Source organism: Lactuca saligna, chromosome 9 (genome assembly GCF_052625555.1).
Source record: "Lactuca saligna cultivar CGN05327 chromosome 9, ASM5262555v1, whole genome shotgun sequence".
Lineage (NCBI taxonomy): Eukaryota > Viridiplantae > Streptophyta > Magnoliopsida > Asterales > Asteraceae > Lactuca > Lactuca saligna.
Genome location: NC_136425.1, coordinates 5,760,316 through 5,832,404, shown reverse-complemented (window position 1 = coordinate 5,832,404; position 72,089 = coordinate 5,760,316). Strand labels below are relative to the sequence as shown.

Below are 72,089 nucleotides of genomic sequence, written 5' to 3'. Positions count from 1 at the left end.
TTGGAGATGTCGAGGGGAGTGTAGGGCTTCCCGCCACCTTTGTGTGGTTATAAAGTTCGTCGGAAACAAACTTGGAATAAAGGAGTTATGACACTTGGTATTTATGGTTGATTTTAGCCCCTAATAGAAATTAGTAACAAGATGATCCCATGCATACAAGGTGGCCAGCTCGAGAGTACGCTCAACATAAGTTGGGGGTACGCCCAACGTAGATGAAGAAATGGTCACGAGTGATTGGAGACATACGCCCAGAGTCTTTAAACCCTAATTTTTAGGGTGTGCCACTATATAAAGAACATTATACCCTCAAGGGTCAGCCCCCTTCTCACCCTTAGGCAGTTTTGATGAAACTCTAATCCTCTTTGAGAGTTCTTGGAGCTTGGAAGGCTTGGTGAAGAGCATTTTGGTGATTTGGATCCACTCTTCAAGGAAGCAAAGGTCAAGGCAAGGTATTGGTGCAAAGGAGAAAGTTCAGATCTGGGATTGTTGCTTCTCTATAGAACTTTTCAAGGTATAAAGTCATGAACTTGATGATTATCTCCCTAGATCTCTTAGATTGATTTTTGGGACCATTTTGGTCCAAATGTGGAATCTTTGTGGTTCAATCCGATTTCTAGGACTTGGAGTTCCTACTCTCAGTTCTAAATGAGTCCATAAGGCAGAAAGTTGCCACCTTTGATGTCCTAATGGGTTCGTGCATGATTTAAGACCATTTCCACGGAAGTAGATTGTCATCTTTAGAGTTTGAGCTTATATGGGTCATGCAAAGCCATCAAATAAGCAAATTTATGGTTTAAGACGTCAATAAGGACTTGAATTTGTGTTTGTAGCTTCTGGATCGGAGTATTAAACACTTCATGGAAAAGTAGCTTAACAGAGGAGTATGCTGGGTGTACATGCAAGTACGCGCCCCGTACAACACTTCCAGTCGGTACGCTTAGCGTACATAAGAGTACGCCCTACATACTCATCAGTTTTGGGCTTGTAGTTTTTTGGGCCTCAAGTTGGGCCAAGCAATGTATTTTAGGTCTTTGGGCTTCAGTGGGCCATCAAGAGTCAGATGTTTTGGACTAGGAATATGTTTGGGCTTAGGGTAAGACCCATTAAAGGGATTGTGCCCAATTGAGCAATTTTGGGCCATTGGTGGACCACTAGTGGGCTTGGAAAGTCTACCTAGTGTTAGGTTTTATTTTGAGTATTGGGCCTTAGTTTTGGATCATACTAGGCCATGGGTAAAATGGCCATTTTACCCCCATGCATGGACTAAGGATTATGGCATGGGCCCCAGTTGATAATTGGGTATAGTGTTTCGGTATTGATGGTCAAAAGGTGGTCAGGGAAACAACTAAGGATTTCTTCAGGAAGCTTCTGCATTCGACGTGAGTTTTCTCACCATACCAATGGGTCTAAGGCACCAGGGATAGATTATTTTATGATAGTTGGTATACTTGTTGTGTAGAGTTGTGTGGCATATTTATGTAGTGGTATGCGGTAGAGATAGCTTTACAGCTAATGGTAGAGGTAGCCTTTATGGCTAACGGTAGAGATAGCCTTCGGGGCTAATGGTAGAGATAGCCTTTGGGGCTAACGGTAGAGATAACATTTAGGGCTAACGATAGAGATAGCCTTTGGGGATGAGGGTAGAGATAGCCTTTGTGGCTAATGGTAAAGATAGCTCGATAGCTAATTGATATGTGATACATGGTAGAGGTAGCTTTTATATCTAATGAATATGTGATATGTGGTAGAGGTAACCTTTGTAGCTAATTGTTCTATATTATGTGGTAGAGGTAGCTTTTATAGCTAATTGATATGTGGTACGCAGTAGAGATGGCTTTTATAGCTGATATGATATATGTTGTGTGGATTGTGTGTGGGGTATGCTACGGGGGACTCACTAAGCTTTTTGCTTACAGGTTTTTTTTGTGGTTTCAGGTATCATCGTTTTGGAAAGGAAGGGCTCGGATTGGTCGTAGTGCACACACCTATGATTTTCGCAATGAATGATTTTGGGATGAACTCTGATAAATGTTTTACTTAATGATGATTTGAATTGTTAGAGTAAATGGTATCAATGTTTTAGCTATATTAAAAATGAAATGTTTACCTTGATTTTTGGGTCGTTACAAGTAAGTTCCGTCCTCTTTAGCTTCAAGGTTTTTATCCATCCTACGCAGCGTTTCAGTTGGGGCATTCTCCGGCTTCAATGCATCTAACTGGGCTCTCTTGATTTGTGAGGTTAGGTGGGAGTGGATGGTTATTCACAATGTCTTCACCCGACAACCTGAGTATTCTTTCCTGCTCAGGGCATCGGCTACCACGTTAGCCTTGCCTGGGTGGTACTTGATCTCGTATTTGTAATCATTTAGCGGTTCAATCCACCTTCGCTGCCTAATGTTCAACTCCTATTGGTTTAGAATGTGCTGGAGGCTTTTGTGATCCGTGAATATGGTGCACTTTGTACTGTAGAGGTAGTGCCTCCAAAATTTTAGGGCGAATACCACATCTCCCAACTCGAGATCATGGGTGGTGTAATTTACTTTATGCGTCTTCAATTGTCTGGATGCGTAAGCTATCACCTTTCCACGCTTCATGAGGACGCAACCTAACCCCTGCTTCAAAGCATCGCAGTACACTACAAAGTCTTAGGTTCCCTCCGGTAAGGACAACACGGGTGCCTGAAAAAAAAATATATCAGTTAACTAGTATCACTAGACTTCCAGCTGAATTAAAGTTTCTGAATCTATAAAATTCATATATACCAATTGGTTCAAGCATATCATCAAATAAATTGTGAGCAACTAAAGTTTGTTCACCCAACCTCGATTTGGGCTTATATTTTCGTTGCCATCAAATTCAAATGAATCAAAATAGAGTATTGCAATCAAAAGATCATTAATCGCTATAAAAGGACGAAGGGAGAAAGCAGCTTGACAAAGTAGAAAATAAGCTTGTGATGATAATGATGATGATATCCTATTCGTGATCAAAGAGATGCAACAATAACAAAGGTGATGGAGAAGATTCTAAGTTTTTTCCTTTCCCTATGATTATTCCATCGATTCTCAGAGTTTTTCGTCAACGGTGGTGGTGGTGAAAGAATAGTGAGGGCAAGGCGGAGGGATGTGGTGAACGACTAGATTGGAGTAAGTGGAGGGGAAAAGATTAGGTGATTCCGTTGACTACGATGGTCGTCCGACGACTTTGGCGGTGGTTCGATGGTCTCAGCCACCAGTCAAACTTCAAATGAGGTTGAGAGACATATGGGGAAGTGATTTTCAATTATATTTTTATTTATGATTTTAAATGGAAAAAATCTAATGATTTAGATTTGTTCTCAATTTAAGGAATGTTTTCATTTGAATATATATATATATATATATATATATATATATATATATATATATATATATATATATATATATATATATATATATAAGTTCAACAAGGAACCATTTTAAACCATAGAACCTAGAAACCATTATTTTTTTTAACTTTTAAATCTTATTATTTATCGAAAAAAATTCTAAAAATATAGAAATTCATAACTTTTTATCTTATTTCCATTGATATTAAATTTGATAATGTTTTTTTTTTTTTTTTTTTTTTTTTTTTTTTTTTTACTTTTTTTATTTGTTCGGATTCACATTGTGAATCTGAACATATCAATTTGTCTATTTTATCAAATTTGATATCAGTGGATGAATGATAAAAAAAATTATGAATATCTATATCATTGGTGTTTTTTTTATGAAAATTTTGTTTTAAAAGTTGAGAAAAGATTGATTAATTGGTTGATAAAACAAAAAACATTTTTAAAATGCAAAATAATTAAAAATTTTCGAAAAAAAAAATTTCAAATATTATTTTCAGAATTTATATTTTTCAAAAAAAATAAAATAATAGTACCAAAAAAAATTATAAAATAAAAAATAAAAAAATACATTTTTTTACATATTGTAGTAGAATAATAGAATATTCTACATATCTGAGAATTTTAGTATAATATTCTAATATTCTAAAAATCACATTAGGATATTTACAGTGTAATTATCTATTAGAAAATTTCACGTATTTAAAAAAAAGTAATTTTTTTTAAGTAATTAAAGTTCCGAAAATAATAATTAAAAAAAGAAGTTTTAGATTTTTCCTTTTAGTTTGCATTTTAAAATTATTTTTAAATTTAGTCTCACGGTATTACAAAATTAGAATGATCTATATATATATATATATATATATATATATATATATATATATATATATATATATATATATATATATATATATATATATATATATATATATATATATATATATATATATATATATATATATATATATATATATATATATCATGGTTTTTTTTTTTTGTTGGTATAATGTATGATGTATTTCTCTATGGCATTCACTTGAAGTGTTCCCTTTAGTTTCTTTTCCCATTTCCATCGTTTCCCCTCTATTCCTGCAAAGACAACTATTGGTGAAAGAAAGAAAGAAAGATGTATAATATAGGCTGCAACATTCAAGAAACCCCAACTGGGATTTCTCGTTGATTTGACTCTTTGTTAGCATTTTACGAAACCATAATGCGTAGAAACTGCTACTTTCTTCCCCTATTTATAACTTGAGATTCAACATAAGACTCTGCTTCATTCTTCTATTTCTGGGCATTCATAAACATCCTACCTTTTCTTGTTTTTCATCTTTCTTTTATTTGTTTGGGATATATTACGCCCCTTAGTCAAAGCCTCAAAGGAGAAAGATCGATTTTTTGGGAACCTTTTCCTTTGAATCAAACATACCCATTGTTTCTTTTGTAACTAAATTAGTGGGGTTTTTATATTTATGAGTTTTGGGAACAATGAGGGACGAAATCTTCAAGAAGAACAAGGTTTTTTTTTTCTTCCTTTCAACATTGTATTTATGTCATTGAATGTTCTCAATTAGATGAATTTGACATTATATTCTTGACTTTGAAGGTTTCATGGCCTAAAACACTCAAGAAATGGTTCAATGTCAAAAACAAAGCTCAAGACTTTGATGCGGATGATTTCAATCATGGAGGTAGTTTTCTCACTTGCTATTTCCTTTATTTCTGCATCAAATCATTGTACGTTTTTCCTGTAAAAGTAGCATTTGGGAATTGGAATCCCAATGACATTGGGAACTTTTCCTGTTTGTTGCTGAGAATATGTTCTTTGATTTCTTGTTTGTTTCTCAAGATCTGCCATTTGAGCTCTTGATTTGAACAGTGGCAATTACCATGACTTTAATAACTTTTTTTAAATGGGTTTCCTTTTCAGGTAGATATGAAGGATGGAGGAACAAATTTTCTGCAAAAGAAATACGCACCATCAAGAAAAGCAGAAGAACAGGTGCAGTTTCAGGCTATTTTTAAATTTATTGCTTTTGGACCACTGAACAAGTTCAAATCCTTTAATGTTACATGATCATAACTCATAAAGGATGTTCATCAAGTAAATTGACGAAGGTCGAAAACACACGAAAGTGAAAAACCACGTTTCAGAGGAAAACTTTTATCTTTCGGAATGTTTTTGCATTTGTTGTCGCTGCCAAAAGTTTAAATTTTCGAAATTCTGCATAGAATTGTGAACTTCAGTACCTAAGATTACAGGATTTAAGTAGATTTTTTTTTATCTCATATGCATTGGACAGAAAGATCAAGCAAGAGGACTGCTGATTGTCTTGAAGCAAACAAGCTCGATCTTGATCGTGCCCAAGTGACGGATGTTAATAACTACAGGGTCTTTGTCGCCACGTGGAACGTCGCCGGAAAACCTCCAACGAGTTCTTTGAATCTTGAAGATTGGTTACACACTTCGCCTCCTGCTGATATCTACGTTCTTGGGTAAAACTTTTAGTTTTACAAACGACTCAAAATCCAGATTTTCATTGTGATAAAACTAACACGATCCATTTGGCGAATTAGGTTTCAAGAAATCGTTCCTTTAAACGCTGGTAATGTACTCGGAGCAGAAGACAATGGTCCGGCTAAAAAATGGCAATCCCTAATCCGAAAGACGTTAAATAGTCTTCCGGGAACGACCGATGGATACCATTTCCCTTCACCAGTTCCTGATCCAGTCGTAGAGTTAGATTCAGATTTCGAAGGATCCGTCACACAAAAGCCCTCGTCTTTCCTCCACCGGCGTTCTTTTCAATCGCAGAGTCGTAGCATGAGGGAAATCCCACATCCCGGACTCGACAATAGATACAGCGTCTCTGATCGAGCCATTTTCGGGAACCGATGCAACGATTTTGACCTGGGTCTCGGGTCCGGGTCATCCGATGAAGATAACGGGCCTGACGATTCACCCGATGGCCCAAATTACACCCAATTACCATACAGCAGTTGTTTCTCGATGGAGGATAAAGATAAACCGCTGGAACAGTCTAAATACTCATTGGTTGCGAGTAAGCAAATGGTCGGGATTTATCTTACTGTATGGGTAAAGAGCGATCTTAGAGACGATGTTCATAATATGAAAGTGTCGTGTGTGGGTAGAGGATTGATGGGTTATCTTGGAAACAAGGTAATTAAATTTCCATTTTTTTTTAAAATTTTTTTGGCGTTTAAACTTCAATGATTTTGATTGTTTTATTCTTGAATTGAATTGTTTCAGGGTTCTATATCGATTAGCATGTCGTTGCACCAAACGAGCTTTTGCTTCATATGTAGTCACTTGACATCTGGACAAAAGGAAGGCGACGAGCTCAGAAGAAACTCGGATGTTATGGAAATCTTACGGAAAACTCGGTTTCCACGTGTTCAAGATACAGGAGACAAGAATTCTCCTCAAACGATTCTCGACCATGAGTAAGACCAAATGTTGTTATAATTTCACTGTGTTTGTTACATGGGACGTTACTGGACATATGAAAAGGGTATTAATTAGCGTGTTTTGCATAATTCTTATCTCACATTTTTTTTTATGGACAAAAGAATTGCTAAAGCTATCATATGTGGTGTCCAATGTAAGAAACAGGCCAAATGTTCATAAACTTACATTCTTAACCTTCCTTTTACATGACTCTAGCCGGATCATATGGCTTGGTGACTTAAATTACCGAATTGCCCTGTCTTACCGGTCCGCCAAGACCTTGGTAGAGATGCGAAACTGGAGGGCATTGTTGGAAAACGATCAGGCAAGTCTTGATGTTGAAAACGTTTCAAACTTTTAAGCGAATGATTTGTGAGTTTTTTTTTTGATTTTTTCATGATTACAGCTCCGAATAGAGCACAGAAGGGGACGCGTATTTGAGGGATGGAAAGAAGGGAGGATATATTTCCCTCCAACTTATAAATATTCAAATAATTCCGATCATTATGCAGGATACGATATGCATCCAAGAGAAAAACGAAGAACTCCTGCATGGTAAACCATATATATAACCTTATCTTAGGATCGATCATTGTGCTTTCAAGATCTTGATACTAGCTAGTATGTATTAATTTGCTATAAATTAGGTGTGATCGAATCTTGTGGTATGGAAACGGACTCCATCAAATGTCATACGTTCGAGGGGAATCTAGATTTTCGGATCATAGACCCGTGTACAGCATATTTTTAGCAGAAGTTGAGTCTATTAATACCCGAAACCGGTTCAAGAAAAACATTAGTAGTTATTCAGCTAGGATCCAAGTTGAAGAACTGTTACCCTATTCACGTAGATATGGAGATCTAAGTCTCTACTGATCACTATTGACACACAACAGTAATCGATTCGCCAACATCCCCCAAAAAAGGTCAATTCTTTTAACTTTGTCTGTTTTTGTGATTTCTTGTTCCATGATCTTAGTATCTAAAAATCTTGATTTGAAGGTCTGATTAGTTTCTTGATCATACAGAATTTGGGGATTTTACTTTCCATTTTGCGAATTCCTAGGCAACTACACGTGAACTGCTGGCGATTCTTTCGGGTACGTATGTTAGATTTTATCATTTAAATTTGTGGGCCGCGTCTTTTGTGTAACGTTGAGTTGGATCAAACCAATGAATACTATAAAATAAAAACTGTTGATGATTGTTTTCTTCGTGGTTTTGCATGCAGAAAGAGATCATTCATTCTTACGTAGAGGCATCAGACTGCTGATTGGCTTGGTCAAATACCATGATTCTTTCTTTATTTTGTTTGATTTTATACACCAAAAGATAAAACACTGTATTAAAAAAGATGAAACTGTTAGTATGGAATCACTAAGTCTTTGTATTTATGGCTTCACAGACAAGTTAGCTTGGCAGCCCATATAGCTTTCGGCCCTTTGTATAGTCTGGCCGATGAGATGTATATAGTGTTGTATGATCGCATAATGGACGTTTATAGAATTATCTTCGCCAACATAAACGGCATTATTGTATCATTGATAACTCATTAGATCCTATATAAATTGTAATTTGTATTAAAAAAAAAAAGGCGTATCATGCCTGTTATTTCAACCTGAATCTTTACCACCATGTCCAATAATTAGAACAAGAAAAACAAAGGGAATCTCAAAGGTCCCGGATCGAATTGAATATAGAAGGCTTGTTTGGATAGCCTTAATTCACACTTACAACTGAAATGTGAAAAACCAGCAACTAAAAAAAGCAACACGTCGGTATTGTAAAAGTGTAAAACTAGAACTTATTCCCCAAGAAAGCTAGTAGAAAACTACTAATGGATACTTATGACTGTTATTTTCATACGATGCCACATGCTAAGTAATTTCTATATCATGAGACATATACTGTAGGTCATATGTTGATACGGGCAACGTTTATGTTTACTATTGTCATTTCATATCTTATTGATCGAGGATCATTTCTTTCCTTAATTTACACTATCAAAACTTTTTGAAAGAAAAGTTTTTACTTTTTACGAATATGGATTATATATTTACCTTAACCAATTAGAGAATTAACTAATAGAAAATGATCTTTCCTTAATTTACACTATCAAAACTTTTTGATAGAAAAGTTTTTACGAATATGGATCCTCCTACCTTTTATTCCTATAATTATTCCTAACTACTAAAATTATGACAAATCACCATTCAATTTAATTGTATTTTAAATATTCCTAATATAGTCTTAATGATTTAGTTTAAAAACCTTTTATTCCTATAATTATTCCTAACTACTAAAATTATGACAAATCACCATTCAATTTAATTGTATTTTAAATATTCCTAATATAGTCTTAATGATTTAGTTTAAAAAATATGGAAAGATGACATTTGTCATAATTTTATTGGGTAGGAACATTTGTAATAATTTTATTGGGTAGGAACATTTGTAGTTATAAAAAGTAGGAATCAATTTAATTTCTCTTATATATTTACCTTAACCGATTAGAGAATTAACTACGAATAGAAAATGAGTCGAACAAAAGGAAACAAGTTGGAACTGAGTCAAGAAAAATGTGTTGCCAACTTTGATAGTTGATGCAACACACGAAAGGAAAGGCCGTTTTATTTATATAAACATTGTTAGCACATTAATTACCATTGATTACAACGTCAAAACTCAACAACCACATAAAGTTTAGGCAAAAGCACGACCGCGTCTAACCGGACCCTTGAAGAAGAGCTTCTTCTTCTGCTTCTCTATCACCTTTTGCACCTCATTCGCCGGAATGCCGAATGTCAGTTCCATCGCCTCATCCTCCCATTGGCTCATCACATTGTCCCTTCCGGCAAGTGGGAACCACTCGTTTCGATCCGAGTTCAGCCCGAATCCTATCACTTCCAGATTCTGCTCGCCGGAAGCTTCAAGTACAACAGGGTGACCAGCCGGAATCACCACCACGGTTCCCCGTCGAATCTGAGAGTTCACTTTCTCGTAACCAGGCAAAGTTTCAATGTTCCTACCAGCTTGCTCGGATAAGTGAGGGCATGCCATCTCAAATTGACCGACACCGTCGGCCACCACCAACACCGTCGTCGTCTTGGTGTTGTAAAACGGACCCGCCATTGATCCCTACCAAATCAAAACCATTATTACTCCATTTTTATTGATTTTGTTCCAGAAACTGGCCCAGAGTTTAGAGAAACACACACACACCTGTGTTATGTTGAACAACGAAAAGGCGACATTCATGTCTCGAAGATCCGAAAAATCTTTGGAATCGACCTCATGGAGGTTTCCATACTCGTTTTGGACCGACGGCTTCTCCTTGTAGATATTGTAAGGACCCTTTCTTTCTCCAAACGGCCATGTTCGAGTTTCGTCTTTGCCACTCAACGCTCTGATTTGTTCCTCCGTAGCTTTCTTGAATATCCCTTGTTGTTGTTTCTTCGCCCCAAACAGTTTCTCCAGCGAACCTCGATCCATCTATACAAGAATTCGCAAACATCAACACTCGATATCCATAATTTCATCGTAGAATCCAAAGAAACCAGACTTACATCGAAGGCAGCTTGAAGAACTTCGTTGGTGAATGCATTGAAAAACGATGATTCGGGGTTGTCACCTCCTACGCCGACGAATGTCTGAAATCATAAATGTAATCAACACTCGATCTGAATGTAGTAATCCCAACTAATTATGAGATTAATTCGAATCTCACCTGCAATTCACCGGGGACGGAGATGGAATGTAGGATCTTGGCCAACACAAGTTTTTCGTTGTTGTGTCGGTTAATCAGATACGCGCTGATTCCGGCGGGTACTCGGAAAATATCGCCACGCTTTATGTTGTGATTTTCTAACGAATTTTCTGTGTTGATCAAACTGATAGTCCCCTCTCCTGTGAAATTGATCAAACCCCGTTAAAAGATTTGAAATGTAATTTGAATCAACTTAATTGGTGAATGGCGATCCAAGAAGTTTTGATACCATTTGCAACGAAGAACAGAGCGTCTGCATCCCAATGGTTTGGGATTATGAAAGTCTGAGGTTGGGCTTCGAGAATTGCCACACGGTATTTCCCAATACCTTGGAAAAGTTCCGATCGATCAGTGAACTTCTGAAGAACCCTAACACTCCCTTGTTCGCTTTCTATCTTTGTTGTGAAGTGATGATCTTCAAAGACGTAAGGGTTATTTAATTGTTGTCCTTTCCCATACTCCCTTTCGCCTTTCCGGCTCTTTTGACTCATGCTGGTGTCATCGCCACCTCTGCCGCGACGCTTCCCTTGCTCCGGTCGGCCGTATTTCTCCATGCATGTCCGGAAGCATTCCGGATTTTCTTGTTCTCCTTTGCTCCCCTAGTGATCATACCGGAATTAAAGGAATTTGAGAATATTCAAATCGTTGTTCACAAATCCCTCGATCGGAAAGTATTTATAGCTCACATTAATTACCTGGCAACTCTGGTGGCATTTCCCCACCATCTCACGGAGTTCACGTTCTATGTCAGCAAAAACGATGTCGTATTGACCACCACCCTCGCCGGATCTGCCACCGGATTGTCCTCTTTCTCTTCCCTGGCCACCTTCTCTTTCCCTCTTCTGCTTCTCTTGATGGTACTTTTCGCAACTCTGCTTGCACCTTAGCTTCTCATCTTGCTCCTCCCCCCGAAGCTCCTCGCACTTGAGCTTGCAAACACCGAGTTCTGGATCTCTTTCGCTCCGAGCTAGACTCACGGTGGCAGAAACAAGGCACACAGCTACAAACAACGACAAAACCAAGCAAATTCTTCCTTTAACTTCCATATTTCCCGGTTTGATTTGCTGATTGTCTTCCAATCATCTACATCTATATATAGTGAAACTCGTGTAATGGATCATCATATGAGGTGTCCGAAGCGAGGATGAAGTGGAAGCATGCATGGCGGCAAGTGGCGAAATGGCTTCATACGTGTCAGCAGAAGTGCCAGCAAAGACAAGACGACAAAAGGGTTGTACTTTCTTTTGTGAAACAGTGGTGGCCACGTGAGGAGAAGAGGGTGATCACGTGCCTGTACGTCTGTACGGCGAACTTGAACAAGACGACAGAATATGTATGCAGCAAACAGTGTAAATGATTGTTGGGAGCTGGATTTTGTCGTTATCATCCTTTAGATTACGATAAGTTCGGCTACATTTCCATTTTTTTTAAAATAGAATCTAGCAGATAAGGGGATAAGAAAATCTGTGTATTTACAATTTAATTTGGACTACCGCGGTGTTTGAAAAAAAACTATTGTTTATTAGCTGCAAGGTAATAAGTAGTACGAAGTACCTTATTGAAAAAATAAATTATTTGAGGTTTCTATCGAAATAAGTTATTTTTCATATATATATATATATATATATATATATATATATATATATATATATATATATATTAATTTATAGCGGTATAAAACCTACGATAAGCTAATAAATTTTTTCATTTTTTTTAATACTTCATAGCATCTGAAAAACAAAAAAACTTATATTTTATTGTGGAAGTCTTTTTATTAAGGGATAATGACTTAGGAGGGTAATAAGGTTTTCAGTTTGTCCGTATTAGGTCACTAAGGTTTTTTTTGTGCGTATTACCGTTTAGAAATAGTCCTTTTACCGGTTTTAACAGGTAAAAATGACTATTTCTAAACGGTAATAACAACCATATTGCTCTAATACTCCTCTATATGGCGAAGCTCTTCGTCTATAGTCGTCCCTTTGGGGACATCCGATAAAATCGGAACGATACAGAGAAGATTAATGTGGCCCCTGCGCTAGGATGACACATACAAATCGAGAAATGGTCCAAAATATTTTTTAACCCTTCGTCGTCTTCTCTGGAACCCTAATTCCCTTTTCAAATGCTAATAGAGTTCAATTGCAATTCTTACGTTTCAGTAGATCATCTACTGAAGTCATGATCAGACAACATGTGGATTCTATGGTCAGATTGATCTTCTTGTTGATGTCTTCAACCATTTGTGGCAAGTAAGGGTGATCTTTCTTTCTATAAAGTCTCCTTTAAGTTTTTTACTTTTTCTGTCATTAAGTTTCATGCTTTATAAACTTCTGTTTATGTGTTGTATATAGTATGTATGTATTTGTTTATGTGCTGATTTTTTTATTCATTTTGCAACTTCAGTTTCTTAGTTCATGTTGTGGTTTTGTTTTTTATAAAATAATTGATAATAGATATCCTATACAAGTCCCTGTTGGTTTTACATTTCCATTCGTTATCAAATGTAGACATTGATAGGAGGTATCAAAGTGAGATTTGTTTCTGTACATATGAACGTGTTCATGTAAACATTTAAATGATAAAAAAGAAGTTATTGATAAAATGTTGCATATTTATGTAATGAGGATCATCAATCATATGAGTTTCTGGACTTAGAAGTTCTGGAAGGGTTGTGAGATAAGTTTAAATGGAAGCAACTATTTTCAGTCAAACAAATCATTCACATTGATTAGTAAGCATGTTTTCTAAATAATTAAGGTTAATGACTTAGGAGGGTAATAAGGTTTTCAGTTTGTCCGTATTAGGTCACTAAGGTTTTTTTTTGTGCGTATTAGACCAATATGGTTGTTATTACTGTTCACAAATAGTCCTTTTTACCCGTTAAAACCGGTAAAAGGACTATTTCTAAACGGTAATAAGAATCATATTGGTATAATACGCACAAAAAAAATCTTAGTGACCTAGTACGGACAAACTGGAAACCTTATTACCCTCCTAAGTCATTATCCCTTTTATTAATAGTTTTCTTTTTCAAAGTGGGTGTCTAGTTTGATAAATGATAATGATAATGAACTAGTATTTTGTCCGCCACCTTACCGTTACATCAATATATTTTATAAATTGAATTCTAACGATTATATTGATAAAAGTTAAGAACCATTGTATATGTTAGTAGATAAATATAAAATATCAGTACCAAAAAAAAAACTATTAGTGGATAAGATAAATGCTAACGTTTAGAAAGCCGAGGGTGTTCAAAGTCAAGGGAGGTGAAAGTGACATTTGTCAAAGTTAACAGGTGGTAATCGTAGGAAAATCATAGACGTCTGTTATGGTGGCGACAATACGTTAGTACAGTTACATTTCTTGGTAGATAAATATAAAATGTCGGTATCATTGACAAAAAACCTGTTGGTGGATGAATAAACACGAAAGTTTAGAAAGTTGATATGTGCATATTTAGTGTGTATTAAGTATAGTTTTTTATTCATATATTAGCTAAATTATCGCATATTATGGACAAAAGGTACTTAAAAGTGTTAAATTATGTTTTTCAGTCCAAAGATGAAGCTCGGAAGCAAAAGGATGCAGGAGAAGCGGTTAGGAGCTCGAGAATGGAATGAAGAAGAAAAACACTAAAAAAGGCACCTACTCGTCGAGTTAGATATCCTACTCGACGAGTCCAGTCGAAGGATCATAAAGATAATGACTCGGAATTCCAGATAGTTATCGCAATACGGGGAATGTGAGAGGGACTCGACGAGTCACCACTTGACTCGACGAGTCGATTCGCTTATTTAAAGATAACTCCACAGATCGATTAGAGGGAGTTCTGGGACGATTCAGAAGTGTTTTGCTGCGATTAAGAAGCCAGAAGAACCCTAGAAGTCGACAAAGAAAGCTAGAATTCAATTCCGGGAGTAATTAAGGCACAATTTCATCATTCTACTTATTCTTTTGTTTTATCAATATGATTAAGCAACTTGACTTTGTTTGTTTGCTGTTATTTACTTTAATTATGAACTAAAACCTTTAGACTTCTGTTTGGGGATACAAAGTTGACAATATGGTTTGATTGATTGGTAGGATTAATTCCAAGTTGGTGAATTTTTGTTATTTTAGCTTGCTAAAGAACCTTGTGTGTGAATAATAATTAATTTTCTGTTAATAGGAAGATAATTGATTAGCATGAACATCTATTGATTATTGACCTCATATGATATGTGACCACTATACTATATGTCTAGGATTAATGAATATGAAACTAGAATTAATAAGAAAATTGAGTAAATTCATGTACAAGCTTGTAAGATGACCATCAAACAAGAGGTTAATTAAAAATAATAAATTAATTAGCTATTGCAAGTCTAATTTAACCCGAATAATTAATCTAGTAAATATAATTGAATTAAACAATTGGCCACTGTTTGAGTTAGTTTATTTGCTAAGGATTAGAGTAGTGAACATGAACCTAATCACTTGAATCGGTAACCAACGAAAGAATTAATCCATTGCACTATTACTTTGAAATCAACCATAGAGTTAACCGAGTTGAACTAAACAGAAGTTCCTTTCCAATTATTGAATCTAGTTAAATCGTTATTTTCTAGTCTTAAATTAGTTATAGTTAGTAAGTTTCTAGTCTTGTAAAACTAGAGAAAAACCCCTATTTCTTAATCAACTTAGATAGAATTAGTTTTTAATTTAATTTGCCGTTCCCTGTGTTCGATACCCTGCTTATTTAGCTATACCACAATTGATAGGTTCACTGCCTTTTGTGTGTTATTTGATAATTAAAGTAGGTTTAAAACTAAGTGAGTTTTACACACATCAAGTTTTTGGCGCCGTTGCCAGGGAACGGTTCTAAAATTAGCATTAAAATTCTAATTCAATCGATCCTTTGTGTAAGATTCATCTTACACAAAGTTAATTTCTGTTTAAGTTTTTGGGTAAAAAAAAAAGCGTGATTTTACCTTGGACTCGCCGAGTGCATTCTCCCAGACTCGGCGAGTACGACGCTGAATCAGATTTATTTTTTTTGTTCTTTTTACGCGTTTTTTGTTATGTTTGCAGTTGTTTCATGACCCGATGATCTGATACGCCTCTGATTCCCCCTCTTGAAGATCCGGAAACCGCATTAAGAAGGAACAAAGGCAAAACCGTTGGAGAATCCGCTTCTTCAAAGAACTCACCACTCAAAAACCTCAAATCCGTTTTTAGCAAGAGAAGGCGCAGCAAATCAGGAGCATCCAGTGCATCGTTGACAATCGAAGACCCGATTCAAAAAGACACCGACTACGAGACCGAGGAAGAAAACGAGCCCACATACGAGCACACATCCGAGTTTGAAGACGATTTAGCCACCGCTATGGCTAATATTGACGAAATCCCCATGGGGGAATGGAAGAAGAGGATGCGTGATTTTTCAAACAAAATTTTCGATTTTTATAAAAACATAATTCCATCACTATTCATAGAAACAACCCCTTTTTAATTGTTCAACATTATATTACAAAATCCCAAGATCAAAATGTCAAGCTCCAAACGTGTGTGTACGGATCAAGCCGGCGCCTTCCCACGGTCGTCACTAGCACCTGAAACAAATAACATCAACACTGTAAGCACAAGGCTTAGTGAGTTCCCAAAATACTACATATAACACATATTAGCCACTCGAGGCTATAACTCTGTGGGTCCGTGCACCCAAACTCTGTGAACCCTCAGGTTCTAACTCTGTGAACCTTCCGGTTCTAGCTCTGTAAACATGCACAGCATCAAACACATAATAGTAATGCAGTACAACACATAACATACATGGCATACAAATACTCTAACACATAACTCTGGTTACCTACTCAAGGTAAAGTATAGTGAGAAGACTCACCTCGTGTGTCTCGGTAAACCGTAACCCTGAAATCACTAAACACTCGATCCGCCGAGCTGAAGTCCCCCTATAGCAAAATATCTCTAATTAACACTTTCTCAACTAGGGTTGACCATACCATAACAGGACAATCTAGGTCAACGCTGGTCAACGGTCAACTTGACCGGACTCGGCGAGTGCACTATAGCGACTCGGCGAGTCTGAGCGCAATCACCAATTTCCCTGAAACCCTCTCTTGACACGTCGAGCATCCCTTCCCAACTCGACGAGCTCCACCTGGCACGAGTTGTGGGGCCACCATGACTCAACTCGCCGAGTCTCAAGAACGACTCGGCGAGTCCGGTTTGACTTGGTCCACCTGTCCATCCTGACTCCCCCCTTGACCCACTGAGTTCACTCATCCCAACTCGGCGAGGCCACTCGCTGAGTGGTCGTGCAACATTCAAGCTACTCGCCGAGTCTGTTCTTCGGACTCGGCGAGTCCGTGCCATGCACTGACTCAATCTTGCTCAAAAGGCCAGATCCAGTCCACTAATCCATAGATCCAGTCCCCCCATGCTTATTTAGCACGTAAAGTCACAATCTTGATGCATAAATAACCTCTACATGATCACAAATGATGATTTTGACTCTATTACTTCAACACAAGGCCAAGGACTCCATTTTCACCCATGAAGCTTGATGAGTGAGGCCCTCTGGACCTCTATGGATCCAGATCCATGGTCTCAACTCAAAGAGGGAACAAAAGGGCACCAAATCACCCCATAAATGATCATATTAAGCCCTAACTTGCATCAAGTTTCACCAAACAGGAAATGGTCCGAAAATAATACCTCTAGAGTGATGATCCAAGCTCCAAATCCATGAAATAGAAACCTCCTTTGCTTCCTCTTGCCTAGAGCCTCCTTCTTCTTGCTAAACAACACTCACAAGGTCAAGATTTGCTCTCAATCTCTCACCAAACGCTCAAGAACTCTAGGGACACACTCTGGGGGTTGGATGAGCGCAAATGACGGCCATAAGGCCCTTTAAATAGGCCACAAACCCAGAGATTTAGGGTTTCACTACACAGCGCAGACTCGCCGAGTCCATACCTTGGACTCGCCGAGTCCAAGCGCGCACCTTCGCTCAATCCCGCGTCTCTACTCGGCGAGTCTGAGCCCCGACTCGCCGAGTCCCTCTTAGAAAATAACATAATTAAACTTTCATTATACCTGGAAAAATCCGGATGTTACAACTCTCCCCCACTAGAACCGGACTTCGCCCTCGAAGTCCCGCTCTAAAACAGCTCCGGATGCTGCTCCCACATCATATCCTCCGGCTCCCAGGTCATCTCTGATCCCTTCCGATGTTGCCACTGAACCAATACCAGAGGTACCTCCTTGTTCCTCAAAACCTTGATCTTCCGATCCCTAATAGCCACTGGTCTCTCCGCATAGTTCAGGCTTGCATCAACCTGAATATCCTCAAGTGGAACCACTGCCGACTCATCGGCTATACATTTCCTCAACTGCGATACATGAAAAGTGTTGTGAATCTGTCCCAACTCTGCTGGTAACTCCAGCCGATAGGCTACCCGGCCCACCCTGGCGATCACCCGAAACGGGCCAATAAACCGGGGTCCCAATTTGCCCCTCTTCCTGAACCGGATCACTCCTTTCCAAGGAGAGACCTTCAGGAGAACAAAGTCGCCGACTTGAAATTCCAACTCGGACCGGCGCCTATCCGCGTAACTCTTCTGCCGGCTCTGAGCGGTCAATAACCTCTGCCTGACCAGCTGTATCTGCTCTGTCGTCTGATTCACGATCTCTGTACTGCCCATTACCCTTTGCCCAACCTCTCCCCAACATATGGGAGTCCGACACCTCCTACCATATAACAGCTCAAAGGGCGGCATACCAATGCTCGAATGATAGCTGTTATTGTAGGAAAACTCCGCTAGAGGCAAATACGAGTCCCAACTACCCCCAAAATCCAATACACAAGCTCGAAGCATGTCCTCGAGTGTCTGTATCGTCTGTTCACTCTGACCGTCGGTCTGGGGGTGGTATGCGGTACTAAAATGCAACTTAGTACCCAATTCCTCATGAAATTTCTTCCAAAAACGGGAAGTGAAACGCACATCGCGGTCTGAAACAATCGAGACCGGCACCCCATGCCGAGATACAACCTCCCTCACGTAAACCTCCGCCAACTTCTCTGCTGAAGAACTCTCATTGATGGCAAGAAAGTGAGCGCTCTTTGTCAACCTATCCACAATCACCCAAATTGCATCAACTCCTCTGGCAGTCCTCGGCAATTTGGTGATAAAGTCCATAGTGATCTGTTCCCACTTCCACTCGGGAACCTCCAATGGCTGCAACTTGCCATGCGGTCTCTGGTGTTCGGCCTTTACCCTTCGACAGGTCAAACACCTCTCGACAAACCATGCTACATCCCTCTTCATACAGGGCCACCAATACTCCTTCCTTAGGTCCAAATACATCTTCGTGGCCCCGGGGTGGATCGAAAATTTCGATCTATGAGCCTCCTCCATCAATGTAACACGGGTACCGCCCACAAACGGTACCCAGATCCTGCCCTGATAAGTCATAAGGCCTCGACTATCCGATATAAACTCAGAAACCATCCCAATAACCCGCTCTCTCTTCTGCATCTCCGGACGCACGGCCTCGGCCTGAGCCCCACGAATGGCGTCCAGAACTGGAGCTATCACGGTCAGTCTCAAACATACATCTCGCAGGGGAGTACTCTCCGCCCTGCGACTCAACGCGTCGGCTACCACATTAGCCTTGCCCGGGTGGTACAAGATCTCACAATCATAGTCCTTGACCACATCTAACCATCTCCTCTGCCGCATATTTAGGTTAGGCTGATCCATCAAGTACTTCAAACTCTTATGGTCCGTGTAAATCGTACAACGAACCCCATACAAGTAGTGCCGCCAAATCTTGAGGGCGAACACCACTGCCCCCAACTCCAAATCATGTGTGGGGTACCTCGTCTCGTGAGGCTTCAACTGCCTCGATGCATAAGCTATCACATGACCTTTCTGCATCAATACCGCTCCCAATCCTAGGATCGATGCATCACAGAATACCACAAAACCTTCCATACCTTCCGGAAGGGCTAATACTGGAGCTTCACACAACCTTTGGCGAAGCGTCTCAAAGGAGGTCTGCTGCTCGGGACCCCATGCAAATGCCACACCCTTCCGGGTCAATCTGGTGAGTGGAACCGCAATCTTGGAGAAATCCTTAATAAATCTCCGATAATACCCTGCCAGCCCGAGAAAACTCCGTATCTCAGAAGGTGACCTCGGCACCTCCCACCTCATCACTGCGTCAACCTTGGCCGGATCGACCAATATCCCCTTCTGGTTAACGAGATGCCCCAGAAACTGGACCTCCCGTAACCAGAAATCGCACTTGGAGAACTTTGCGTAAAGCTTCTCCGCTCTCAAAACCCCAAGCACCTCCCTCAGATGCTCCTCGTGCTGCTCACTAGATCTCGAATATACCAGAATATCATCAATGAAAACAATCACCGACCGATCCAACATCGGCCGACACACCCGGTTCATGAGGTCCATGAACACAGCCGGGGCATTAGTGAGCCCGAAAGGCATCACCACAAACTCGTAATGCCCATAACGTGTCCTGAATGCTGTCTTCTGGACGTCCTCGTCCCGCACTCTCACCTGGTGATAGCCTGATCTCAAATCAATCTTGGAGAACCAAGATGCTCCCTGAAGCTGATCGAATAAATCGTCGATCCTCGGCAGCGGGTAACGGTTCTTGACCGTCAGCTTATTCAATTCCCGGTAATCAATACACATGCTATGCGAGCCATCCTTCTTCTTCACAAACAAGATGGGTGCTCCCCACGGCGAGCTACTCGGCCGAATAAACCCCTTCCCCAGCAACTCCTGAAGTTGCGAGGATAACTCCTGCATCTCTGGGGGCGCAAGGCGATACGGCACCTTAGCAATAGGTGCGGCCCCCGGAACCAAATCGATGCCAAACTCCACTTGCCTCGCGGGAGGCACTCCCGGTAACTCTTCGGGAAATACATCTGGAAACTCCCGCACCACCGGAACTTCCTCCACAGAGCTCGGTCTCTCGGAGAGCACTCGCGTATCCATCACATACGCTACATAACCCTTACAGCCCTGCTGTAAACACTGTCTCGCCCTAGCAGCCGAACAAAAGGCTGATCCAGAACATGTACCCTCGCCGTACACTGAAAGAACTCCCCCACTAGGATTTCGTATAGTCACCAGCTGTCGCTCGCAATCGATAACCGCACCGAATCGGCTCAACCAATCCATGCCCACTATGACACAAACATCACCCATCGCAATCGGAATCAGGTCGATCGGAAACTCGACCCCGAATATCTCCAATACACATCCCCGGAAGACCTCTGTAGCACAAATCACCCTGTCGGCGGCTATGGAAACCCGCAGAGGCCGACTCAATACTCCACGACTAACACTGATACGCTGACTAAATGCCAAGGACACAAAAGATCGACTCGCGCCCAAGTCAAATAACACTAAAGCAGGTACAGAATTCACAAGGAAGGTACCTAAGCATAGCATGATATAAGCATAATATCTCAACACCATAAACAATAATGAAAAGGAAACATACCAGCCACAACGCCGGCGCGGCGCGGACCTCTTCCGCAGTCAGCTGGAAGGCTCTCCCCCGAGCCCTCGGTGCCTCGGCCTTCACGGGCCGACTCTCTGCAGCAGTAGCTCTGATGGCGGCGGGAGCAGACCCCTGAGATGCTCCGCGCAGCAGCGGACACTCCGCCTTCCGGTGTCCAGTCTGGTTGCAGTGGAAGCACACTGCAAATCCCTTGGGGCAGTCCCTAGCCATGTGCCCCTCCTTGCCACATTTGTAGCAAGACCCTGCCCGACAGACGCCATCGTGACCCTTGCCGCACTTCCCACAAGTGCGGCCCTTCTGGCTCCCGGGTCTGGGATCAGCGGGCTTGGCCCGCTTGGCTGCCGGCTGGGACTGTGCCGGTCGCCGATCCCTCCCCATAGACTCCGCCTCCTCCCTGGCCTGAGTCTCAAGCTCAATCTCCCTCTTCCGAGCATTTGCCTGAAGCTCGGCAAATGTCCGGTACGAGGAGTTCGCAGCGAACTCCCGAATATCCCGCCTCAAAATGCTCAGATAACGGCTCATACGTGCCTGCTCGGTGGACACGTGCTCAGGGCAGAACATTGCCCTCTCCTGGAACATCCTCGTAATCGCTGTAACCGACTCGGTACCCTGCTTGAGGGTCAGAAACTCCTGCGCCAGACGTTCCCTCTCCACCTGAGGAACATACTCATCTCGGAACATGGAAGTGAACCTCTCCCAGGTCACTGCCGAAAGCTCAGTCGGTGTGAAATGCGCAGTCACAAACTTCCACCAGTCCTTCGCTCCCAAGCGAAGCTGGTTCAATGCGAACCGAACCTTCAAATGCTCAGGGGACGAGCAAGTGAAGAAGCATCCCTCCATATCAGATATCCACCTCATAGCCGCCACCGGATCCTGTGTACCATCAAACTCTGGTGGCTTGGTGTTGCTGAACTCCCTAAACAACATCGCATCACCTCCCTGGGGTCTCGTCGCAGCAATCGATGCGGTAGCCGCTGCAACCGCAGCCTCAGAAAGAGCGGCATAGCGCTCATCAAACGTCTCAATCAAAGCGGTCTTGATAGACCCGAACATCTCTGGTATCTCAGCTCTGATGACCGCAGCCACCTCCTCATGAATGATCTGTCGAATCTCCTCATCACTAGATCCGGCATCCTCCTGCATGTGTCGTGTCCTCACCATGATCAATCTCTGAAATACAACATGCGATAATTAGAATTCACTCGAACACTCTTACATTCAACAATCCAACCCTCCTTGATTCTTGGCATCCCCAGATTCTTATTTGGACTGTGTACCGCACCGGTGCTTTGAGTAGTACGGGCCCAATACTACTGTCCGCACCGTCTCGGTACACACCCCAAATCGTCCTCCTCGGATCCCAGTCCCCAAGTACTCTATTATACTTAAATCACTCTGGAACAAATCTCACACAAAGCCCTAGCTGCTACCTAATTACTCTTAGCATCTCATAGCAGCTCACCATTCCCTAAGCTAAGGCATCACAAAACAGGCCACTCTAGTCCTATCCGCAATACCTAGCCTGCTCTAGCATGCAAACACATCACAGTATTAATTATTTCATAACAAAAGATATTTTGGGAATTCACCGTTCGAGCGCTGACTGATCGTACACACGTTTCTTCCTGGAAAACCCTTTACTCTTAGAAAATTTTGGTTTTTATTTTGAAAATATCTCTTCATTTCCTCAGTTTGAGTTCAAATACCCCCGAAGGTGTACCCGAATCCCTCAAACCAAGGCTCTGATACCAATTTGTAACACTGAATTTTTCAAACAAAATTTTCGATTTTTATAAAAACATAATTCCATCACTATTCATAGAAACAACCCCTTTTTAATTGTTCAACATTATATTACAAAATCCCAAGATCAAAATGTCAAGCTCCAAACGTGTGTGTACGGATCAAGCCGGCGCCTTCCCACGGTCGTCACTAGCACCTGAAACAAATAACATCAACACTGTAAGCACAAGGCTTAGTGAGTTCCCAAAATACTACATATAACACATATTAGCCACTCGAGGCTATAACTCTGTGGGTCCGTGCACCCAAACTCTGTGAACCCTCAGGTTCTAACTCTGTGAACCTTCCGGTTCTAGCTCTGTAAACATGCACAGCATCAAACACATAATAGTAATGCAGTACAACACATAACATACATGGCATACAAATACTCTAACACATAACTATGGTTACCTACTCAAGGTAAAGTATAGTGAGAAGACTCACCTCGTGTGTCTCGGTAAACCGTAACCCTGAAATCACTAAACACTCGATCCGCCGAGCTGAAGTCCCCCTATAGCAAAATATCTCTAATTAACACTTTCTCAACTAGGGTTAACCATACCATAACAGGACAATCTAGGTCAACGCTGGTCAACGGTCAACTTGACCGGACTCGGCGAGTGCACTATAGCGACTCGGCGAGTCTGAGCGCAATCACCAATTTCCCTGAAACCCTCTCTTGACACGTCGAGCATCCCTTCCCAACTCGACGAGCTCCACCTGGCACGAGTTGTGGGGCCACCACGACTCAACTCGCCGAGTCTCAAGAACGACTCGGCGAGTCCGGTTTGACTTGGTCCACCTGTCCATCCTGACTCCCCCCTTGACCCACTGAGTTCACTCATCCCAACTCGGCGAGGCCACTCGCTGAGTGGTCGTGCAACATTCAAGCTACTCGCCAAGTCTGTTCTTCGGACTCAGCGAGTCCGTGCCATGCACTGACTCAATCTTGCTCAAAAGGCCAGATCCAGTCCACTAATCCATAGATCCAGTCCCCCCATGCTTATTTAGCACGTAAAGTCACAATCTTGATGCATAAATAACCTCTACATGATCACAAATGATGATTTTGACTCTATTACTTCAACACAAGGCCAAGGACTCCATTTTCACCCATAAAGCTTGATGAGTGAGGCCCTCTGGACCTCTATGGATCCAGATCCATGGTCTCAACTCAAAGAGGGAACAAAAGGGCACCAAATCACCCCATAAATGATCATATTAAGCCCTAACTTGCATCAAGTTTCACCAAACAGGAAATGGTCCGAAAATAATACCTCTAGAGTGATGATCCAAGCTCCAAATCCACGAAATAGAAACCTCCTTTGCTTCCTCTTGCCTAGAGCCTCCTTCTTCTTGCTAAACAACACTCACAAGGTCAAGATTTGCTCTCAATCTCTCACCAAACGCTCAAGAACTCTAGGGACACACTCTGGGGGTTGGATGAGCGCAAATGACGGCCATAAGGCCCTTTAAATAGGCCACAAACCCGGAGATTTAGGGTTTCACTACACAGCGCAGACTCGCCGAGTCCAAGCGCGCACCTTCGCTCAATCCCGCGTCTCTACTCGGCGAGTCTGAGCCCCGACTCGCCGAGTCCCTCTTACAAAATAACATAATTAAACTTTCATTATACCTGGAAAAATCCGGATGTTACAAGTTCCTTTCCAATTATTGAATCTAGTTAAATCGTTATTTTCTAGTCTTAAATTAGTTATAGTTAGTAAGTTTCTAGTCTTGTAAAACTAGAGAAAAACCCCTATTTCTTAATCAACTTAGATAGAATTAGTTTTTAATTTAATTTGCCGTTCCCTGTGTTCGATACCCTGCTTATTTAGCTATACCACAATTGATAGGTTCACTGCCTTTTGTGTGTTATTTAATAATTAAAGTAGGTTTAAAACTAAGTGAGTTTTACACACATCAAGTTTTTGGCGCCGTTGCCGGGGAACGGTTCTAAAATTAGCATTAAAATTCTAATTCAATCGATCCTTTGTGTAAGATTCATCTTACACAAAGTTAATTTCTGTTTAAGTTTTTGGGTAAAAAAAAAAAGCGTGATTTTACCTTGGACTCGCCGAGTGCATTCTCCCAGACTCGGCGAGTACGACGCTGAATCAGATTTATTTTTTTTGTTCTTTTTACGCGTTTTTTGTTATGTTTGCAGTTGTTTCATGACCCGATGATCTGATACGCCTCTGATTCCCCCTCTTGAAGATCCGGAAACCGCATTAAGAAGGAACAAAGGCAAAACCGTTGGAGAATCCGCTTCTTCAAAGAACTCACCACTCAAAAACCTCAAATCCGTTTTTAGCAAGAGAAGGCGCAGCAAATCAGGAGCATCCAGTGCATCGTTGACAATCGAAGACCCGATTCAAAAAGACACCGACTACGAGACCGAGGAAGAAAACGAGCCCACATACGAGCACACATCCGAGTTTGAAGACGATTTAGCCACCGCTATGGCTAATATTGACGAAATCCCCATGGGGGAATGGAAGAAGAGGATGCGTGATGACACCGGCCCGAAACTTGTGCAACCCGCAATTCCCGCAACTGCTACTTTTGAGCTAAAGGGCCATATTCTCGCTCAACTTAAGGAGATCCCTTTTCACGGGAGAGATCACGAAGACGCCTATAAGCACTTGGATGAAGTAAATGATGTGGCAGATTACTTCAATGTACCCAATGTGCCTCGCGAGATCCAGCTTCTTCGCATGCTTCCTGTCACTTTTAAAGGAGCTGCAAAAGATTGGTTAAAGTCACTCCCTCCCGGATCGGTCACCACATGGGCCAAGATGAAAGAAGAGTTCATAGACCATTTTTGCACACCTTCCAAGATAGCCAATCTAAAGAAAGCCATTGCCAACTTCGAGCAACAACCCGGAGAATCTCTTTATGAAGCTTGGGAAAGGTACAAGAGCCTACTTAGAAATTGCCCACACCATGACCTTAATAGCCAACAAGAGGTCTCCATCTTTTATGATGGAGTTAATGTCACCACAAGGCAACTACTTGATTCACAAGGCCCGCTCACCAGAAAGCCACCTCCGGAAATAAAGGAGTTAATTGAAGAATTCTCCAAGCATTCTAGAGAATACCACAATCCGAGGAACGAAGTGAGTCGTGGAGCAGTGAACTCGGTGAACGATAGCATGGCGGCGGTAATAGCTAAACTCGATAGCCTAGACCGAAGAATGACGAAAATGGATCAAACAATCCATGCTATTAGAGTAGGATGCGAAAATTGTGGCGGCCCCCACCTCACCAAGGATTGTGATCGAGACGAAAACGGAAATAAAAAGGCTCAAGTATTTTATTCCAGTGGCGATAGATACGATGAAGATTGGAGGAAACCGAAGAAGGAATGGCTCCCATATGAAGAGTATAAAAAGGCTAAGGAGGAGAAATAAAAACAGAGGGAGAGGGGATTCTATCAAAAGGAAGAGCCAGTGACGGAAAAGATGGCCAGTTTAGAAGATATGCTCACAAGATTCATAACCGCGTCCGAGAAAAGACACAATGATCATGATGTAGAAATGCAAGAAACCAGAAACATGTTAAGGAATCAGCAAGCATCCATTCTCAACATTGAGAAACAGCTGGGACAGCTTGCACATCAAGTGAATGAAAGAAGACCGGGCCAACTTTCGAGCAACACCAAACTCAATCCAAGAATGGAGAACGTAAGCGTAATAACCTCCAGCAGTGAAGAAAAATTTACAGAAGCACTAAGGATCTCCAAGAAGAAGGAAGAAAAGGTAGAAGAATCGGAGCCAGCAAAACCCGACCCGACTCGCCGAGTCACTCCATTGGACTCAACGAGTCCATGCGAAATTGAAACACCTGTCATTTCTTCGAAACCTTATAAGCCTTCACTGCCATACCCAACCAAAGCCATGCCTGCAGAAAAAGTAGAAGCATACAGAACCTTCATGAATCATGTTAACGCTCTACAAGTTAATGTGCCATTTGTGGAAACAATACTTCAAACGCTGTACAAGGCGTTTGTGAAGATCTCCTTATAAAAGTTTACAAGTTTATTTTCCCAGTAGACTTCGTGGTTGTTGATATGGAAGAAGACCCCGAAATTCCAATTATTTTGGGGAGATCCTTCTTGAACACCGCGTGTGCTTTAATTGATATATGTGAGTCTACATTGACATTAAGGGTGGGTGATGAGGCTGTGACGTTTAAAGCTATTCCAGAAATCAAGCAAGAAGAGGAAAAGATTGAAGAAGTCTCAATGATCCAATTGGATGATGAGATATTAGAAAAAGAGCTTGCACGTTTACTAAAAGAGGATCCAAGCAAGTTTGTGATACACTCTGAAAAAGAAGGAGATGTTAACAAGGACTTGGATGAATTAGAAAAGCTACTGGAAGGAGCCCACTCAGGAAAAACCCAAGAATTTATGGAATTCGTTCCGACTCGCCGAGTCACTTTAATGGGCTCGACGAGTCCAGTCGATTTGGGTAAACACTTGGCTGACTTAGATCTGCTTGTTACTAGTTCTTCACATACCTTGGATTTCGATAATATACATGATTCTTTAGAAGAACAAACAGCAGAAGGAGAAAAGGGAAGAAAAGTTCAATACGCCGATGTAGCATGTCTTGATACGGTTCATTTCGAGGATGGGTTAAGCACTAGAAAGGACGAAGAGATAAAGGAAAGGAGGGAGGAAGCTGATCACCTATTCACTACTAAACCTAAGGCACAGACCATCATGAAATGTGAAGTAATTAAATTTAAAGAGAAGGAGGTTCAAGAGAAGGTGAAAAAGAAGGGGGTAAAGAAGAAAAAGAGGAAAAGGGAAGCCCAAGCAGCTGAGGATGAGGATGTGAAAAGGAAAAGAGATGCATTAAAAAGGGCTTACAAGAAAAAGATCCACGCTTACAAGACCAAGTACAAATCACAAAAAGTTAGGCGTGCGTTCCCGATGCTCGAAGATGACGAAACGTAGACGGGAAGGAGTCTAGCTAATGACTCCTTAAAAAGAAGCGCTTGGCGGGAGGCAACCCGTTATATAGAGTTTGCTTTCTTTTACTTTTTAGTTTTATTTATTTATTTTCCCTTCGTTTTTTTGAATCTTAATCTTCCAAATCATCGGACATGTCTGCTTGAGAGTGTGCATAGGCTAAGTGTGGGGTGAAATGATTTACAATAAATAGCAAAATTTTGAAAATTATGCATTTTTTTTACGCGACTCGCCGAGTTGACCACTACTCGACGAGTCTATATTGATTTCAGAAAAAAATTGACTTCGCGACCAAACTCGCCGAGTCTGACCACGACTCGACGAGTCGGTATTATTTACAGAAAAAAAATAATGTCGAAATTACTTTTACATTGGGTAACTAGGGTTTTAACCCTAAGAATCAGTTTTCACAACCATACTCGTCGGGTGCCGTCATTCTCTCTCTCTCTCTCTCTCTCTCAAGCATTCATCATTCTTCTTCAAGTTTCTTTCAAATTTCTCAAGCCCAATCTCAAAAGGTAACAAATTTCTTCTTGTTTTCTGTTAAGAACATGATTATAAGGCCATCTATGGTAGTAATTGCATGAAAAACCCGTTTTTGAAAAGTGCTAAATTTCTAGGGTTTTGATTTCTCATGAATTATGTTGTTTTGAATGCTTATTTTGGCCTTAATACATTAATACTAAGTGTTTAGACAAAACCCTTGACAAAATTTCCAGGTTTTATGGTCTAATTTGCATCGACCCGTCGACTGACTCGTGCAGTTTGCGCGACTCGCCGAGTCGGACCTGGACTCGACGAGTCCAGTCGAGTAACATATAGCAGAATTTTTTTTAATTATATTATGTGTTTTCTGTGTTTTGTGTATTTTTTTTGCAGAAATCATGTTCAGAAGGGGACAAAGTTCCAGGGGCAACCAAGGGGAGTTTCCATGGCTAAACTTCCCACAAATCGAGTCCGCTTCGACAATGCGGAAATGGAAGAAGAAGCTATCTGATATCAAGAAAAAGGAGGTTTATGTGCCCAACCGGATAGATTGGGAGTGGCTGCAAAGTGTTCGATATGAGGAGGAATTAGCTCCTTACCTCTTGAAGGAGTTCCACCATGAAGGCGAAACAATGGTCTGTGACGGGTGGAGCCGGGTCTTCCGTATTCAAGAGCCGGTATATTTGGAGCTTTGTTTGGAGTTTTTCTCCACGGTATCTTTCACCGGGGGAGTGGATGTTTATCACCCGGCCAGCTTTAGTTTTTGTCTTGGGGGTGAGTTTCGTCAATGCTCTGTGGTGGATCTTGCCTGTCGATTAGGGATCTACGATCAGCCCTTGGTTGCAACAAACATCTTTCGGGCCTTTTTGGCACAAACTCATATGGTGTTCCCCGAGGGAGTTACGAGTACGGGCTGGTGGAATACTATTGGTAACAAAGTTTATATCCCAAAGTTTGCACAGGAAGGGAGCATCCGATCCCCAACACACCGCCTCATACACCGCCTTATTTCATCTACCATCAATCAAAGAAAAGATGATGACAAGGTTTCCAACCTTGACGTCTTCTATTTATGGAGCATCATTACACCCGGCGTCTTTTGCAACATTCCTTGGTGTTTAGCTTCATATCTTTTGGAGGGTGCGGTCAAAGATCGCAAAACCTCCCGAATTAATGGTGGGATGTTTGTCACCCGGTTGGCTAACTCATTCGGGTTGATGAACCGCGGTGCATGGAACTTCATGACATTGATCCCTACACCTCCGTTCAATCCCATTCTTTTCCGAAGAGCGAGGATTATTGAAGAATATGGAGGTGGCCATTATGCCATCCTGAATGATGACCCCCGTTGTTGGTCCCGAAGCACCGGGAAGGAGGGTAAGATCAAGAAGAGAGCGGGATGTGGAGGACGAGCCGCCGGTGATTCTGGTTGAGAATGAAGACGTACCAATGGATTGGTACAATGGCGGCTGCAAGATCAAATGGCGCGGGGGTTGAATTTTAGCAACCAATCTCATATCCGACTTTTTGACCACTTCAATATCCCACATATTGATGGTGGAAATTACCCATTTATTCCGTCATGGGATGAGGTGATTGGTGCGCGAAGAAGTTGTGCAGGGGGAAGTGGAGCCGCCGCGGATGATGACGAGGACGAAGATTGATTTTTGTGTTTTAATCAAACAATTTTTATTTTTTGTTTTTTTATTCTTATTTGGTGTGTATGACTTGTTCAAGATTTTATTTTGCTTAATGATTATATGCATTAGTTATTTTTCAGGATTGGATTAGGATTGCTTGCTTAGGAAGCGTTTAGAGTTATAGCGAACGGGTTTTATCACGAGTGAAAGCGAGTCAAGGAAGCGGAACGTTAACGTTAAAGTGTCGAGTCCGGTCCTTAGGGGTATGAGCAATTGAGTCTAAACGTGCGGAAGAGTTAGAGAAGTTTTTAGAGGCTGACACAGTTGCAAAATACAAATTTTTTGCGTTCAGTGGCCTACTCGTCGAGTGCACTTAACTGAATCGACGAGTCGCCTTGTATTTCCATATATTCTGAGAAGGAGCGCTGGTACTCGACGAGTTGACCACATGACTCGACGAGTCGTTCATTTTTTTATACCGACGGACTGCTGATTTGATGCTGCTACTTGTACCACTTGCTCACTTATTCTTCCATATCCATTATTGATGATCTTACACCGATTTCTGTGTATTTGGAGCGACCCATACGACACGAGACACCCAAGACATGGATGAGATGTTACCATGTCTAAAGTTAATTGCAGTTGGAGCTTAAATGAAAGTGATCAACCTATCCACTGCTATCCCAGGGGAGTTTGTTCCAATCCCCTCTTTCGTTTTTTTATGTTTTTATGTATCATATGCAATGAGGGCATTGCATCACATAAGTGTGGGGTAGGGGGTTGGTCATAATAGTCAATTTTATAGTTAATTTTAAAAAAATTTGCATACCAAAAGTATTATTTAGGACTTAATTAGAGAATTTTGGTAAAAAAGTTAGGATTCCATGTTAGAATTGTGTTGATAATTGCATGAAAACCCAAATGTTTACTTGAGCTTATATACGTTCTAGTGCATTTGTGGCTTCCTTATTCCAGTGAAATCATGAGACAAAAACACAACCTTGCTCAGCCTGAGGGATGCAATATGTTTAGCAGCCTAAACCTGAAATGTATCCAGGAAAAATTTTATCGTTAGCCAATAAAGATTGAGATTGAGCGCCCCTGCTTAAGCATGTAGGGAATTGAGTGACAAAAGTGAGGTATACATGTAAAAAAACAAAAAAGAAAGAATTACTAGAAAAAGTTATAAGAATTTTGGAGCAAATGAAGTGAAGATCTAAAGATCAAAATTCCAAGAAATCCAAAAAAGTTGAAGATACCAAAAATAAATCAATACAAGGTGGTGAATTCAAAGATATCAAAGATCAAATTATCAAGAAAGTGAAGAATTCCAAAAGAGCTTCATAGTGGTATCATAAATTGTAATTTTCTAGATTATGTATGCTTGGGTTGCTCAATTAAAAATACCTTGAGGATAAAGAGGTTTTCTGAGGATGGATTCGGAGGGTTGCATAAAATGAGCATAGTTCGGGGTAAGTGGGCGAATGTTTATGAGGATTGTGAGTATTTGGAGTATGGGAGGTTCTTTAGGAAAAATTTTAGACACAAATGCATGCGTTGCGGTCTTGGCATAATGGCTGGGTTCGATTGGAGTTGTTTTATATGATTCTAATGTGTTAAAATTCAGTTTTGCTTGGGGGCAAGCAAAAGTCAAGTGTGGGGTATTTTGATATATGCATATTTAGTGTGTATTAAGTATAGTTTTTTATTCATATATTAGCTAAATTATCGCACATTATAGACAAAAGGTACTTAAAAGTGTTAAATTATGTTTTTCAGTCCAAAGATGAAGCTCGGAAGCAAAAGGATGCAGGAGAAGCGGTTAGGAGCTCGAGAATGGAATGAAGAAGAAAAACACTAAAAAAGCACCCACTCGTCGAGTCAGATATCCTACTCGATGAGTCCAGTCGAAGGATCATAAAGATAATGACTCGGAATTCCAGATAGTTATCGCAATACGGGGAATGTGAGAGGGACTCGACGAGTCGATTCGCTTATTTAAAGATAACTCCACAGATCGATTAGAGGGAGTTCTGGGACGATTCAGAAGTGTTTTGCTGCGATTAAGAAGCCAGAAGAACCCTAGAAGTCGACAAAGAAAGCTAGAATTCAATTCCGGGAGTAATTAAGGCACAATTTCATCATTCTACTTATTCTTTTGTTTTATCAATATGATTAAGCAACTTGACTTTGTTTGTTTGCTGTTATTTACTTTAATTATGAACTAAAACCTTTAGACTTCTGTTTGGGGATACAAAGTTGACAATATGGTTTGATTGATTGGTAGGATTAATTCCAAGTTGGTGAATTTTTGTTATTTTAGCTTGCTAAAGAACCTTGTGTGTGAATAATAATTAATTTTCTGTTAATAGGAAGATAATTGATTAGCATGAACATCTATTGATTATTGACCTCATATGATATGTGACCACTATACTATATGTCTAGGATTAATGAATATGAAACTAGAATTAATAAGAAAATTGAGTAAATTCATGTGCAAGCTTGTAAGATGACCATCAAACAAGAGGTTAATTAAAAATAATAAATTAATTAGCTATTGCAAGTCTAATTTAACCCGAATAATTAATCTAGTAAATATAATTGAATTAAACAATTGGCCACTGTTTGAGTTAGTTTATTTGCTAAGGATTAGAGTAGTGAACATGAACCTAATCACTTGAATCGGTAACCAACGAAAGAATTAATCCATTGCACTATTACCTTGAAATCAACCATAGAGTTAACCGAGTTGAACTAAACAGAAGTTCCTTTCCAATTATTGAATCTAGTTAAATCGTTATTTTCTAGTCTTAAATTAGTTATAGTTAGTAAGTTTCTAGTCTTGTAAAACTAGAGAAAAACCCCTATTTCTTAATCAACTTAGATAGAATTAGTTTTTAATTTAATTTGTCGTTCCCTGTGTTCGATACCCTGCTTATTTAGCTATACCACAATTGATAGGTTCACTGCCTTTTGTGTGTTATTTGATAATTAAAGTAGGTTTAAAACTAAGTGAGTTTTACACACATCAAAAGTCAAGGGGGATGAAAGTAACATTTTACAAAGTTCAAATTCGATGAGGTGAAAGTGACATTTGATAAAGTTGACAGATGGTAACCATAGGAAAATCATATTATACATACTATGTAGGTTAAACACAAAACATTAAAAAAAAAGGTGAAAATGACATTTCAAAAAGTTCAAAGTCAAGGGACTAAAGATGACATTTTACAAAGTAAAGGGTTGAAAAATGTACAAAAATTATATTATACATATACTATAGGGATTAAACACGAAAGTTTAAATAATAAAAAGGGTGAAAGTGATATTTTAGAAACTTCTAAGTCGATGGACTAAATTGATATTTTGCAAAGTAAAGGGTGGAAAGATCTAACATCCCAAAATACGAGGGTAAAAATTTCATTTTTAAAACAATCATAACATTCATTTATCATAAACAAATCTTTAAAGGTATTTTATAATAAAAACAATTATCAGAGTACAATCCCAAAATATTAAAGTTGCGGAAAATATAGGTGTATGCGCTGCGATCAAGCCATGCCCTTCCATTTCGAACCGGAAGTACCTGAAACCATAATGTAATATCCCAAAAATATAGTCCAAAATTTTCGTTTTAAATTATTTAAGAAAAACTCATAATTCATAAAACAACATAATCAAATCACATGTCGTGTATCTCAAACATCATATCAAAATACTGTGTCAAAACCATATATCAAAACATCATAGTCTAAAATATCTTAGGCTGAAAACTGTGGTGTGTGCCATACAGTCATCCCGAGCTCTTCCCTTTGCTACCGGAAGTACCTGAAACCAAAATTGAAAACTGTAAGCATGAAGCTTAGTGAGTCTTCCCAAACTACCACAAGCCTCGCCCACACTCCGATATCTGGGAGATACGAGCCCTGCCCACACTCCGATGGCTATGAGATACAAGCCCCGCCCACACTCAACTACTATGAGATACGGGCTCCGCCCACACTCAGCTACTTAACATACATACAAGTATCATACAGACAAGAATAATAACTAAATCTATCAATCAGTCATATATATCGATGCTCAAATAAAATTATATGATAAGGGCCTCGCTCACACTCGGCTAGTATGAGATACGATACCCACCCACACTCGACTACTAATCATACATATGAGGGTCAGCCTTGGTGCCTTCAACCCGTTCTACTGGAGCAAAACTCACCTCTCAAACTAGGTGATGAACTCTCGCGTGAGGAATCTTTGTTGGCTGCTCCCACGACTTGCCGGCTATAATTTCACAATAAACAATAAGTCAAAACTAAAAATCCTTCTAAGGGTAAAATTACCATTTTACCCCTGATCAAAGTCAACGCTCTGGTCAAAGTCAAAGTCAAGGTCAACTTTCAGTTTGACCCAACTCGTCGAGTCACCTCCTAACTCGTCGAGTTTCTATGTTATTTAGACTCGTGATAAAATTGAGTCAACTCGTCGAGTCCCTTCACAGACTCATCGAGTTCTACCTGGTACGGAATCGGGACAAATCGACTCAATTCGTCGATTCCCCTTCTAGATTCGCCGAGTTCCCTTGTGATATGTGCATATTTACTTATATATTTTGTGTAGAATCATAACACTTTTTGGCAATTTTATTTCAATTAATGAACAAAAGGTACTTAATTATGTTTAAATTATATTTTTAGCGTAAAAGACATGCTCGGATGCAAAAGGAAGCAAGAAATGCAATCAGAAGTTCGGGAATTGAAGAAAGAAGAAAAAAAGTTAAAAATCGGATGTACTCATCGAGTCGGACACCTACTCGACCAGTAGGCCCGAACATTCGCGAACCATTATGAAACATCCCAAAAATGCAACCCAATTTTTTTTATAAAAACATTATTAAAAAGCACAACATCGAATTTTATATAATAAAACCATGCATCGTATGTCTCAAAATGCCTTAATAAATGTATCAAATAAAAACTGAAGTTAATATCATATCGAGACATCTGAATAAAACTCCCAGGATAAAACCGTAACTGTGGTGTGTGCCATGCCATCAACCCGAGCTCTTCCCCTTGCTAGTGGAAGTACCTGAAACCAAAACTGCAAACTGTAAGCACGAAGCTTAGTGAGCTCCCCCAATCTATCGCATACCATACAATAACATATAGAACACATAATGGGCCTTGCCCACTGCATCGAACCGAAATCCGGAAACTGCATCGGACCTTAGTCCGGAAACTGCATCAGACCGAAGTCCTGAAACTGCATCAGACCGATGTCAAGAAACTAACCAGGGGCTTGGTCTCTGCATCAGACCGAAGTCCGGAAACTGCATCGGACCAAAATCCGGAAACTGCATCGGACCGAAGTCCGGAAACTAACCAGGGCATTGCCCACTGCATCAGACCGAAGTCTGGAAACTGACTAAACATAGTATATCATAATCATAACTACTAGCATAAACACATATATTGCATAATGCATCAGACCGAAGTCCGGAACACATAACACAAATACATGCTTGAATCACCAAGACATCAAGCACAGTGAACTACTGCATCGGACCGAAGTCTGGAACTACTGCTGACAAAATGGGCCGGCATTGTAGCCGTAGATCCATTCCTACTGGACGGAGGACTCGCCTTGTAATGCTGGCTGCTGAGATGCTAAATCTGAAACTATCTGACTGCTACTCTGGAACTTCCCGGCTACAAATTCCATAAACACTATATCAAATACTAATCTCAGGGTAAAATGACCATTTTACCCCTGCTATGGTGTCGGTTACAAACATGGGCCCAAACCCTTAATTTATTCTATGTCCGTCAATGACCCCTAGAAGCCCACTACTGACCTAATTTTCTATATTGGGCCCAAATCCCTTTATTGGGCCTTACCCTAGGTCCAACACCTATACTTGGCACATATTCACAAACTCCTAGTGGCCCTTAAGGCCCAAAGACTCTAAGTCCAAAGCACAGCCCACACCGAGGCCCAATTGCTCAAAGCCCAATCTGGCAGCGTACGTGGGGCATACCTCTAGGGACGCTGAGCGTATCGACTGCTGGCTTGTACGCCATGTGTACCTCCTTGTACGCCCAACGTACAACCCCGTTAAGCCAACTTCCTATTAAGTGCTTAATCCATCGATTTAGAAGCTACAATTACAGATCCATGTCTTATTCTATGTCCTAAGCCATAAAGTTGCTTACTTGATGGCTTGGATGGCTCAAACTTCAAAAAGCAATATCCTAACTCCATAGAAATGGCTAGATCTCATGCAAACCTCAAATATCGAAACTTTATTGCTAAGAAGGTGTTTTGAGCCTAAAGGATGGCAATCCCAAGCTCAAAAATGAATCTTCATGATCAAGGTCCAACCTTTGGACCTAAAGATGTCCAAAACTTCAATAACTCTAGATCTAGCATATGAGGAAGAAAGTTCAGTGCTTTTTACATTCTTTTGGTGACAAAGAGTAAATCTAGTCCATATCTCTGAGCTCAAGCTTCTTCTCCAACCTTTGCTTTCCTTCTTCACAACTTCTTCCTCACTAAAAACTCTTACAAAGAGCAAAATCACACAAAAGAGAGAGTAAGGACGTGCTAGGGTTTTCTTGGGGGTGAGGAGACTGGTAATAATCTAGAGGGATGCTATAATGGGGTTTATATAGGTCTCAAATCCTTAAATTAGGGTTTTCTTATCTGCTCACTTACACTGCGCGTACCTAGTGGTACGCTGCGCTTAAGTGTATGCGTCCCCGATTCCAACCGCGGTCTGCTACGCCCCATGTACGCTCTGGCTACCCCCCACGTACATCTTATGGGCGGCCCAAGACTTGGACCAAGTGCATAAATCCAAATCCACTACTCTTTTTCTTCCATACTAGGCCCAACTATAATTTAAGAAAAATTAAATAATTAATACCTCGACAGACGGACGTTACAACTCACCCCCACTTGAATCAGACTTTTTCCTCGAAGTCTGCTGCTACTAAATCTAAAAACAACTCTGGATAATACTCCCGCATCTCATCCTCGGACTCCCACGTCCATTCTGAACCCTTCCGGTGCTGCCACTGCACCTTTACTAGCTGAACTACCTTGTTCCTCAAGGCCTTTGTCTTTCGATCCAAGATCGCAATGATTCTCTCAATGTAATTCAGGCTGCTATCAACCTGAATATCCTCCAATGGTACAACTGTTGAGTCATCCACTAAGCACTTTCGCAACTATGATACATGAAAAGTGTTGTGGATCTGGCTGAGCTCTGCTGGAAGATCCAAATGGTAAGTAACCCGGGCCAAAACCCTAAACGGACCAATGAATCTAGGGCCCAACTTGCCCCGCTTCCGGAATCTTATGACACCCTTCCAGGGTGATACCTTCAGGAGGACCATATCGCCCACCTGAAACTCCAAGTCCGAACGCCTCCTGTCGGCGTAACTTTTCTGCCTACTCTACGCAGTTTGCAGTCTGCTACGGACCTGCTGGATCAACTCTGTGGTCTTCAGTACCACCTCCGTACTCCCGATGACTCTCTGATCGAACTCACCCCAACAAATCGGGGTCCTACACTTCCTCCCATAAAGCATCTTGAAAGGAGGGCGGTCAAGGTTGGCATGGTAACTGTTGTTATACGAAAATTCCGCTAATGGAAGATACGTATCCCAACTGCCACCAAAATCTAGAACACACTGGTCCTTTCAGAGTGATCGTTCGAGTGAGTAAGGTAGCTTAGAGGTTGGATCTACATGTAGAGTTGAGCCAGATTCATAACACCTTCCACGTGTCTCAGTTGAAGAAGTGTGTAGCCGATGAGACAACGGTGGTACCCTTAGAGGACATTCAGGTGGATGCGATCCCGAATTACATTGAGAGGTCGATAACGAGTTTAGATAGGAAGGTGAAGGTCTTGAGGTATAAAGAGGTTCCCCTGGTTTAGGTCCAGTGGCAACATCGAAAGGGATCCGAGTGGACTTGGGAATCGGAGTTCGAGATAAACGAGCGATACCCAGAGTTGTTTTCGGAGCATGACTTCGAGGGCGAAGTCTGATTCTATTGGGGGAGAATTGTAACATCCGACTCCCAAGTATTATTTTTTTTATTATATTAATGATTTTATTGAGCAAATCGACGAGTTGGAGGCCCCAACTCGTCGAGTAAAGACGAATTTGGCCACGTGGGTTTTATGACCAACTCGACGAGTTGGTGCTATGAGAGGAAACCCTAATTCTCCAGGGTTGGGTCCTATTTAAAGGACCTTAAGCCCTCATTTCCGCGTCACCAGACACCTTACTCCCCTGTATGAAACCCTAATCGTCCATATTGATCTAAGAGAGAAATAAAGCTAATCTTTAGGCATTTTTGTGCACTTTTGGAAGAGAAGAGAAGAGTATCAAAGCAAGGAACAAGAAGGGAATGTTGGATCTAGCGTTGATCCACCTTTAAGCTTATGTTGGAAGGTAAAAGTCACCACCTTGCTCATCATATTGATTAGATCTTATTGCGAGGAAGCTTTTAGGGCTTTTTCCATATTCCTGGAGACTTTGAGTGATTTGAGCTTGCTAAGAGACTGAGACTTCAAATCTGGACCATTTGAGGTCCCTTAAGCCCAAAGGTCCAAGCTTTATGAAGTTAGAAGAGAGTTTTATTGCTTAGGACCCTAAATGGAACTTGTTTTGGCATTTCAAGCCCTAAGTGCCATGCATGGATGTAAAGCTTGCAACTTTACATGGTATCTCAGCCTTGGGAGGCTGGATCTAGAGTTTGGGATTATAACTCTACCTTAAAATGTCTGAATGAGAACATAGATTGAAGGGACTCGCTGAGTCGGTGAGCTGACTCGACGAGTCGGCCAGGGTTTTTCCCGACGAGTCTGGACATGAGTAACTCGGTGAGTTAATGAGACAACTCGATGAGTTAAGTTGGATTTTCGTGATATTTCTGAAGTAATGAGGGACTCAATGAGTTACATAGATGCACTAGACGAGTCGGGTTAACATGGATTGTTGAATCGAGTGTTGACTTTAGGGTTTGGTTAAGACAGGGATTATGGGGACCATGGAGGGGTAAAATGGTCTTTTACCCATTCCAATAGTTAGAGAGAGAAAATAGCTTAGTTTATTTAGAGTTGTGATTGAAGTGTTAAATAGAGATAATTATCATGTGTTAGGCAAAGGTTGGATCGATGATTCGTGTACGAGGTTTATTTACTTGCTTACAAGGTGAATATTCTCACTATACTTATTTTGAGTGGTAATTTTGTGTGACCGGAGGGTCTTGTATGTTTTATTGAGTATTGTGATATCTTGCATTATGTCTTTGTGATTTATGCTGTGTATTATTATGAGCTTACTGAGTTAGGACTGGTGGGTCCACCCGAGTTGTGGGACCGGAGGGTTCCACTGAGACACATTGACCGGAGGGTCTTATTCGAGATATAGACATGAGAGGCTAATGAGTTATGTGTGGTATTTTGGGAGACTCAGTAAGCATCGTGCTTACCGTGTTATGTGTTATGTGTTTCAGGTACTTCTTAGGATCACAGGAAGGTGCTGACTTGATTGTACACATGAGATAGAGTTATGTTTTGAGGATCCTAGATTTTATTCCAACAATTCTGAACAAGTGTTTTGATAATTTGATATTTTGGGGATTTTTTGTGAGTTGTGTTGATGAAATTTATATGATTTTAAAATGAAAATTTTGTTTGAAAATTTACAGTATTACAATGAGGTCGATTGATGCTGCCGTGATAGCTATTGTTGTATGAAAAATTCCGCTAACGGAAGATAAAAAGTACTATGATTTCCTTTAAGTAACTTTAGCTAAAAGTCAATCATTCTCCTTATAGCTTTTTACGTGTGACTGACTTTTATATCTAATGAAAATCATATCTAATTCATACGGAGTCCGATTTCCACGAAATTTATATGTTCGAGATCAGGACGACGTGTATTATATATATATATATATATATATATATGTGTGTGTGTGTGTGTGTGTGTGTGTGTGTGCGCACTTATTTTTTCGATTTACGAACGATTCGGTTGATTTTTTCTAGTTTTCTTAATACGAAACTTATATTATATAGTCTGTAGCAGACACAACTATAGATTATCATATTCAAAGATTTTTATTATATTCATTATATCTTAAATGCGTATAGCCTCAATTTGCTATAGGTACATAAATCAACAAACACAATTTACGGCTCTACCCATTTTGAGTTGGAGGTATTTGGTTTGAGTCTTAAGTTTCATACTTTTTTTACCTACATATAATATTTAAATGCGGATGTAATAGGATAAATCAACAAACACGATTTACGCCTCTGCCTATTCTGAGTTGGAGGTATTTGGTTCGAGTCTTAAGCTTCATACTTTTATGCTTACATATAATATTTAATATCGAATGCAATCGGATAAATCAACAAGCAACCATTTGGTTGAGTTAAAAATACGCTTCTCCCCTATAGAGGTCACCACTCTACTCTTCTTTCTTGGATTTTTTTACACGATGACGTGGCATGCAATTAATGGCATTGATAACCTAGTTAGCATATCTTGTCAACCAAACATACACCTCAACATCCAAGTAAGTCAATAAGGTGGTAACTGGAAAAGGCTAAGAAATGAAATCTTTTTATCCTTTTTTTTAGTTGCAACTAGAATATAATTAGAAGCACGACCGGTTAAATCAAAAACAAGGATTTGGCTTAGTTGAACATGCCTCTCCTTCACAAAGATTGAGGTTTTGAATTACCGTTTTGTGTTATTTTCTCTTACTTTTTTACCTTATGATATTGCATGTTGTTGATGAGATGGCAAACCTAATTAGCATGTCATGTCAGACTAACTGACATGTCATTATTCAAGTAAGTTAATCCAAGTGGTACTGGTAACCAACGAAGGGATAAGAAATGCAATATTTTTTTCTTCTAAAATATGGCTTTTATGGAACAAAATAATAATAATAATAATAATAATAATAACTAGATGGGGAACCCTTGCGTTGCGGGGGTCGGATGCGATAATTTTTTCCGTTGTTTGTTCTTTGAAAATGTTTATAATTTGAGTTGTTCATTCCTTCCCTCTTTAACTGATCTATAAATAAATAAATAAATAAGAAATAAAAAAACATCAATGAATCTGTAATCAAAACTAATAAAATAACAATTAAACGAAAACATAGGAACTTATAATGCCACAAATAACCAACATAAGTAGAGAGACCAAAAAAGACAAAAATGACTACAAATCGGAAAAATAATGAATTACCAATATTCTAGTCAAAGAAAAAAAAAAAAAAAAAAAAAAGATGTTGAACCATATAGCTGCTTCTTTAATGTGTCTACTGTTCCCTGTTTTAATAAAAAGTCGAGTGAAAATGTTCAAATACACCATAATAAGTCAACAAAGTGGTAAATAAATCAACATTTGTTCTTCTATGAGTTTTTTAGATCAGTAACAATTACTTTAAAGTCATCATGTTGAAGATAATGTTTTTACAAACATTAAACTCTTCTAATCCTTAAATTAGTGTATATACGATTTTTTTTTCTTCTTTGGAACATAGAGTTCTTGACTACAATTACTAAATCAATTTAATAATATAAATTAGAAATTCAAACATGTAAGACATTCGATCAGGAGCTTTGTTTACCTGAACAATAAATTAACTTCCACAAACAATTTGGTAACCATGCAGTAACATAACAACTTCAAGAAAGGATCTAATACACCCTTTATAGACATTTGAGTAGGCCTGGAATCAAATATACAAAACCAACAACCGACATCAAGTTGATTATGCCTTCAAAGAGCCTTTTGAAAATTTAACAAATAGTGTATTTGAATACTGAGTAGCCGAACAATATTTTAATTGCTTTAATAAAAAAAATACCGTTTCAATGCAAAACCCACATTACATATCTCTTCTAATTCTCTAATTTCTTTATTTTATAAATCTTTCAGTATAAAATCGTTCGTGCTTATTGCCGCATAAAAATATAATAACTTAAGAAGTACATTGCATAAGTTGGTATCGACATTAAAGTATGTTGCTATTCTGTGTAATTTGCGAGAAAAACGCTATAAACATTGATCCAAAACGTAAGCTTTTGCTGGCGTTTAATTTTCAGAAGATCAACTCATGGACTCCTCCCGAATAATTTCAACCAAAACCAACCTATATACACAATTCTGAAAAATCTTATTAAAGCCGGTGAGCAACAATACAAACTCGGGCAACAATTTCATGTCATGGGAAAAACATCACTAAGGGAAAAGTCGTCCAGATTTGATAATTTGCATACAATGAGATGTTATTTTTTATTTTATTACAAAACCTTTACTGGAAGCACAAATTAAAAAAATTAAAAAAAAAATAGTTATAATTAAGAATACCTTACGAACGAATTTAGACATGGTCAGTCGGAATTGTTGGCTGAATTTGTAGCTACTGATTTAATGTTTGCTCATATACACTAAACATTAATAGATTACCCATCTGCAACCTATCAATTTCGCCGGAATCATCATACAAAAAAATTGGTAGTCAATTTTCAAAGAGTTTCAAATTGAAATAAAAAGTAACATCCATTTACCTGATTATGTTTTCTAGCTTCCTGATACCAATTAACTACACTGAAACTCAAAGAATCATAATTCAATTAACAGTTTCCTTTTAAAAAAACCACCAATAATAATAAATAATTTAATTATTAACATATAATGTGATGTAATCTGACAGGTAATATCAAACATGAACAACATAGTTAGAGCCTTTACAAGCGGCACGAATCGCCGCCATGGAACCACTGTTATCTGCAATCACAACAACCTAATTCAATTTCAAAAATTCCTTTCCAATAATCGAAGAAATTTTTCAAAAGCAAAAAATGCATCCCTACCAACTACCCAGATAGGATTTTATCCATCTTAACTTACGTTGCTAGAAAATCTTCTGGTTTTTTCTCTTTCCATATGTACTTTGCCTTCAAATTCAATTATTTAGTGAGGAATTAATAAAAATCAGCAAATGGGTATTGTTTAATTGACAGAAAAACGAAAAGGGTGTTCTATAAAATTGATTAAAAGGAACGAAGAGGCATGCTATGCAAATATGATCATCTCCCAAGAGGCTAATCTCTCTAACGCCCAAGAACTTGTTATCAACACTCTCAGGTCCAATTTGGAAGTAAGTCAACATTATATCTACAAAAAGTTACAATCACCTACTTCTCTTCTTCCCAGTCCCGCTTATGCTTCTATAAAAGAAAAATAAGTTTTTCAAAAAGTAAATTACTTCAAGTGATGTCAACAAATAACTAAAATACATAGAAAGCATGAGTTGTTACCTACCTGTGCGAGTAATCAAATGAGCATAAATATTACATATTACATACCCAACATGGCATGCTTCATCCCTGGACATGAGGGAAAAGATATTGGTGATCAATAGGTTCATTGTCTACAACTTGTATTAAAATTGGTAAAAAATTCCAACAATTTTTAAGGTGAAAAGTGAAAATTAATACCTTTAGTCGTCGACCAAGCTCTGTAGCACCAATCAATTAGACTTGATTTTCTAATATAAATACAGTAACTAATTATGATTCAAAATTCAAATTCTAGTCAAAGTAAATAAAATTACCTGTAAAAAGTAAAAACTATGTGTCTTAAGTCTTTAACTGTTTTAAGAACATGACGAGACATATTATATCATTTCAGGCACCCACAATACTCAACATGTTGTTGATCTCTCCAATAATCTTTATAGGCCTTCCATCAAACAAACCTTCTTCAAATCCCTAGTTTTTGCAACCGTTGCTTCCTACGGTTAAACACACACACACATATACCATATCTTATCAAAACACATTTCATAATTCGTAATTCATAATAATATACAGAGGTAAAAAAAATTCTTTAAACTCACTTGCTTAGGCCAAACTAAGGACAATGAATTTTGAAGTTCCATGTGTTTGATAGCTAAATCTTTTAACCCCTCTTTCAATTTTGCTTCATGATGTTTTTTTTGTTCAAGCGTATTAACAAATATTTCAACAAATCTGAAAATTGATCAATGGTTAAAACTCAAAATTATGTATACTTTTAAATAAAATTTATGTAAAGTACGAACCTTTTCGAGTTGAGAATCATAATGAGGTCCCTTGTTTTCTTATTTGTCAGCAAAGAAATGGCTGAAGAGATAGCTAGTAACATTGACTAGATAGCATCAGAAGTGGATAACTGTAACACAAATGCCAAAATACCCTTCAAGTAAAAATGGATTTCACCTCGTTGTTTCTTTTCTGATCTTGTTGTGGTAAATGACTCAATTCCTGGTTCAGAGAAAATTCAAAATTGTCAATATTTATGGATAAAGTTATTGTATTTAACAAAATGAAGTGATTGTTATTTAATTATTTACCATCTGGAATTTTTGCCTCAATGTTCTGGAAGGACAAACACTAAGATTTAGTTCATACCAGAAAGCGCAAAAAATGTGTTTGTGTATTCCAACAAATGGCATCCCCAACAAAGTCTACCAACCAACAAAACTGTAAAGAAGCTCAATAATAATTTTAAAAGATATTTCATATATTTCAGCGACTAAATTAAAGAAGTGAAATAGGCTATGAATATGAATTATATATACCACAACAGCAGTTGCAACCTTTCTTTTGAAGAGCACTCCTACAGAGACTGCAAAGGTTGGATGGATACACATGGGAAAAATCTATTGTCGCGTCTATATAGTTGAAAGAAAATATTTCAGGTGAGTGTGATTTTCATATAACTAAAAAGATTGTTGAATCACATACCCAAAAGCCTGGACCGTTATTTCAACAAAAGAGAAGCCATTCATCAGATAAAAATGTCCAACAATCCAAAGACTGTTGCCATCGGTGTTCTTTGTTGTCAAATGAAAACGTGAAATAAAAAAAATGATTGAGAGTAGAGATCCTTTATAACTGGCATCTAAAACTATATAGATTTCTAGCTTAATCTTCCAATTCTGAAATTCAATTAAATTTTTTTCGTTCAGATATTTTATCAAACACGTCATATGCATCTAAATTTACATTTTTCTTTGTAAAAAAAGCAAAGTTAAATATGGTGAAGTAAAGAAGGTTACTGACCAGCTATAAGAAATCGATGTTAACAAAAAAAAAAAAAACCCAAATTAATCACAATATACGAACCTCGATGTACACAAAGTTTTGAGCAGAACTTGTGAGGAACCTTAAAGAGAAGGTGGAAGCCCAAATCAAAAATGGAAAACCCCTTGGTCTATTCCTTTCAACATGGAACACGAAAAAGGCATCTTCCGGTGCCTGATTGGAAGAGGGAGATCCAACTGGAGTAGATTCAGAAAATAAGATGGTAAAAGAAGAGAACTTACAATCAGTGCTGTTGGCGGAGGGTGTGATTGAGTGGCACGCTTGGGAAGAAAGTATTGTGAAAGAGGAGGTGGGAAGGGTTACATGGAGAGGAATCGATAGATAATGGAAAAATGCGAGATTCTAGAGACCGAATCAATCAGTCGAGGGTTAAAGTAAGATGGATCGGCGGTGGGTTCAACAAACCGGAACTCAAAAGTACGACGACTTTAGGGTTTGTCGTCCTCGTTATTGATCTGCTTTTCGTCCATCTCCAAATCAATCTGTCACGAAAACGAAGGGCTCGCCGATGAATCTAGATCAACTGGTATGTTTGTTAAACGGATGAGGCGGTGGGTGGTGACACGAATGTTTTTTTTTTTTTTTTTTTTTTTTACGGGCGGGTGACACGTATGAGACTCACAAATCAAGAAAGTTGGTCCAATCACAACAAATAACTGTTAACAAGTTGAAATATATCACAACTTTAATATATATATATATATATATATATATATATATATATATATAATAATAATAATAATAAGTAATGACTTATTACATTCATTCATTTAATAAGAATAACGCTTTTATAGTTTATGCATTATGATATTCAAGTGCAAAATCCATGTATTGGTAAACCCCGGTCGATTTCTAGGTTGGTAAAATCGATTTTGAAATTGCAAAGCAATTCATCATGAAGTTTATTTTTGTGCCACTTATGGGATGTGTGGGATTGGGTTTGAAATAGGGGCTCATATTAACCGAAAAATCGAACCAGAACCAAATTAACCAATATAATTAAACCTTTTTAACCGAACAATTACTAAAAGATATGGTGTGGTTTCTAATTTTGATTAACCGAATACATATGGTCCGGTTATGGTTTTTCATATAAAACCGAACCATTATTAACCGAACCGAACTAATAATATTAATAGATATTTTTAATATAATAAAATATTTATTTTTATGTTATCTTGAACCATTATGGTTAACCGATATTAACTATTAACCGACTAAAACCGTTATCCAAAACCAATATCAACCACCACCTAATGGTTATTGAAATACATTAACCAATTGTAATGGTTATGGTTCGGTTTTGACTAATAACCGAACTAAACCGTCTCATACACACCACTGGTTTGTTTGAAAATTGTTTGTTGAGTCATTAGCTTTTTAACCACTGTTCGATCCCTTTTTCCCTTTTATGATCATTTGTTATGGGTAACAAGGGTAAATTTTATTGACTTAGAGAAAACTTCCGGTTCATGCGATACCATACAAACCTTCCTCAAGGCAGGTGGTCATCAAAGAGCTGATAACAAAACTTGGTGTAATTCCGTTGGATGCCAAACACTAATTTTACCACTAAACCACCTAGCTAAGAGATCGTTGACCATTAATGATATTGAAGTGACAGATTTACATTTGTATTTGCCAAAACAAGTTGTTAACATTAAGAAAAAAATTTATTTGAGTAACAAACAAATAACTAGATTTTCAAATGAAGGGCATGAGAAAAAAAAATGTATGTAACAACAAGATAATCGTGAAAGAAGAAACTGGAAGCAATAAGAAATAATTTTATTTATAAGATCATAAATTATATTTACGGTTGGAAGAATGAAAAAAGACAATAATACAAGCTTCCTCCAAAATTAACAAATAATATATACACAAGTATACACGGTTCTTGATTCTTGAACACGTCTAGGTTTTAATGAATCATCTGCTAAAACGTCTAGCTGCAAACATTAAAGAATATAATAGTAAATCAGTAAAAAAAAAAAAAAAATTGAAATGAAACAAATAATCAACCATAATAATTATAAACAAATGAAATACATAGGTATACCTATGTGTCCTTTGCGACATTCTTTCTCGCACTTCAACATGCAAAAAGAACGAGCATTTCCTTCATCTATGCAAGATTTCTCACAATCAGTATAACATTTATCACCGTCTTGGACCTCCGGGGCGGCATCTTGAGCCCCTGGGGCTGGGGTGGTGTCTTGGGCGTTGTTTACGTGCAAATGCAAGATCATGACTAGGCACAAGAGAAGCACCCCAACAATTTTCGTAGATGACATCTTTTATCCTACCAGATAAGAATTCAAACTAAAATTTAAATAGAATTAATTTGAATATATAAAAAAAATGTTTAGTGCCTCGATTCTTGCTTGTGTTTTTTGAGATGAATCGATGAGAGGGTTTGAGTTGGTATATATAGAATTGTTTTGTTTGAAGCTCGTGATAACCCTCAAAACATGGACATTTTTGTGGTTCTGTTTGTAGAATCATAGAAATCTACATGCGTTTGGTCATATTTTAATAAGGATTTTTTTTTGGCAATCCTAACACTAGTGATAGACTTTAAGAATATACTTCTGTCCCAAAATTATAGTTCATATTTCCTTTTTGATTTATCCCAAAATTAAAATCTACTTTTTAAAATAAATAACATTTTTACCAAAATACCCTTTCATTATTACTTAACCAACTAAGCATTTAATGAAACATTAAATGCAAAATAAGATAAAACTATCATTTTATTATATAAAGTTAATGATAATTAATGATTTTTTTTAATCTGTGTGTTTTTTGTCTCTTGACAATAATATTGGAACCGAAGGAATATAAGATAATTAACTAGTAGGATGATTTGTAAAAGAGTTATTCACAAAAATTCCTATATATTAAATTTATATATTTTGATATGGCCATTTTTTTACCAAAGAAATTAAAACAACCACCAAGTCCGTTAAAAAAGCCATCCACGTCACAAATTTGTTTTTTCTATAAAATTTCTATAAAATGAAACCGGTAGGCATACACATCAATGGCAATCACAATATTATTTATTTCCGTTAAATTCTTGTGATACTCTCTATTATTCGCAAGAATTTAATCAACCATCTTCCATTTGCAACATATACATAAATCTTGTTCTAAGGGAAATATCTAAAGATTCGCGGTCTACTGACTATTCGTGACCATTACATTAGTCTTAATATGAGCGAACCACACGAATAAATGAAGATAGTGATATTATAAGATTGTCAAAAAGAATGGCATCACTCAATAAACATATATTTCAGGAGACACCTACGACTCAACATTCAACATTTAACATTCCATATTCAGCATTGACATTTACATTCAACATTCGAGATTCGACAGAAGCATAAGTATATTTATAATACCATCATTTGTAAATTCGCAATGAGTTAAAAAAAATATAGGAAGATAAAGATGATTAAGTAGTAGAAACCTAATAGAAGGAAAACAGAAATAACAAAATCTATTTATCGGGCATATGTTCGTTCAATTGAAAAGAATCTAGAACAAATATATGTTTAATCACAAATTGTGAATTGTTTGCATACCAAAAGAAATATTTTGATAATATAAATGAGAATATTGTTATAAAATCAAATTACAATACTTAAATTTACAATAATAATATTAGTTAAAAATACAATGAAATATTTAAAAATTAAAACGGTGAGCATGTGTCCATCCGTTTTATTGACTATTAAGAAAGCTAGAATAAGTGGCATGGATACGAGAGGAGGTGCTTGACAACATATGAATGGATGGTTAGACATTAAAGGTTAAGTTATATTGTTGATATTAAAGGTTAACTCATATCGTTGATTATCAAAACAACGTGGGCAATTGAGATTCGTATAGTTGTATTAAGTAACGGGATTGTCAACATCCAAGTTTGCAGCAACGAACTTTTTAAACCATTTTCTTAAAAATCCTTTCAGGAACAAGCCTTGTAGATGACTTTTCGATATGGGAAGTATGTTGATCGGATCATGTTGTCGTAGTGGAATCATCACTAGAAGAAGATGTACGAATACGAAGAGTATAACATCTACTTATAACCCCCTTAGTACAGTTCCTAGAAGTCTGAAATATATTTTCACATCATTAACCAGTCGAATACAACATCCATTGGAAATTAAATAGAAGTTAGTTTGCCAATCGTGACTAGTTTTGTCGAGAAATAGCAACTAGTGGACCAGATCTTTGACTAGAGATTTGACCATATCATTACCCCAAAACTCCATTGTTGAAGAGGATGAAGAGATAGATGTGTGAGAGAAAGAGAGCGGCATATTAGTTAGGGTTTGGAGGAAACCCCAACATGAAATTCGAAGGGAGGATGAACATGCGAACCACGCCTTTTGAATAACAATAAGATAACGATTACATAAATGGTCATTTTGATTTTCTAAAAATCACACCGCAAGTCCTTTTTGATGATTTTTTTCCACCAGATGTCATTTTTCGAGCCTAAAGTTTCTACATGTGGTCCTTTTCCTTGATGGGGTTAATTTCATCCGTTAGTGCCTGAAACGTACCCTCCATATGAGGACAAAATTGTTATTTTTTCGCACTCTTTCCTGACAATCAATTAATGAGGTCACCAAAGTCATTACCTATGTCCCCTAGGAACCCACTTCATATTCTTCTTCTTCAACCTGCAATCAATTAATGAGGTCACCAAAGTCATTACCTATGTCCCCTAGGAACCCACTTCATATTCTTCTTCAACCTGCTAAACACTAACACAAATGATCATTGTTTAGGGCTCGTTTTTTCATCACGAATTCAATTAAAAAGCTTATTTTTACCGTATGTGCAAAAATATATCAATCAACTTTTAAATTTATAAACCTAACTATTTAACTACTTATACACCTACAAGCAGAGTACCTAGTCAAATTATAGAATAGTTTGGGTAAGTCGGGTGTCGATCAAAAGGAACGAAATTTAATTAATTAAAATAACTACTTCTAATTAAACTAAAATGACAAACTTTAAATTGAGGGTTTTACTGATTTTCCAAGATCAACAGAACTTAATTCAAATTACTATCACTTAGTTAACTTAACAAGCAAAGAAACGATTTTTACTTCAAGATTAAAAAGTACTTCCATATAGTTCTGATTTCCCCTCTCCTATGGTTGATTTCTAGTGGACGGATTATAGTAATCAGCAATTCATTAATTTACTAGTTATCATGATCAAATACCTAATTGTATCAATTTATAATTTACCACACAATAATCAAGCACAAGTTAAAAACAAAATCAATATAACACGAATTGGACCGTGAATAATAAATCTAATAGTTAATTTCCTAAGATCAAGTCAAGAAACTAAGCATAAATTATGATTAATTATGCTCTCAACACAGTTAAAGTTATTAGCTTTCAATTACTTAACCCTAGGATATGATTAGTCACTAGCTCTAATTATTTATTGATCATAAACAATTAGGTAACAAATTTATGCAACTAGAATGACCATCTATCATACAAAACTTGATTAATAAGCAATATACACTACTAGAAAAACAGCCTTTTACGACGCTCATTGCACGTCGTAAAAGGCTCAGACGACGCACAAATGCGCGTCAAGGAAGGCCCTGTCATAAAGAGAGACGACGCGCTTTGGCGCGTCGTCTATAGACAACGCGCTTTTACGATGCTCATTTACGACGCGCGTTTACGACACGCAATGCGTATCAAGGAAGGCCCTGTCATAAAGGAAGACGACACGCGTTCGCGTGTCGTAACCTTACGACGCGCGTGTTAATGACACGCAATGCGTATCAAGAAAGCCCCTGTCAAGAAAGGCCATGTCATAAATGAAGATGACACACATTTTTGCGTATCGTAAATTTAAGTGTTTAAAAAAATAAATTTATATATTTATTAATTTTTAAATTAAATTTGCATTTAATTTCTCATAATAGAAATAAAACACCATATACAAAAAATACAATCCATTGCACAAAAATTAATGTCATACAAGATACAAAATAAAATACCATAAATAAGTAAGATAATTCATTGCATCAAATGTCAAATACAAGTAATCATCGGTAACTATATAACCTAATACTACATTGTTATTAAGGGACATCATCATAACTCACTGAAGGTCTTGGAACAATGTTCTCATCATCAACTCTTACACCAACCTTGCTTTAGTAGATGACTTTCACACAATCAATATTGAAATAGATGCTGCCCGGGCCACCATAGATGATGCCCGAACATTCCGAGTTCAAACTTCCACTGTTTGCTTCATCTCTGCTAACCTCTTTCTGCTTCAAGAACACAAAAGAAAATGAAACCATGAAAATATCACATGAAATTTAATACCCTCATAAAATGATATTAGGATTAAGGGAGTTGAAGGTACTTGTATTCTTTGAGGAAACAACTATCATCAAGATCATCTTCTAAATCTTTGAGTTCTTCTGTCTTTTTATCGATCCGAGATTTGGTTTTAGGTTTGGAATCTTCATCTTCTGCAGGAGTGAAGGGATCGGGTTTGAAGGCAGAGGGTTTAGGAGGTAAGTTCCTGAGTTTTCTTTGAATATCATCCCATTGAGTTGATACTCCTTCAACATCTTTGTAGACAAAGTGAAGATCAGCTTTATCACTTGGCTCCCAAGATCTCTACATGCATAAGGAATAATGGGTATTAAGACTTAAGAGATTACATGATAAAAGTTATAGAATCTGAATTACAATATAGATCATACCTTCATATATCTTTCCTACCCATCAAAAACCATTTGTAGTTTCAGCTGACTTCTGGTAGATGCTAGGATTTAAAAAAAGCAATTAAGTTAGCTTTATCAAATTTAATACATGAATTTGGTAACTTTTTAAGGAAATTGATAAAATAGTAAGAACATGTGTCTCCAAAGAGCCAAAACCTCCTTCAGAACCAAGAATGTTGATTAGCTCTTCAAATCCTCCCATGATTGACTCAACGAACGACTCAACATATAAAACGGCATCTCGGCCAATTCTAGTTAACTGCATCAACCAATCAATATTCAGTAAATTTCCCTTCAAAATATAAAATAAAATTTACATATAAAATTTAGAGTAAGTTACACTTTCGGCCCCTGTTCCAAGTAAAGTTGGGAACAAGAACCAAAAATGTTACAAGCCTTCATTTCCAGTAGACCATTCCCTTCAGATAACAAGCCTTCTTTTCCAGTAGACACTGTTGCTTTCTCCAAATGTCTTATGTTAATTGAAGATCGTGCAGAAGTAACAATCATTAAAATTGATAACCAATCTTTACATAATTCCTGTTTATGTAATTTTTTTATACATTATATACATGAGTATATATATAAATAAATAAAACAAAAACATGTCACATATTTGAATGGATTAAAATTAAAGATTATACTTACTGATAAATCACATGTAATTGTAGAGATATTTCCACCCTGTGGTTTTGGAATATTTTCAAGATGGTCAATTTTTTTTGGAAAAGCCCTATTAGAGTGGTGTCTAGGTCAAGAGCATGATATTAACTGCATTGTCAACTGTCATTCCAGGTATAACCTTCATCAACACTTGCACAACATATTCCTTCTTGTTGTAGTTGTCATTGTGTAGCATCACTCTATATGGTGGTGCCATTTTCCTTGATTTCCTAAAAAAACAAAACAAAAAAAAAGGTAAATCGACCTAATCTTTTACTATATGCATTTCAAACTTCATTGAAAGTGATACAATACCTCAAGTCAAACTCAGACTCTCTTCCAGGAGTTGTTTTCTCTATTACTGGCTTATCTAACACCCCGGCACCCTTTTCCAGCCTTGGAGGCGCCATTGTCATAATTGTGATCCATTTTGTGCTTTGTTTATGAAGCAGGTATTTGTCCCCTGTGTATGGTAGAGTAATCCGTTTATGACAATTATTTCTTAGAGCAAAGTAACAATTCTGATAACAAATAGAAATGTTCAGATGTCTGTGAAGTAAAAAAGAATGATTCTTGGTTAAGATTCAGCATGCTAGGTGTATTCAGTAAAAACCGGAGGCGGACCGCTGAAGATGACGGGTAGGATAAACCATAACCTCTCACAGCTGTAAAAACATTGTGTAAATATTTAAACCCGAGCCTCAAGGGTAAAAAGGTAATTAAACATTTTATACCCTCACCTACAATGTATTTGTGGGATCATTTGCATTCTACACGTGTTGACAAGTCAAACTTGGTAATTAATATATATATATATATATATATATATATATATATATATATATATATAGAAAAAACAATAATTTATGAAGTAATATCTGCCCCCACCTATTCAAAGAAGCTCTCTCTTTTCTCCCTTGTTTCTTGACTTCTCTAACCTCAAAAAGATATTGGCTCACCAACACAGCATCCCGGTTTCATTTTTTTAGTGTCTCAATCTCTTCTAGAAGAACCTTGATCACCTTTGAAATCAAATCATCTAAAACAATAAATAAAAAAACATCACAAAGTAAAACATCCAACCTTCTTATTTTGATACTTAGTAAGTTGCAATGATTAAATTTTCAAACTTACATGGTATCAAGGATGTCATTCATAGGATTTAAACAATCATGGTTCCCAAGATTGGAATTCACACTGGTATCACACTTAGATTCTATAGCCTCAGTTTGACCACTGTCAGAATTATTGACCAACAGATCAGAAGTAGGACAGGATTCTGCTGATATCTGCAAGAAAAAAAGTTAAAGTTATTGTTAGATTCTCAAAGCCACCAATCTATAATCATCAATATACAATCACAAAGTTGATTATGTGACAACCTTTTCCATAGAATCAGGAGAAGACTGCCCCTGCTTATCTACAATGAAAGATTTATAATTTGGCTACCCTTAAAATCCTTTCCCTTCTCCACTTTTTCCTCTTTTTTCCTAGAATCCACACTCTCTTTCCCATTATGCCCCTGCTTATCTACAATGAAAGATTTATTATTTGCAGCAACAAACTCGTGTTTCTTTTGATGATTCTAATGGCTAATACTCCCCCTATTCCAATTCCCCCTATGACTTCTGTTATTCCAACCTTTATTACCCTTATTAACACTATTATAGCTTCCTCTTTTGTTATTCCCTCCATTCCAATTACTACCTTTGCTTCCAGAAACATGGGGATGAATATCACCTGTACCGTACCCCTTCACAGTAGCAGTCCCTGCATTTCCAGCTTTTTTTGTGACCATAGGGAACCCCTCACCATCTTTATCAATCACATCCTGAATATCACTCTTGACAACCTACCATTATTCCAGTAGTAACAACTATGGCTGGATAATTCTAAGCTTTTACCTATTCAAAATAGACACCCATCAGTAATTAACTTCAACATTTTCATTTGATGATCTGTCAGATGGATTTATGTCAGTTAAACTAAAACAAGATACATTGGCACTCACATTATCAACTGGTGAATATGATTTCATGTAAAAGTAGAACTCTTCTTTCTGAGGATCACCCCATTCCTGCAATAGAGCAAGTCATTCACATTTAGAAAGAAACATACTAATATTATCATAGCATCCTGCTTTGAGTTTCCAAAACAAAAAAATATTATATATAAATCACCTCCCATTCTGCAGTTGTAAGAGGAATAGTTGGACCAAGCATTGTAGTCACAACATCTACAAATGGTACTCCAGCTATAGTAGCCTTAAATAAATCAGGTCTCATGTTCACAACAGCACCAATAAGCAACCCCCTGCACTTCTTCCATTAATGGATAGCTTTTCTTTCGTACAATATTTCTTTTGGTCTGAGAAGTTTGAGTTCCACCTATGTCGTTGGGTGATTGAAGGCGATGAGGCTGCGTTTTCTTCTTAGAGAGAGGGAGCGCAAGAAAGTAAACACAAACCTCACAGATTAGAGAGGTTATCGAAACCAGTAAGGGGAACACCAATGAAAAATCCAACGAATTATTGAGAGAAAAACTGATTTTTGTTTGTTTAAAAGCTAGTGAAGTATCAAGAAATTTCCAATCCAGGAGAATTCAGAAAGCAGATAGATAGGTACCTGATTTGACTAGAAGCGCAACTGGACTAGGGTTTGTAAATTTAAGGAGTCGTTGTAGATGGAGTAGGGTAGAGGTGAAGAGGAGTTCAGTTATGAATTTTATGTTGAGATTATTGTGTCTAAATTTCGCCATAAAGAGACGATCGAGAGAGAATGGTCTTCGATTTTTGGAAGGAAGCGAGGCTGTTACAGAGAGGGGGGATCAGACTCACATGGAGATCTAAGGAGAGAGTGAGCGGTCTTCGATCCGATCGAGAGAGAATCATCGCCATAAAGATACGATCGAGGAAAATCGTCTTGAGAGGGGAAATTATTTGGGAAGAACTTGAAGCATTTAAAACCCTAGACCTTGATTCGATGTAACTTGATAGTGGACATTGTAGATTGATAGATTGAAGACCTGGAGCGATCCCTTGTGAAGAAAGTTGTTTGATTACAGAGAGTCCTTGTTGACCGGATCCGAAGATTCCATCAATGGCTCTATCGGGTTTGGTTATATCCCCAGTTTGGAATGTGCTACATCTGGTTCATGAACTTGCCAAGTCAATTAGGGTTTTTTTAATGAAAAATGAAAGGGGTTAATGGATTAGGATGATGTTGTACCTGAGAAAACAAAGAAAAGAAGGAGACCTCGCAGATCAATTACGATTCACCTTCGAGGTTTACAGAGAGACGGGAGGTAGAGAATGAAGGGAGATCTAGAGGAGAGAGTATCATAGAGGGGAGAGGGGATTGCAAGGATGAAAAATAGATAGAAGATAGAAAAAACAAGGCGGGTTTTCAAAATTTTGGGGATTTCGTTTCCCCCTTCATTAACTAAAAGCGCGTTTCATTAAAATTATAAAGCGACATGTACAGACGACGCGCGTTTAAGATAAAGCGCCCTCCGTGTTTCTAATTTTTTTTCTTGAGACACTAAATTAAGGGCACGCAATAATGCGTGACGTAAATCCTTAAATTTTTGAAGAGATAACACTATTTTAAGGGCACGTCCTATTGCGTATCGTTAATCAGCGCGTGTCATAAAAAGCACGTCGTTAAAGGTCTTTTTTCTAGTAGTGATAAATTAGAATTTTAACATGCTAGGATTTTGATTATCAACCACAAGTAAAATCAACATAAAAAATTATAAATCAAAATCAACACATAAGATTCGGGTTCATTTTCACCAAAAAAATTATGGGGTGATTATCCCATAACTAATACAGAAAAAAACAATAAATCAAAGTTAACTAGAAAAGACATGGTAAAATCTAGCAAACCGAATAATTCAATGATGATCTTCCTTTAATTCTCTTTAAAGCTTGAGTGCAAATGAGAATCTTCACTTCTGGGGGTTTTGTAATGGTTTTCAGTTGTAAATCTTAGCTTATTCCTCAATCCAACCTCTCAAATTCGACCTAATGTCGATATATATATATATATATATATATATATATATATATATATATATATACCTATATATATATATATATATATATATATATATATATATATACACACACACACACACATAGAGTTAGGTTCAAATGTGGATTGACATTTATTGTGCGGACGTGTGGACAGTGCTATTCTGTGAGAATGACAAAGAAAATATGTTTTTTTTGTAATGTGAATACGTAAATCGTACTAAACTATTGTCATTATCACGCATTATCACTAATTAAATCGTCTATAAGGTTATTATATATATATTTTTTTTATTCTCATTCTATTAGAATGTTGTCAGAATGTTTATTAAGTCGTATTCTGTAAGAATGAAAATGAGTAAAAAACGATGTTTGAGAAAAAAAATAAATAAGAATTATTGAGAATGCATTAAAATGACGATAGTTGTGTAAGGTTGAATGTATTCAAATTAACAAACAATTTATTCTCTTAGTAATTCTCATATAATAGCATTGTCCAAACGTCCGCACAATAGTTATCCATCCACATTATAACTTAGCCCTATATATATATATATATATATATATATATATATATATATGTGTGTGTGTGTGTGTGTGTGTATATATATATAGTTTGCTAAAATTGATCGCCACGACGTGGGAATAGGTGCCACGCCATAGGCATCTTTTAAATCCCGTATACAGCAAGTCACTGGAATCTTCTAGGTTATGACAGATGGTCACGTCGTGGCCTTTAGATTTCCATGTCGTGGGCATGCAATTCCGCATGACTCTTCTCTTTTTCAATGCTGATGCTAGCTTTGACCTCCAAATTTCCAACTTTTGTCATTCTTGGTCCATTTCCTTCAAGAATGTCCTTTTTTGCTGTAAAATATAATTTAACTCAATAAGTATCAAATATCTTTGAGTTTTACAAATTATAGATTAAACGAATTAAAATAATGCGTAAAGGTATGTATAAATATTGCAATATCAAAATACTCCACACTTGTGTTTCGATTGCCCTTAATCAGAACTGATTTTTATTATCACACCATCTCATTAAAACTCTGGCTACCAACATCGCACAAGTCAATCCATTTTGAGATTCTTCATTACATCAAGACCGAAACACATGTATTTGTGTCTAATTTTCCTAAAAACCTTCTCAATCCTAAATACTCACAATCCTCATAAACACTTTCCAACTTCTTTTGAACAACACTCATTTTATGCATCCCTCCGAATATATCCTTAAAAATCTTTCTTAACCTCAAGGTAATTTTTGGTTAAGCCCCCAAGCATACATATGGAAATATAACCTAGAAAGAAAAAAATATAATAAATAATAACTTGAAAATTTACCTTATTCTTGACTCTTCGATTTTTGGATTTCTTGAACTTTTCTTCATGATATTTTGTTGATCTTCTTTGTAGACTCTTATTCTCTCAAACTTTTTGAAACTTTTTTTTTTCTTTTTTTTATTTTCTTCTCATTTTTAACTCAAAACTAAAAATCCTAAAAATAAAAATATATGCTTAAGCAAGGGAACTTAACTTAAGCATTTAATGATTAGATGTATTAGTCTAAGATTCAATGGCTACATAAGCTTTCATGAATACATTTTTGGTACACGATGCTAAACGTATTATGTCCCTCAAACTAAACAAGATCGTGTTTTTGTTTCATGATTTCACTAGGATAGGGAAGCCACAAATGCACTAGAACATATATTGGCTCAAATAAACATCGAAACTCTCATCAGATCGCTCACACAATACTAGCAACCTAGGTCTCAACACAAAAATACAAAAATTTTTAACTAGATCAATATTAGACCATTATTTCAAGTTTTTCTAATAAAAAAAATTTAATCCTCGACATTTTTTCATCATTTTTTATATTTTTTTCTTGAGTAAGCTTTGCATTCCTCTATTCAACCCTCTGCCCCCACACTTAATTGATAATGTCCCCAATGCATGCATAAACAATTAAAGAAATTAAAAGTAAAAATGATAAATTGGAACAGACTCCCTTGGGATAGTAATGGTGGGATCGAATTCTCGAAAGTGTGTGGAAAATCTTGAAAATGTTGATAATATTTGGAAATTGGATCTTCAACAGCTCATAAATGTGTCAGATAAATGAAACCAAGAACCATGCCCTCGAAAATGTGGTGTAGCAAAACTTCAAATAATGCACTTTAGCCTAACCACGACGTGGGAAAGCAACGCCACATCATGGAGTCGAGTATGAAATCATCATGATCACGAAAAGAACGTCACGTCGTGGCTTAGTGATGCCACGTCGTGGGCACTGGACGCTCAACGAAAACAACGTCTATCTAAGTATACTTGTTAGGTTGGTTTTTAGATCATTTCATTCACAAGTCTAATCCTCTCAATCTTTAGAATTCTCCGAAAACTTTCGACACACACCCCACACTTATGCCAAGTTGTGGATCTCGATTATACGCTTCGCTCGCACAACTTTATATTATCACTTAAAAACTCACCTTCTATCCTACACAACCAAAAATAAAAATATATAAAAAATTATAATAAAATAAAATAAAAAACTTCCTATATAAATTTAGAAAACATCACAATCATTCAATTACACTCCTAAATAAAATAAAAACACACCAAACCAAACAAATAAAAAGAAGTCTTAAAACAAACAAAACACACCAAACATAAACATGAAAATAAAAGGGATAAAATCACTAATCATCATCGTCTCGAGCTCCACTCGACCCGGCCCCTAAATTGCGTGATGCCCCTATCTCCTCCTAACTTGGAATATAGGGAGTCTGTGGTGGCAAAAGTGGCAGGCGTTCGATATCAAAGTGAGTATAAACATCGTCAATCGCATGGTTTTGATAATGAATGGCCCCATGAATGTTATCCAAGTAATATCCAACACTACTTTGAAACGGGTCGGTAGGTACACCCCCAACTGGTATGTCTTGAAATTGTTGTGGTTGGCCCCGCTCTCCTCGTCCTCTCACATTTCATCGATCCCTTTGCCTTGGCTCCTCCACTTGCTCAATGGGCACTACTGGTCATCCACCAGAATAACATAAACACCTCTCACCATCTCCACTACATGCATGTTTTCCAAAAATCTAATGGTGGTATTTTTTGCCCAAACACATGTCAGTGTTGCAATCATGCCTTGGGTTAACACGCCATATCACTTTGCTATACGAGTAACAAATTTCCCCCTGGTGATTGGACTTCCCGGATGTGAAATTGTCCCATTTTCTCCAAGAAAATGGGCCAAAATATAAGGTAAGTCACAAAAAATGTCTGGTGTAATAATGATCCACAAATAGAAAAGGTTCGTTCGCGAGACTTTATGTCCATGTTGCTTGTGGTTGATGCTAAATGTGAGCAATCAGTGGATTGGAGATCTGATATAGCTTTCTTGAGCAGATTTAGTCACATAAGTCTTATTGGAAATTTGATTCCATTGCACCATATCTTGCCCCTCAGATTGAAAACCTCTCCTAGTTACATGACATAATGATGGAAATTGTGGCGACATAACTTCTTCTTAACTATACAAGCCCACCCGCTAAGCAAACTCTGCAAAACTACATTCCCGGTAATACCCACCAAGCCTAAAAGTGATAGCTCTTGGGTGCAAATTGGACATATCAACATTAGCCTCTCTAGATCCTCTTGGTTCCATTTCCTGCAATTTAAGACAAACAAAACCAACCCAAAACATATCTAAAAATATCAGCTTAAACAGAAAATCATAGAACCTATATACCCAGTAGCCACGTCATGGCGAGACAAGGCCACGTCGTGGTGTTCGTGCGACATCATAGGTTCAATCAGGATTGAATCAAGGAAAAAATGGTCCAACAATGTCAAGGGTTTTCATCCTAGGGCTATTCTAAACTCAAAAATCGAACATGCATCCAACAATTCTAAGTAAAAAACAAGAATTTTGAAATCCTAACCCTAAAGTCCTTCATGTTCTTCAAAATAAATAAAAAACAAAATTAAGAAGAAAGGAACACAAAAATTCATACCTTTTGATAAATTAGACTAGAATTGAGGAAGAAAATGGAGAATAAAGCCAAAATTTGAGTGTGGGGCTGTTGGCTGTTGTGTGTTTTTAGAAAGTGAGGTTGATTTTTGCTATTAAAAGTGAAACTGTCACATCCCATTTTTCGATTCCAAAAATTTTGATTTTTGATATAACGACTTAGAAAAATATTCATAAGAAAATATCATGAAGTCATAACATTTCGTAAAAACCATAATCTCATGTCTGAAGATCATATCACAAAAGTAGTAACAATCTCATAGTACAATCCCAAGAAACCTCATAATGTGGAATCCAATGTGTGTGTGATGTGCAGCTAGCGTGTCAGCTCCTTCCCCTTTGCTGAAAAGGTACCTAAAACAAAACTGAAAACTGTAAGCACGAAGCTTAGTGAGTTCTCCCATCGTACCACATACCATACAATCACATAGCATACATACTGTCGGGCAATTTTGGGGTGTCCGGCCTACCTGGTACGGCCATTCTGTGGTGCCGACCTACCCGGTACAACCATTCTGGGGTGCCGACCTACCCATGTCAAGCCATTCTGGGGTGCTGACCTACCTGTGTCAAGCCGTTCTGGGGTGCTGACCTACCCATCGATCCTAATAACCGAACCTCAGGGACTATTCCCCTCCTACTACCACTATCACATATAACATATCATGCCAGCGTATAAACATATCATAACATACTGTCAGACATATCTAGGGTGTCTAACCTACCCTTCGGTCCTAACAACTGAACTCTACTACTATCACATATAACATATCATGCCAGCATATAACATATCAGGTAGTAGCAAACCTAGATGATATCACAAAGACAATCATTTAACATACAACCCCTACCGGTGAGCCGACATTATGGTCGTAGACCCACCGCTGCTGGAAGGTAACTCACCTCATATGAATGAATGTTGTCAATCCGGGTGAGTAGTCTTTGTCTGCTACTTCGACGATTCTCCAGCTATAATTCCCATAAAGACACTTAGTCAGAAGCTGATAACTACTCTTAGGGTAAAATGACTATTTTACCCCTAGCCAAAGTCAATATCTTGGTCCAAGTCAACTTCCAATTGACCTGACTCGCCGAGTTGGGCCGCCAACTCGCTGAGTCCCTATTCTTTCATCTGACTTCCTCCCGACTCTACTCGTCGAGTTTAGCAAAGACTCGACGAGTTCACCTTTTATAATATCATCGAATGAGTCTTCATCCGACTCGCCGAGTTGTATGAACAACTCGTCGATTCCACCTTCAAGGGGCTAGGGAGATTGCCTTGGACTCGCTGACTCTGCTCATACACTCGCTGAGTCCTATGATTCCCAGGTCCATGGCTAAGCCTAACATGTCGAGTCACTCCCCCGGACCCCTCTAAGACCATTCTAACACTCAATTGGGTTCCTTTGAACCTCAACATACGGGGGACTCGAGCACTGGACTCGCCGAGTTCCAAGAACAACTCGACAATTCGGCGTTATCTAAGTCTTATGTCTCGATTTCTAATGCACAATACTCATCCAAAAGACATATCTGGGCTTCTAAGATCGATATAGCACGTAAAGCTATGAACTTTACATGCATACATGGGAGTATAAGCTTAATAGACCCAAAAATGAGGTCCAAAACTGCATGTGGCTCTCTAAGGCTACAAGGTTGGCCACTTTAAGCCATGTAGTCCCCTAAGGACCCTGGATTTGGAGTCTTAACCCTCAACCATGCTTGCACTCATGACTGGTCACCAAAGATGGTCCCTAAAATCCCTAATTCACCCCAAAAGGTGATCTAGAACATGAATGAACAAGGTATAAGCTTTATACCTCTAAGGAACTGTAGATGTTGCACAAACTCGAAATCCCCAAGTTTCCTCTTGGCTTCTCAAGCTTTTCCTTCTTTCTTGTGATCGCAAGCTATCAAAATCACCAAAAAGGAACCTTAGATCTTACAAAACGATTAGGGTTTCAATATGAGGTGTTCTGGGAGCATAAGGGACAATGGAGGCTGCATTAAGACGTTTAAATAGGGTGCAATCCCTCGGATTTAGGGTTTTGTCCAAACAGCGCCAACTCGTCGAATCGGTTTGTCGACTCGCCGAGTAGGTCACTAAACTCCTGCATCCAAAGTCGATTCTACTCGTCGAGCTGGAACTTCAACTCGCCGAGTCCCAGGCCAAAATGTTACAATTACTTAAATGAAAATACATACCAGGAACTGGGTGCTACAGAAACAAATCCAAATTCCCCCCCCCCCCCTTTGACCACATCGTGGATTTTTAATAGGCCATGTTGTGGGCTGTTAAAGTTGTATATAGATCGAGATTTTTCATATCACTATGTCGTGGATAAGCTCACCACACTGCGGGGTTTTAATTTTCACAAAAACTCAAATTTTATCCAAATTAAAATTCATTTTAAAACCACACTCAATATTTTAACCCCACACTTAAATGGAAATAAGAAATACTGATGAATATATCAAATATCCTAAAAAAATCAAAACGAAAACTAAAACAAAAAGAAACAAAAAGAAAATGCAAACAAAAATGATCGAGTTGCCTCCCGATAAACACTTCTTTTGGAGGAGTCATGAGTTGGAATCCTTCCCGTTTTATGTTGTTACGGGTGGGAGTGGGTTCTCTCTCTTCTCTTTCCACCTACTCTTGTACACTTGAACTCACCTTAAGTATACCTTTTTCGAGTTCTCCTTCTTCTTCTAATTGGCGCTTTCTTTATGTTTTTGTTTCAACCCTTTATTTTTTTCAATAATATTTTTCTTCCCCTCCTTTACTTTTTCTTCCTTTGCTTCAACTTCCATCTTCTCAACGATTGGATCATTTTTTTCTTGTTGAATCTCCTCCTCGCTCATCTATTCTTCATCTACTTGAGTCTTAGGTGTAGTGAACGTGAATACTTCAAAGGTCATAGGAATTGAAGGCTTTGGCTTGGAACACTTTACTTATTCAATTTGAGGCTTTTCCCAAGATTTCAACTCCTCCTCCATCAATTTCTCCATCTCATTTAATTCATTGAGATTTTCATCTTCCAATTCATTCACCTCTATCACCTTATCTCTTGGATTGTCATGACTTGCTTTTTGATTCATTTCAAAAGTTATTTCTTCATCCTTTACAGGACACGTGAGCTTTGATTCATTGATGTCGACGATGGCTCTTGCGATGCTCAATAATGTTCTTCCCGAAATTATGAGAAGGTCTTCGTCTTTTTTCATGTCTAATACCACAAAGTCAACTGGAAAAATAAATTTTCCAACCTTCGCCAACAAATCTTCAACAATCCGACATGGGTGAGTGATCTGTCATTTGAAGTGTCATCCTTGTGTTTTGTAGTATTGGTAGATCGAGCTTCTCATAAAAAGAATATGGCATGAGATTTATGCTAGCCCCCGAATCGGCTAAAGCATATATTGAAGTGGAATTACCAAATTCACAAGGAAAAGTTAATCGACCCGGATCTCCCATCTTGATTGGTTATCCATCAATGATTGTAGTAGAACATAACTCATTAAGCATAATAGTGGATTCTTTTCCAACTCTTTTCGGTTTATCATCACCTTGCTAGCGAATTTTGGAAGTTTAGTCATGGATTTGAGGAATGGAGCATTGATAGAAAGGGATAGAACATGTTCCATAAATTTCTTTTGTTACAGCTCCAATGGGTTGTTGAGGGATCGAGAAGGATAAAGCATTTTCACTCTTCAGTGGTCATGACGTGGCCTCATGGTCGCCACGTCGTGGGCACTGGACAAATGATTTTTATTTTTGTGTTATGTACTCAACTTCTTCCAGTTGTGGATCGGGTTGCTCAGTATTTGTATCGTACATCACAATTGGCTTAGTATCTTCTTCTTTCTCAGTGTATATAGCCATAATGTGAAGTTGTGGTTTTTAGATCTGGATTTTAAGGAGGTAACATCTCAGAATCTCCCCGGAAATGACGCTAAAAAGTTGATATACAAAAATATATCTATCAACTCTTAACTTTATAAACCTAACTACTTAACTACTTATGCACCTATAAGCAATGTACATAGTCGGATTATAGAATTGCTTGGGTAAGTTGGGTGTCAATCACAGGGAACATGAATTTAATTAATTAAAATAACTACTTTTAATTAAATTAAAAAAAATAATTAGGGGTTGTACTGATTTTGCAAGATCAAGAGAACTTAATTCAAATTACTATCAATTACTTAACTTAACAAGCAAATAAACGATTTTTACTTCAAGATTAAAGAGTACTCCTGTTTAGTTCTGATTTCCCCCTATGAATGCCTTACCTTTAACCCCTCATGAATCCCTCATGGATTCCTTACTTTAACCTCTCATGGGTTACATCTAAGTTCTTACCAAGAACTCTCTTCTCTTGTTCCTCTCAAGATAAGACTAAAACACTTCTTAACCATCTACTCTTAGGTAAGTTATCATTTCTTTCGTGCTTCTACCGCACCATTCTCACTCTACAACATGTGACTACCCACCACTTTTCTAATTCTTAGTGAAGTATTACATCAAACTACTTCACTTTCATTATAAAGTGTTGTAATCCGTACATGACATTTTCTTCTCAAATACCGTGTTTATCTTTCTTGTCCCACCACTCGATCCTTATGTAGCTTAATGGTTCAATTGAATCGACATAAGTGCAATGTGGATGCAAAGCCCGTACTTCTACATGCACACTGTACATATCTAGATTCACCTCACCATTATAATCCTTGGTTCACAAGTATTATGTCTCTTCCATGGTAAATTCTTCTCAACTTTCCATGCGTTCTCTTTTCTTCTCTCACCTACTTGATCCTTAAGCAACTCAATGGCTCCATTTAATCAAAATAAGTACCATGTGTCTACAACGCCTATACACCACATGCACCTCATACGTACCATGTTTCAATATTATCACCTCGATTCACACAGGTAAAATAAATTAACCACATAATTAAAATATTTTACTTTGGTTAAAAGTTAAATAACAGAAAGTCCTAAGACTAAACCGTAGCTTTTGAAACTATTTTAAAATCCTAGTTATTCAAATAATAATAATTAAAAAATAAATAAATAAATAAATAAGAAACCTAAAAATAAAGAATAAGTTAATGTTTAAAGATAGTCTCGGATCTGGATGATGTAACTTGCAAGTGCGTGTGTATACAATGACATGTTATGGTAACACTGATGGTACTACTAAATTAGATTATGTATTCTAGTAGTAGTAGTATATGATATATTAGCCGTTCTAAAAAAAGTATATGATATACTAACTTTTAAAGATCGGTTAAAAAGAAATTCAATTTTACTAATTAGACACTCTAATTATTATTATTTAAAAAGAAACAACATTAATAATTATTTAATGATTCCTTATTACTTTTAAATAATAATTACCTTTTATTTTTACTTTTTACAGTTATTATTTTCTTACCTTTAATTTATAAATGTCAAGCATTATATTCATATTCATTAAAATTTAATATTTTTAAAACATGTCAGTTTTTGAATTTTGACATCACAAACTATAATAATATCAGGTGAAATAATTAATATTATTCGAATAATCGGACAAATATTTAAAGATTTTAAACAAATTAATAAATAATAAACAAGCTAGCCTGTAAATAAGTTTGAGTACTATTGAGCTCGTTTAACTCAAATCTCAGTCAAGCTTTTAACGAGTTAATCTCGAATAAATCATGAACAGCTTGACTCATTTAAACATTTAGAGTAAATAGTAGTCTTGGTTCTAAAAAACATTTAAATTGAAATTTTTATTGATCATACCAAATTATAATATTAATGACATTTCTTTGAATTTTAACTTTGTAAGAAAAAAGATTTAAAAAAAATAGATGAAAAAATAGAACCTAAAATAGTATTGTAGTGGGGGTAGGGTACCTCTTGTGGAGGGAGAGACATACGGGCAGCATCTGCTAACGGGTCAAATTGGGTCGCTCCAAATTTGAATGAATTGCTCCAACCCTAACCCTCTTTTCCTTCTGTCTAAGGAGTTTGATGAAATCTAGATCTTGAGATGTGATTGCATTCGGATAAAAAAATGTTGGTGCTACTACAAGTAATGCTCGGCTTCCCATTTGTCTGAAACAAACTTCCATACATGAGATAGTTGTGGTTAACTAGTAATAATATTCTCTATAACTTGATAAATTTTAATTGTCATTGTACAATGAATGAGATGGCAAACGGACAACAAGTTGTGCCGCTAAGCCTTTTTTAATGGTAAATCTAATTGTTTTAAAGACTACATCAAAAGATCTAGGAGATATAACATTACTATGCATGATTTGTTGTACTCTTTTAAGAAGCTCTACCGCATCCGGTGCGAGGAAACCAAACATATCAAATGCAAATGGTATGAACACGTGTTGATTTTCCAGGCACGATCTCTCATGTTTGGTGACTTTACCTGTGGCTGCTTTTAAAGCAGCATGTCCCGCTGTGAAACCCCCAACCCTCAGGCCCACGAGAGGATACCTCTGTAAGATCCACACATGTGTGTTTCCCTCCGACCCATCCAAAAATCAAAATGTCAGCCGGTCTGAGGGTTGACCTTCCTTCTGTCGGGTCAATCAAGAAATTCAAAGGTGCATCTTTCTTAGAGGAAACTCCGGCACGCTTAAATATATCAAACAATACATCCTTAACCATATCGTGCCTGTATTTGAACCCCGGGAGTTCTTTACAGTGAATTGCATGCTCCCCAAAAGAGTCCAAACATACCTTGCGACATACAGGACATATCTCGTCAGCTGGGAAAATGGGAATCATGAGTCGATATTTGAGAATAGTACAATGATATTATGTTGAATATTATTGGTTCCAATTGTTGAATCTGAAGTTAATCGATGTGAACTTGTTTGACTAGGGTTAGGGAGCACTGAATTTCAAGTTTAGGATCCGAATTGTAGCATGTTTTATTCAGATTTCGAATTGATTTTAGCTTGTTTGCAATAGTATTCCAGTTACTTAACATGTCATTGTCATTGATGCTTCTACCATAAAAACTGTTTGTTCTATCTATGAGACTTTGATGTAAAGTAAACAGAGCATGTTGCTTACTTATCGATTCTTTTGGAGTAAACACCCTCTAAAAAAACACCTCTTCCTTACTTATCAATTCTTGCGTTTTATACCTTCACAAAAAGTTATGTCAAGAAGCACTTTATCTATACTCAAACACTTTTTTAACTTATTGGCTTTTTGAAATGTGACAAAATCCAATAAGTCAATAAGGTAATTCCAATCATCTGAGAATTACATATTAAATACCAAGATGCAAACAACATAAATGATAAAACACATAGATATCACACAATATTGACATAGAAATTATACATAAGGTCTGTAACAACAAACAAGCACATAGAAGATCTGTAACTAACTAACAACAAGCACAAAGAAATCATTATCCCATAGGAATTTTGGATCTTCTATTATCAACATAAAGCACACAGGCTATACAGAAATCATACATAAGGTCTGTAACAAAAAGCACACAGCACAACAGGCCTTAAGGAGTTAAGGTATGCATGCACAACAACAAGCATACAATCAATAACAGGCCCTACATCGATCTTGTCAGAATTTCAGACAAGAAACAGATATCAAACCAAATCTTGAACACCCAGCTCCCGAGTTCCACTAATTAGTCAGGATGTGCTTCAAACACTAATCAGTCACTAATCTAACAACTGCTTCATCGAATCAGACAAGCATACACTTGTATCGAAATAGAAAAAAGTAAGTAAGGTGAGACTATAGCTGGTGGCGCCAGAAATCCGAGGATCGGTGGTGAAGGTGGAGGATAAAGTGTGGTGGGCTGGTGGCTGCTTTAAACGAGGGTTTCCAAGTAGTTTTAAAAAAACATTCTAAATAATTACTCCCTCCGTCCCAAAATAATTGTCCACCTTACTATTTTAATTTGCCCAAAATTATTGTCCACTACCAAAAATACATATATATTTTTACAATGTTGCCCTTAACATTTAATAAATTAAACTATAATAATTACAAATACACATTTCCCATTGGTTTTAAAAAAGGGCAAGGGAGTCATTTTACTCAAAAAAACAAAATTAATTATTGATTTTCTTAATCTGTGTGTTTTTTGTCTGTGGATAATAATTTTAGGACGGAGGGAGTATTTATTACTAGTATTTAAATTTAAAAATATAATAAGTTAATAAGATACCAAAGGGACTTTGATTTATGGGAAGGAATGATTTTTTCTTTGAAATGTTATGGGTTAAAATCTTAATTAAGACATAGATGATGATAGTTAAGAATAGATTAGTTTATCATTTAAAAAAAATATTAATAAAATAAATGAAGAAAAAGGTTAGCTTATAAACGTTTTTTTAGATGAAATTGACTTGAAACTTTATTAGATATCCAAATTGCATCCAATTTCAAATTGAACTCTTAAAATCGACATTCGTCTCTTCTCCTAAGCTCCAGACCGTTCAAATAAAAGAAAATAATGGAAATTGGGAATTTAGGTTATCATCTCTTTACTAGTTGTCAATATTAATCTCTTAATTAGTTATTTTTGTCATTTCATCATCAAATAATATTCCAATGTCATTTCACTTTTAACACTATAAAGCTACTAGGAGTGGACTCGCTAAGGGGTTCGCTAGGACAAGGAACACCGCCCCCTAGTTCTCGCTAGGGGACTCGCCAAGGGAAGGTTGCTACGAACGTAGCGAGAGGAGAGACGATAGAGAGGGTGGATTGGTGGCTTCTGATTGGTTCTTAGCTATTGTTTTCCTTTTTTCTATTTTGTTTTCCTCCAAAATCATATCTGTTAAATTAATAATTACCACTTCGTATCTTTTTGTACTAGACATGCTAACCCTATGTGACATAAGATACACATATCAATTAATATGTATGGAATTTGTATTTGTTTTTTGGAAAACCAATTAATTCTAATATTAAAGATCTTCAAAATCAAATTAATGAAGAAGACAAAGACATTATTTTGATGTATCTAGCCCTTTTTTATAAAATGAAAGAAAAATGTATAATAGATATATTAAGGGTATAATAATTATTTTATTTTTCAAGGGCAAAATACGCAATGAAACATTGAAAAGGACTAAAATTCTGAGTTTGAAACTTTAGGGGGTCAAACCACATAAATAACAAATTCTAGGGACCATTTTTGCAGTTTTATCAATTTGATAACTGTAGAGACTCAAACCACAAAAAATAACAAATAACAAGGACTAATTCTGTAAGTGTTGTCTAAAAACAACATATTAAAAGGATTTCTCGTTGAAAAAATTAATACAAATATTATCTAGCTACTTGCACTTAGCTCATTGGATAAAAACTTCTTTAAGACCGCCTACCGTTTTTTTAATTTGAATTTAAGCTTTGAAACAAATAAACAATCGTAAACTACACGTATTTATTTGTAAATAAGAAAAGTAGGCCACCAAAGTCCCTCACAAGCTAGCGTATTTATTTTCAATTTTCTAGTTTCCTAAATATCATATAAATTCCCTTCCGAAAGTCTTTGAATCAAATCTCCCAAAACCAATGGCTTCAAACCGGTTTGACTTTGAGGCATTTGGTCTAGCCCTGGTTATGCTATGTGGTGTAGCCATGGCTCAATCAGGATGCACCACTGCACTAGTGAGCTTGAGCCCATGTCTTAACTATGTCTCTGGAAATTCATCAACTCCATCATCGTCTTGTTGCTCTCAGTTAGCCAACGTGGTTCAGTCACAGCCACAATGCCTTTGCCCGTTCACTGGCAACGGTGCTGGCTCACCATCGGGTTTGAACATCAACCAAACTTTGGCTCTAGCACTACCTGCTGCTTGCAATATCCAGACTCCTCCTGTTACCCGGTGTAATGGTACGTACGTATAGTATCTCATACTTTCTCATCTTCAACCTCTCTCATCCCTTCATTTTTTAGGTACAAACAACAATTAGTTTTCATTTGATACAAAAACTACATATAAAACTCATTTCTAATTTTAACATATTAAAGATTGCGTTATGTAACTTATCTATTTCTATTAGACGGTGCTAGTGGACCCACAAGTTCTACGCCATCAAATACTCCTTCAGGTAAATCATTCAACAACTCATATTTATATATATATATATATATATATATATATATATATATATATATATATATATATATATATATATATATATATATATATATATATATATATATATATATATATATATATATATATATATATATATATATATATATATATATATATATATAACACCATTTGTTATCCTTTTATAATCATAAGTAAAAACATTGTATTTTCTTATGCTCTGACATGATTACTTCAGGTAGCGGATCAAAGACGACTCCAGGAACAAGTGCAGGCACATCCGAAGAAGCTATAAAAAATCTACCAGTTTTTGTAACTTTTGTTTTGTTCTTCATGGCTGCATATTTTTCGTACCCTGTGGCTTAATTGCTTTTGAATTTTATTGTCATCTATTTTATTGTGCGTGGTATGTGTATTTGTAACGTTTATTATCAAATAATTATGTAAGTCACTTGTGTACTATATATATATATATATATATATATATATATATATATATATATATATATATATATATATATATATATATATATATATATATATATATATATATATATATATATATATATATATATATATATATATATATATATATATATATGTGTGCGCGCGCGCGCGCGCTTCTGTCAGTTTCTGTTATACCGTACCTCTCATTCTCTATTTTCTTTAATTTTTGTGGTACATGAGCATTAAATCATTCACTACTCCATTTTCCACTAAATCTTTCATACTATGTTATACTTTTTTGACAAAACTGCGAAAATAGTTCCTGTGGTATGTATTTTTTCTAAGGTTTAGTTAATACCTCGATTTTTTGGTTTCGTGGTCCTTTTGAGCTAGTTTCGATGCATATTTGGTCCCTCCGAATATTGAAATGACTGTTATGCCCTTCTTGTATTTGTTTTCCATTTTCTTAAAAGATTTAATACTTATTAAATAATTTTTATAATTAAAAATAAAAAGGTTTCACCTCCCCCCACTCTTTGTACACGGTACCATAGAAAAGAATCCAACTAATAACACTCTTTCACCGGTGATCTCTCTTTTCCGCCGGACGCTATAGCTTGAGGCACCAGACGTCACGCTTGTTCCGGCAACTCGAATCGTTACCTCCTCCGACAAAAGAGGTTAACAAAGAGTCACGTTTCCATATCTTTGATTCCGG

General features: G+C 37.5%; 3 protein-coding genes, 1 long non-coding RNA gene and 1 other non-coding gene across 7 annotated transcripts; 3 read left to right on the top strand and 2 right to left on the bottom strand.

The window, feature by feature from the left end:
* Positions 1-4,380: 4,380 nt before the first annotated feature.
* On the top strand, positions 4,381-8,383 carry LOC145015632 (type I inositol polyphosphate 5-phosphatase 4-like). Its single transcript, XM_078974100.1, has 11 exons — positions 4,381-4,891; positions 4,980-5,064; positions 5,304-5,375; positions 5,677-5,869; positions 5,951-6,554; positions 6,645-6,838; positions 7,059-7,167; positions 7,249-7,397; positions 7,490-7,768; positions 7,871-7,942; positions 8,074-8,383. The coding sequence occupies exons 1-9, from the start codon at positions 4,862-4,864 to the stop codon at positions 7,716-7,718; spliced, it is 1,665 nt and encodes a 554-aa protein (XP_078830226.1). The 5' UTR covers positions 4,381-4,861; the 3' UTR covers positions 7,719-7,768; positions 7,871-7,942; positions 8,074-8,383.
* Positions 8,384-9,412: 1,029 nt separating this feature from the next.
* PAP85 (cupin family protein) lies at positions 9,413-11,735 on the bottom strand. Of its 2 annotated transcripts, none has more exons than XM_078972591.1 (6): positions 11,295-11,735; positions 10,838-11,207; positions 10,570-10,748; positions 10,409-10,492; positions 10,065-10,334; positions 9,413-9,980 (listed from the first exon to the last, which is right to left on the bottom strand). In XM_078972591.1, exons 1-6 carry the CDS (start codon positions 11,652-11,654, stop codon positions 9,546-9,548), a joined length of 1,698 nt encoding a protein of 565 aa, XP_078828717.1. In that variant the 5' UTR covers positions 11,655-11,735; the 3' UTR covers positions 9,413-9,545. The 2 variants fall into 2 exon arrangements, with proteins under 2 accessions (XP_078828717.1, XP_078828718.1); XM_078972592.1 differs by having other exon boundaries at positions 11,304-11,734.
* An 846-nt stretch (positions 11,736-12,581) lies between these two features.
* LOC145018993 (U6 spliceosomal RNA) lies at positions 12,582-12,684 on the top strand. Its single transcript, XR_013667313.1, has one exon. It is a non-coding gene; the product is annotated as a U6 spliceosomal RNA (small nuclear RNA).
* Positions 12,685-43,070: 30,386 nt separating this feature from the next.
* Positions 43,071-44,631, bottom strand: LOC145018311 (uncharacterized). Of its 2 annotated transcripts, XR_013666953.1 has the most exons (8): positions 44,506-44,631; positions 44,372-44,416; positions 44,215-44,287; positions 44,011-44,143; positions 43,726-43,905; positions 43,610-43,659; positions 43,434-43,498; positions 43,071-43,339 (listed from the first exon to the last, which is right to left on the bottom strand). It is a non-coding gene; the product is annotated as an uncharacterized LOC145018311 (long non-coding RNA). The 2 variants fall into 2 exon arrangements; XR_013666952.1 differs by having other exon boundaries at positions 43,071-43,498.
* Positions 44,632-70,345: 25,714 nt separating this feature from the next.
* On the top strand, positions 70,346-71,371 carry LOC145017574 (non-specific lipid transfer protein GPI-anchored 5-like). The gene is made up of 3 exons (XM_078975579.1): positions 70,346-70,698; positions 70,869-70,916; positions 71,163-71,371. The coding sequence occupies exons 1-3, from the start codon at positions 70,377-70,379 to the stop codon at positions 71,288-71,290; spliced, it is 498 nt and encodes a 165-aa protein (XP_078831705.1). The 5' UTR covers positions 70,346-70,376; the 3' UTR covers positions 71,291-71,371.
* Positions 71,372-72,089: the final 718 nt, after the last annotated feature.

What these genes read in the sequence shown, in the direction of transcription:
- PAP85 (XM_078972591.1), bottom strand. Translation starts at nt 11,654, where the DNA reads ATGGAAGTTAAAGGAAGAATTTGCTTGGTTTTGTCGTTGTTTGTAGCT. An exon ending in AGAGTTGCCAGGTAATTAAT is followed by an intron (nt 11,208 to 11,294) that starts GTGAGCTATAAA and finishes TATGATCACTAG; the next exon opens with GGGAGCAAAGGAGAACAAGA. An exon ending in TCTGTTCTTCGTTGCAAATG is followed by an intron (nt 10,749 to 10,837) that starts GTATCAAAACTT and finishes TCAATTTCACAG; the next exon opens with GAGAGGGGACTATCAGTTTG.
- LOC145015632 (XM_078974100.1), top strand. Translation starts at nt 4,862, where the DNA reads ATGAGGGACGAAATCTTCAAGAAGAACAAG. An exon ending in GGATGATTTCAATCATGGAG is followed by an intron (nt 5,065 to 5,303) that starts GTAGTTTTCTCA and finishes TTTCCTTTTCAG; the next exon opens with GTAGATATGAAGGATGGAGG. An exon ending in CAAACGATTCTCGACCATGA is followed by an intron (nt 6,839 to 7,058) that starts GTAAGACCAAAT and finishes ACATGACTCTAG; the next exon opens with CCGGATCATATGGCTTGGTG.
- LOC145017574 (XM_078975579.1), top strand. Translation starts at nt 70,377, where the DNA reads ATGGCTTCAAACCGGTTTGACTTTGAGGCATTTGGTCTAGCCCTGGTT. An exon ending in TCCTGTTACCCGGTGTAATG is followed by an intron (nt 70,699 to 70,868) that starts GTACGTACGTAT and finishes TATTTCTATTAG; the next exon opens with ACGGTGCTAGTGGACCCACA. An exon ending in GCCATCAAATACTCCTTCAG is followed by an intron (nt 70,917 to 71,162) that starts GTAAATCATTCA and finishes TGATTACTTCAG; the next exon opens with GTAGCGGATCAAAGACGACT.